The sequence below is a fragment of the Xenia sp. Carnegie-2017 genome, unplaced genomic scaffold (genome assembly GCF_021976095.1).
Source record: "Xenia sp. Carnegie-2017 unplaced genomic scaffold, XeniaSp_v1 HiC_scaffold_6, whole genome shotgun sequence".
NCBI lineage: Eukaryota > Metazoa > Cnidaria > Anthozoa > Malacalcyonacea > Xeniidae > Xenia > Xenia sp. Carnegie-2017.
The window spans coordinates 18,063,098-18,135,186 of NW_025813526.1; the positions used below are offsets into that span (position 1 = coordinate 18,063,098).

The 72,089-nt window shown below is 32.0% G+C and overlaps 5 protein-coding genes, 2 long non-coding RNA genes and 1 other non-coding gene across 8 annotated transcripts; 4 read left to right on the forward strand and 4 right to left on the reverse strand.

Annotated features, from left to right (window-relative positions):
* Positions 1 to 6,581: 6,581 nt before the first annotated feature.
* Positions 6,582 to 7,658, reverse strand: LOC124458167 (neuronal pentraxin-2-like). Its single transcript, XM_047008240.1, has 2 exons — positions 7,410 to 7,658; positions 6,582 to 7,134 (listed from the first exon to the last, which is right to left on the reverse strand). Exons 1-2 carry the CDS (start codon positions 7,553 to 7,555, stop codon positions 6,756 to 6,758), a joined length of 525 nt encoding a protein of 174 aa, XP_046864196.1. The 5' UTR covers positions 7,556 to 7,658; the 3' UTR covers positions 6,582 to 6,755.
* Positions 7,659 to 19,950: 12,292 nt separating this feature from the next.
* Positions 19,951 to 25,393, reverse strand: LOC124457220 (sushi, von Willebrand factor type A, EGF and pentraxin domain-containing protein 1-like). Its single transcript, XM_047007501.1, has 5 exons — positions 25,195 to 25,393; positions 22,286 to 22,509; positions 21,545 to 21,674; positions 20,604 to 20,856; positions 19,951 to 20,329 (listed from the first exon to the last, which is right to left on the reverse strand). The coding sequence occupies exons 1-5, from the start codon at positions 25,307 to 25,309 to the stop codon at positions 19,951 to 19,953; spliced, it is 1,101 nt and encodes a 366-aa protein (XP_046863457.1). The 5' UTR covers positions 25,310 to 25,393.
* Positions 25,394 to 29,560: 4,167 nt separating this feature from the next.
* On the forward strand, positions 29,561 to 29,635 carry Trnaa-cgc. Its single transcript has one exon. It is a non-coding gene; the product is annotated as a tRNA-Ala (tRNA).
* Positions 29,636 to 39,576: 9,941 nt separating this feature from the next.
* Positions 39,577 to 41,262, forward strand: LOC124457407. Its single transcript, XR_006952563.1, has 3 exons — positions 39,577 to 39,646; positions 40,123 to 40,226; positions 40,927 to 41,262. It is a non-coding gene; the product is annotated as an uncharacterized LOC124457407 (long non-coding RNA).
* A 4,605-nt stretch (positions 41,263 to 45,867) lies between these two features.
* LOC124457221 lies at positions 45,868 to 46,577 on the forward strand. Its single transcript, XM_047007502.1, is given in 2 exon segments — positions 45,868 to 46,321; positions 46,324 to 46,577. Coding segments are annotated over 2 exon segments (708 nt in total).
* Positions 46,578 to 46,787: 210 nt separating this feature from the next.
* On the reverse strand, positions 46,788 to 47,834 carry LOC124457404. Its single transcript, XM_047007667.1, has 2 exons — positions 47,304 to 47,834; positions 46,788 to 47,200 (listed from the first exon to the last, which is right to left on the reverse strand). Exons 1-2 carry the CDS (start codon positions 47,692 to 47,694, stop codon positions 46,788 to 46,790), a joined length of 804 nt encoding a protein of 267 aa, XP_046863623.1. The 5' UTR covers positions 47,695 to 47,834.
* A 7,582-nt stretch (positions 47,835 to 55,416) lies between these two features.
* On the forward strand, positions 55,417 to 56,954 carry LOC124457406. The gene is made up of 3 exons (XR_006952562.1): positions 55,417 to 55,510; positions 55,953 to 56,056; positions 56,764 to 56,954. It is a non-coding gene; the product is annotated as an uncharacterized LOC124457406 (long non-coding RNA).
* A 9,832-nt stretch (positions 56,955 to 66,786) lies between these two features.
* Positions 66,787 to 72,019, reverse strand: LOC124457223 (neurotrypsin-like). The gene is made up of 4 exons (XM_047007503.1): positions 71,778 to 72,019; positions 69,882 to 70,205; positions 67,845 to 68,168; positions 66,787 to 67,109 (listed from the first exon to the last, which is right to left on the reverse strand). Exons 1-4 carry the CDS (start codon positions 71,890 to 71,892, stop codon positions 66,787 to 66,789), a joined length of 1,086 nt encoding a protein of 361 aa, XP_046863459.1. The 5' UTR covers positions 71,893 to 72,019.
* Positions 72,020 to 72,089: the final 70 nt, after the last annotated feature.

The window sequence follows — 72,089 nt, forward strand, 5'->3', positions numbered from 1 at the left end:
AGTTTTGCATGAGTTAGGTATAATTTTGAAGTCCTTGTTTACTCGTGCTTGACAAAATTTACCTATACTAAATTCTAAATTAAATGTCACTAAAATTAAAAACCAAAATTTTGCTACAGTCGTAGCTAAACACAAAATTTAAGCTAATTGGCAAAGAAAATATTGTTAAAAAAGCATTTAATGTGTGTCAAAGTGAAATCACAAAATTATAATTTGTTTTATGACAGCACAAATGTTCATCATGCTCTTTTGAATAAAACTGAAACATTTCAAACATAAGAACTGAATGTTAAAATACGTGCAAACTTGTTTCATCCAATGAATATTTATGTGGATAAATATGTATATGCAACAACATATTTTTATGCTTTCGAATGTCATCATAATTACCGTTTTATTGGCTAAATCCCTTGCAGTTGCATTTTACGCTACAGCACAAAATGCTCGCACTATTATCTGCTGACGCATATGTATCTGTGTAAAGTTTAAAATGTCAGTAGCGCGTTTGTGCTCTCGTACAGCTCTTGATCAACGCAACAAAGTTGAATTCATTTAACTTTTAAGTTTGATGATTCGATATCAAACCCCAGTCCTTAGATCCCTTTAATAAAGCAACGATTTTCTTATTTGAAATTACTGTTTTGTAAGTATCCCATTCTTTCTCCTTAAACCAAGTAAGTAAATAGAATTTACGGTGTTTTTAAGCATTGGAGAAGTAACTATTTTTTGTCGACAGCAGCCATGTTTTTTTTCCAAAAAACAGCTCAGCAGTGAAATCTCCACAAAGTGAAAAAAACCTTTACAAATGAGAGCAAAATGCAACCCGAGCATTTTCTTTTATGCGTAAAGTAAAGCTGCATGAAAATTAACCTTTATTAAATATGATAGGGGTGTTGACATCATTTCATTTTTTTAAAAAATTATTTAAAGTTCTTCTCTCACAGTGGAAACATTTGTGTCATCAAAATTTATTGATTAACTTAAAGTAAATGACATTTTCTCACGTCATCATAATTAACGTAAGTTAAAACTGGTTCAGCTGTTGATATCTTTTAAGTTATTTTGGAAAAATATTATAAAGCTCTTTTATCATAAATAAAACCATGCCTAATTTACATAAAAATGGAACGAAATCAAACCGGTTTAAAATCGTGTCGGTGATAGTTTTATATATATTAGTTGTTGTAATAAAAACGAAAAAGAAAATGACTTATAGCATTTTAAGTTTTTATCGTCTCTTTAACTACTCAAAATAAGTTTAAAGTGGAATAAGGTAAAACGATCATAAATTTGTTAACGGAACAAGCTTAAAAATCGCTTGAGTCAAGTCTAGCAATTATATCTAATGCAAGCAAACGAGCAGACAAGCGCATTAATTTTGACTATCTCTACTGATCAAGTGGCGTAGCTAGCCTGCAAATTTCTCCCAATATGTAAATTTTGAAGAATTTACTTCATTCATTTCTTCAGGACTTATACTGTTCTCACGGTCAGTAAACAAAAAAATTTCCATAGTAAAACGTCAGGCTAGCTACGCTACTGCTAGTCTGGACGATCTACGTGTACAAACATGTAACGATACTTACTGCTTTAGGCCATTAACTTCCGTACGTATGTTTTACGAAATAAATATTAAAGTAAAAAATTGATTAGTTCTTAGATTAAATAAATATACCCTTTCCACTTTGAGAGCAACGTCTGTAAACTGCTTTTGATGTTTTCCCTTCAAATTGATTTTGAGCTGCAATCATCAAGCAAAGCACAATCAATGGAAATATATCTTCAAAACTATTTGTTTTTATTTAACCTATATGCTATTTTTAAACTGATTAACTTGAAAAAAAAAGAAAGCTTTCATGTATTTGTTGCACTTTAGGAATTGGTATGAACACCTAAGTCAACGAAACGAAAATGGTTGGCAAGATAAATGGCATTTATTTTACAGCGTTCAGTCTATGATAAATTTAATGTATTTATATCAAATATGAACGACTGCATTGAAATTACCCATAAAGAAATTTGACATAATTGTAAATTTAACACAAACTATTGTTTCCATTAAAGGAAACTGATGGAAATAAAAATAAATTAGAAAAGTAAAATGCAAAAAAATACACTATGTATTCAAAAAATAAGCTCGAAAGAAGTAAAATCAAGTTTGATTTGTTTAACTTCTTACCGTGCAAGGACAGTAACATTATGAACAATAGAAATTTGAAAATACCTAGTTCTGGATTAAGTAGGAAAGAAATGGAAAAAATTACAGAAATAGCATTTACATAGCTATTTAGCTGAATTCGTAATTATTTAATTTTAGGATGGCATAAAGATGTTTATTATGACAGAAAAACGTTAAAAAATTACAAGATATTGACATATGCATTAATTTTAATATGTAGCAAGAATGATGCATGTACTATTATTTTATCGGGAGGCACGGACCGAAAACGGGATTTTTTTGTTTTCAAAATTTGTCTTTTTCTTTACAAGAATTCTTCTCATAAAAAAAAGTAGAACGTCCAACGATACTTCAAAGGTTCAAACAACTTCTGCTTTTTGAATTATAATTTAAACAAACTCTAAGCATGTTTATACGTTTTTTTACATTTTACCTTTTATAATGTAACTTTCTCATAACTCTCTCGTGATAAACGCGAGGCTCCTTACACAATATGACCCTTTCATCATGAACGAAAGCATCCATGGGCTTCATGGAAAAAATGGATTATGTGCTTTGTTAAAATAATTTCTACAAAGATGAGATTTAATAAGCTAATTTATTTGAAAATAAATGTATTTGAGTTATTATGGAAATAGCAATCGAGTAGTTCTTCATAGTCATGACAACCAACAACTGTACGTATTTGCAATATATTAGTGTCAATTAACTCACTTAGTCGCAAATTATCAAAGAAATCATCTGCGCATGCGCAGTAACGATAAAAATCATCCCACAACTTTCGTATGCCTTTAAATTTTGGTATATATATATAAAGCTAAAACTTCATATAGTAGATGTCAACTAGCAGTGGAAGCTGGGTGCGATATAGCATGCAGTGGCTTAGGAGCCCACACTTCGGGGGCGACCCCACTCTCCCTGCGTACCCTGAGCAAAGCCTATCGAAGGTGATCTCAGGGTCTGATGGGCAGAAGCTTGCTATTGGCATCTCCCAAGTAGGATAGCGTGGAGGGGCCGAAATCTCCTACCGAAACGTTAACATGCGGCGTTCTAGTGCCTTGAGCTTAAGTAGGTATCGGGAAGCATGGACCGAAAACGGGGTTTTTTTGCTTTTGAATTTTGTCTTTTTGTTTTCCTCTCATAAAAAAACCAAGCAATGTTTCAATTAACTTCTTATGACCCTGTCTTTATCTGACACTTACAATTAAAGACAACCTTAAACATGTTTTATACCAATTTTATCGCTTTATATCTTTCTGATTTAACTCTCCCATTTACTGTTTCTTATGTATCACGAGCAAACCATCCATATGCTTCGTGGCAAACAAACAAGGATCTCCCGAGCATTTAGCGTATTGAAAGTATTCTAAACTAAAGATGAAAATTAATATGAGAAATTTTGAAGAATTGAAACTAGAGAGTTTTTCAACAATAAAAATGTTAAAAATACCTGTACTAGCACTAGATTCTTCAATGTCGATGCTCTAAAATAATAGTCATTAAAACGACAATTTCAAAAAATATAAAAAAATAAGCATTTGTAACATTGGTGAAAGATACAGGATGAACATGAAACCTTCTAGGAAGACGATGGAACGAGACCATAAATATTTGATGTGAACTTCTTGCTAACAACGTTCGCGTAATCCGTTAGCATACCATGAAAACTAACTTCTGGTTTGTTCGACGCTTTACTAGCAACCTCCTCAACGTCTTCAGGACAATTAACATCAACTGAACTGGTGTCACAAGGCTCAAATGACGATGACCAACCACAAGCCATACCTAACATGTTACCACCAGAGATCTTTCTTGGGTAGATCAAGGTTTTAGGAACTTCAAACAAGGGTTGTGTTGAGCTGAGACCTAAAATAGAACAAATATGGATACATGATGAATTGGAGAAAAAGAATAGAGGTTATAGAATACGTATGGTCATTGGTGTTTCACAGGCGTATACATTACAAGATAACAATGGATCCAATCAATCTAAGCAACTAGGTACATTTAAGCAATCCATCTTTCTGATTGTAAACACACGTGTCAAAAAACGTGATCCAACTACAAAATTCGTGCTATCAAATGGTCGGACATAATAATGTTTTAGTAGAAGAGGGCCAATAAAATAAAAACATTCCCTTCGCGCATTTGTAAATATTATCTTAGAAATACAGATCGAATAATTATAAAGGCAGAAGGTGTAAGAGTGAATAAAAACCATTTTCCTTCAAATCAAAGGAAAGCTTGAATATGACCTGCAATATACAGGCATTAATATATAGAGAAAAATAAAAAAAAACAGTTTTAACGTTGTCACTGATATTACGAGCGCCGTAACAAAGTGTTGATGAGTTTCATATGCATTTGTAAAAACTAGCTTAAGAAGATAAAGAGCATTCCAAAAATATATGATTGAAAACTTGCTCAGCGCATTTACAAGCACCAACTTAAGAGCTCGCTCTGTCACAAATTAATTGAGAATCTGAGCATGTGTTGTCAACACCACAAACCCTCCAAGCTCATGGTAACGACCAATTGGATGTACTAGTACCGATTTTGGAGTAATTAGCTCGCTCAGTCACAAGTTTTAACACAAATTATCTGCGCATGCCCAGTCTGCTTGAGCATGCGCAATCAACTTGACCAGATACCCAAGTTCATGGTCGTGGCAATGACCAACTGCATCTACTAGCACCAATTTTTGAAGTAAATAGCATGCTTTGCAACAATTTAATAGAGAAATCATCTGCGCATGCGCAATCTCCTTGAGCATGCACGGTCTGCTTGAGCATGGGCAGTCAACTTGACCACATACCCAAGTTCATATACAAGGAAACAACCTGCATCTACCAGCACCAATTTTGAAGTAAATAGCATGCTTAATAGCAATTTAATAGAGAAATCATCTGCGCATGCGCTGGAGCATGCGCAGTCCACTCGAGTAGTTCTTCACAGACATGAAGGCTGTTGCTGATATTTTTGTAGAATAAACTAAAAAAATGTAGCATTTAGCTGATAAAAAGTACTTCCCATTATCAGCATACTTGATATTGACTGGAAAATGTAACAACTTTGTGACTTATTTTGTTGTTCAACGATGACGCATAGAATGTCGGTTTGGCAGATTTTAATTCAAAAAGAAATTTAATATTGGTTTTGCTGAGATTAAAGAAACAAAACATTTTATTCTATTTTTTATGTGTCTAAAAGCGATTAACCTTTGGTGCACGCAATTGTATAATACTCAGTACGCGCATATTGATACTACTCCTTAAGATTTTTTAACAATTAAGTTTTAGCTTCGGTTTGTAAGAAAATTTGCAATCCAATGAATCATGTTTGGGTGGATTTCCATGCTTTTGCCGCTTTGCATCACAATATTTTGATCATACAATTCTGTTGAATGCTTTAGAATCGTCCAAGGTACATGTAAGCGTGCAGGTATTGAGTGTGTCATATATTTATACCATTCGTGGAACATATAAATGACTACCAATTTAGAATTAAGGTGTTTGGTGTGTCCATATATTCATACGATTGATGGAGCATATAAATGTGTACAAATTAAGAATTCAGTCATTTAATACCAAAAAAATTGCGTATTGTCAATTAGATTGCTGATTGACTGCAAGAGTCACTAACTGGGAAAGGACTCTAAAATTTTGTTAGAAAGGGTGTTAGGAAACTGGTCTGAAGTCCGAACTCTTAAGAGTGCAATTTTAAAGATTTATGTGCACTTTTAATTTCATTAAATCTTGATTTCAGGTTTTCACCAATTTAACTGATGTTTTATCTTAAACGTGCATTTTTATAAAAATTGCTACCTTTATTTTCGCTAAAACGAACGGTAACTTATTTTTCTCAACTCCAAGTGGCTTGGTGTTTGGATATTTTTTTATGTTTAGGTGTTATTAAAAGTTTCTCGCTACTGTTATATTACTTGTCTTAATGAATTATGATGGTGAAAAATTCTATTAATAAACTCTTAGCTGGGGTACTATACACAACTCTTATAAACTAAGCATGCATGAGTGGCGAGCGTGCGTCAAAGTTCTTCACTTAATTCTCTTTAACGAGATCAAAGTTTCCCTAATCTTTGTCTGTTATTCCATGCATTTGGTGATGTGAATGAGGTCTGTTGTAGCTACAACAGTATAAGCGTCAATTAACGTCACTATCTTGACAGATCATCAATCTCATGCAAGTTCAGACCAATAGTAATGTATATTATACCATTCATCTTAATTAAACAAAAATTTAACGCCCATTTAAATTCCAGTGTCGATTTTCTTACCGGTTGCTTACATATTAATAATGGTGACGTTGTGTATAAATATCACGTTTCATACATCATCATGACTTATTGTAGTTTTTGTAGCACACTTCACAAGAAGCATCATTATATCAAGTATTCTATATAATGCAATTAAAACGGCAAATTTAACCTACTTACATCATGTAGCTATCGTTATATATTAACTTAACATATAAATTTATTAAAACAAAGTTAAATCTATAGTAATGTCCATAAGTTATAATTGTATATCAGAAAAGAAACGGAATAAAGCTGTGATGTTTATGTGGAGCAAACCGGCTCAACACGATTAGTAGTATTAGTAAATTCAAAGTCATGGTAACCAATACTGTATCCACTTAAATATGCATTGCAGTTTTTTGCCAGTAGCTGTATCTCATCAATCGACAAAATTTTGTCCCATATGTATACAGCATCTATAATTCCTTTAAAACAGTTACGAATCTGAAATCCTCCACCAAAAGTGTCTTGATCTTGTCCAACCACCCATACTCCTCCTGCTAGAAGAGTTCGATCTTTTGCAACAATTTTTGAATATTTTTGTTCGCCGTCTTTGTAAATGATCAATTGTCCATCAACCTTTTGCCACGTGATCATAATATGATGTTGTTTTCCATCAAATATATCACTAATGTCAGTTCTAAAACATGTACAAAAATTTATAAGACTTCAAGTCGAAAATTAACCATAAAAAGTTGGAAAGCATTTCATGTCTTTTAGCTTCCGTTTCTTAAAGTCTTTTTTGTTATACCAATAACAATAATCGTTAATTAGATAATAAAGCGTTTGGAAAAAATCAAAAGATGTCAACGAATCATGAAAATGGAAAAGGTGCATTTCTATTTCCTTCTGCATCTCGAAATAGTATTTAAAAAAATCAATTATTTTTTTTGGTAAATTGTTATATCTGTATACCTAAAAAATGTACGAAAAAAATATGAAGACAACTTCTTGTTTAAGATAAGAAATAAAGGAGCGTTTGCATGAACTTGTCCTTTTTCTTTAAATGCATGGGATATTATCGATGCATGTCGTGCCTCGAAATAATAATCATCAGACATTGTGATCCAAAATGATATTGAAAATGCATCAAATTGCTTGGAAGAGTTGAGATATATTCCATATTGATGTGTATTGCCACCATCAAACTTGCTTGCCAGTCGTGGACCTGCAAGAAACTACTAATTCAACCAAAAGTACATTTTTAAAACACTTTTTTATGGAAAAAAATGACATTAGGAGAATGCAGTTGCCTTGAGCCTAGCCGGGTAGCAACGTACAAAAATTATACTGCCAATTTTCCAATGCCTCTCAGAGTTAATAAAGTACTATAAAAGTGCAGTTGTTTAGCACTATTTTTAAACTTTAACTTTCTTCTTTTTTTATGAAAACACAGAACGCACATTCTGGTACTAACCGCTAAGTTTTTTTTAATAATTATGTTATATATATGCTCTAAATTATTTGACTAATAATTAATAGTTAGTTACTATTGTCATAAGCCAATATTCATTATTTTATTTATAATATTAAACTAAACAACTATCTCATTTATGTTTTAACGTGAATGTGTGAACAAGTTTGTAGGGAGATGTACAAGTGAAAAATCACGCAACTGTTTCTTTAGGTGAAAAAAGTTTCCAGCTTAAAGGTACATTTATTGTGTACCTTTGCATTACTTATTAACGATGTAGTAAACTAAGCTTACCAATTTCACAAAAATCTCCTACATATGTCATTGGACATTGGCATTTATAAGGATCTGATTTTGGTGGAATGTTGTCATCGAGTTGTCCAACCTCCATTTTGCAGTTTTCCGCTTATTGCTTCGCACCTAAAGAAAAGAACATACCTTACAAGATTGGCAATTATATAAAAGCTTTAATTGTTTTTGATGGCTAAACATTTTTTTAAGTTTCAAAGACTATTTAGTTTATAATTTCTTATATTCATTTTTTTCTAATCAAACGGTATTTTCCAACTCATTTTTTTACAGATTTCTTCATATGAAATACAAACTTGAAAAAAGGCATTTCTTATAAAACTGACAATTAGGTAACAGAAAGAATTAATTTTAAAAGTTGCATACCAAACATCTATGGAATATATTTTTCAAAATAATTACATTGCATTCTGCTCTCTGACTTATAAGAAGTCATTTTTAGTTTGATTTGTTCTTAGGTTGCACAGGTGCGAAAGTTGTGCTAACACAAACGTATGAGACAAGTAAATTAATATTGAATTATGTTTAGTTTACTAAACATTTAGTAATTTATGTTTTCAAGTATTATGATTTTACTATATACTTTTGTAAATTTTACACAATTCATAAATATCTAATACTTTTTTCTTAATATTTTTTGCACCCAATTGTAGCTAACAATATTTGAATTAAAATACATAAGCCATATTCATACCTGTGGGCCAGTTTTTAATTTTTGATAGAAATTCCATTTTCTCTCGTTACAATTTTCGTGTTCGTGCTGAAGTGACGATGTCAACTGACAGTTTATATTTTGCTTGGAATAATTGATGAAGTTGAATCCAATGCAATGTTCTTCTTGATGACATTTAAAGGTGCAATCCTCCAATGTCTCAACTATTCCATCTTTGAGGATGTGCTTTACCAAAGGACATGTATCTGTTAGAAAATTGATATCATTTATAATGTTGCCCACAAATGCGTCATCTTTTTATTGGTCAATGACCAGATCAGTCGACAGTCTGGAATTGTCTCGAACGATAAAAAGGGTGACCGGACGTACAAGGGAGTCCAATTGCCATCTTACAATTGGCTCCTTTGAATTTTTGTTTTATTGTGATTGGTTTGACCGATTTCGACTAAAAGCCAACTGAACTAACATAGTCAAGCTCAGTGTCTGAATTGAATGTTTGATCGTTTCATAGTAATTTTCTAAAGCTTGGTAGAAACTAAACTACAATCAGATGTAATTTATGGACATCGTTTACAAATTCATATATTGACATGAATGCTGCTGTCCAAAGTGTGAATTTTTGTAAGAGGGTGAAAAATTTATGAATAAATTGTAAATGCTTGGCAAAGACGATATCGCCAACATTGTTTTGAGTTTTATCAGCAGAAATTTACATGCAAAATTGTAAGTAAAGGACAAGTGAAGTGTATGCCTGAATGTGATATATCAAAGTCAATTTATGCGAGTGTGTGATGCGATTTATGTCAATATGGCAAATGGTAAGTATATTGATGCTTCTAAAATTGTTGATGCCGAAGGACTTTTAGCTATGATTTTTTTAGTGCTTGGACAAACATGTAACTATAAATTCATCTCACAAATTTCCCTGTGAATGTTGATGCTTAAAAACATTTTCATGTAAATTTATATTTTTCTTTAATATACTTCTAAGTAAGAGGTTTCCAAATTTGTCTTCCTAAATTTTATTGTTAATAAAGATTTACGTTGTATGAACTCCACCTTTAGAAGACTCATACGAGCACGCAGAAGCGTAACTAAAACGTTAATTGGACATGTGTATATTCATATATTCATTTGCGCCCTACTGATCTCTTTTGAAATTCAATTCACATTCAAAAGTTATGTAAATTTTGAAGGATTATCATTATTGTTTTATTTAGAAATCTAATGTTCTCATGGTCAGTAAACAAAACAAAAATTTGCATAGCAAAAGTAAAATGTCGGGTTGGCTATGCTACTATTAATCTGGACGATCTACATGTACAAGCATGCTAGAATATACTCGGGTGCGTGAAACTATTCTTTTTCTTATGTATGTCATGTAAAACAACTAATAAGTTAAAAATTGATTATATTTTCGATCAAATAAATATACATTCCCACCTTCAGAGCGACGTCTGTATAGTGATGTTGATGTTTTCCCTTCACATTGATTTTGAGCTGCAATCATTAAGTAAAGCATCAACAATGGAATTAAATCCTTAAAGGTATTTGTCATTTCGTTGAGCCTATATGCTATCCTTAAAATTGAATTTCTCTCAATAAGAAAAGTTAAAACTTCCAGTTATTTATTAAAATTACCAATTTGTATGAACACCTAAACTGACAAAAAGAGAATGGTTAGCAAGATAAGTCATATTCATTTAAATGTGCTCAGACTTTAATAATTCATTGCGTTGCTATTAATTACTTAACACGTGATTATCTTGATAGAAATCTGACAAGATCTTAATTTAAACACAAAACATTGTTCAGTTGGGCTTTTCCATTGGAAGAACTGATGGAGAATTAAAGCAAATAAAAAAAATGCAAAGGCAAAAAAAAATTTTAAGTATTAAAAAAAGTAAAACCTAAAGAAGTAAAATCAAGTTTTATTTATCAAACTTCAAAAAGTGCAAGGACAATCATAGTAAAAAAATTGAAAAAGCCTTATTCTCGTTTAAGTAGAAAAGAAATGGAAAAAATTACACAAATCTGCTTTATATAGCTGTTTGGTTAAATTTTTAGCTGTATAATTTTTTGATGGCATAAAGGCGTCCAATATGACAGAAAACGTGTCAAAAAAGTTGTCAAAGTCATTGACACCTGCATTAATTTTACAAAGTAGCAATTATGATGCAAGACGAAAGAGGGCAAAAGAAAACATTTAGCGAATTAAATAATTTTTTGATTGAAGAATCTAGAACCCATTTTACTTATTATAAGCTACAGAAATTGCCAACGTAACATTCAAATCTTTTTTGTTTTGAAAGGTTTCAGTTTTTTGAGATTGCATTAAATAAAATCTTTTTGTTGAAGGGAAATGTGTTTGGTAATTGTTTTCGCAACTAACGCTTTCTCAATTACTTTAGACAGAGATAAAAGTGCTTCTGGTTGAGGATATTGTTTGAACGTGTTTATTCAATAGTACTTTTAAAGAAATGTTTTTCTTTTCAAAACTCCTCCTATAAACAATTATTAAAATCAATTTGAGAAGCGTCTATATTTCTTTATTCTTAAACACCTACAATGCAGTTCCATACTTTCTTGAACTGAATGAGTGGCATTATTACTTTTCTGTACACGCAATACTGTAAGTTGAAAGTAATTACATCTGTTCTTATACAATTATCAACTTAAATAACTGGAAATTAATGGGTTTATATTTTTTCGTGAGTTAGCTATGAATTTGAAATGCCTGTTTACTTGTGCTAAACAAAATTATACTAATATCTAAATTAAATTTCACGAAAGTTAAAAACCAAAATTTTGCAACAGTTGTAGCTGAAAGCAAAAGGTACGTCTTGCACTAGAAAGAAATATTCAAAAACTAGAAACATATTTCGTATCTTTAGAACACTTAACTTATTGCTGCCAGCATCCGATCGAGTTATATAAAATTAGAAAGCCTAATAATGACATATGATATAATAAGAAACAATGAGTACGCTCTGAATTACCAAGTCTGTAATGAACACAAAAAAACTTTGTTCATTCTTGACTCTGTACGAACACCAAACATTTGTAAGTTTATAACTTCTTAAATGTAGACTAATGAACGTTGAATTTTAAAATAACACCAATTTGGTGTGAATATTATAGCCTCTATATATACACAAACATAATGTAAATATATACAACATCTACGTAAATGTACACAAGTGGAGTAAATTTACATTTTAAATTCATATAAAGGAAAGAGTTTACAAATTTATGCAAATTTACGAGCAGAAAGTTAATATACACTTATTAAAGCATAAACTTACACTATTTGAGTCATACAGAAAGTAGTAAATGTATTTTTGACATGAGTTTAAAGTCTAACTAAACAAAACAGGAAAAGTAAAGTAGCATAAAAACATATTTCAGCAAGAATTTACCGAATTTAATTTTTATCACAAATTATGTCATACTTGTGTATCCATAACTTAGCTGACAACTGTTAAAGTGGTACTATGACGAAAATTTTGCCTCTCGTTTTTTTTCCATAGATTAATAGTGCATGTAAAAAAATGTCTTCTGGCGAAATTTTAGCGCAATGTATTTCAGGCTGTTTGAGTTACGTAGCGATAAAACTTGAACTTTAAGAGCCGCCATTAAAATGCGCCATATTTGAATTTTCAAGAAGAAAGGTGCTTGTGACGTCATAGTCTTAACTCACGGCTGTTTTCAATATAACACTATATACAAACAGAGATTTTAAAGGTTGTATAAATCAATTTTTTTAACATGCCTTCAACGCGCTGTGTCGTGCAAGATTGCAGTAATAAGTCTGATAGAAGTACAGGCATTTCATTACATAAAAGCCCAAACGACGAGTCTTTGAGAAGAATTTGGGTTCGCGCAAAATTCGATTTATGATTTGTTCGAATCACTTCTCGGATGATTGTTTTGAGCGTTTATTCCATTTGGGTGGTATGACTAGACGGCTCAAACCTTGTGCCGTACCTACTATTTGGAAGAAATCACAAACATCAACAACGTCAAGAGAGCGGCATCAGGTTAGCACAAGTTGCAATTATTATACACTTTCACATATTGCAGATGATAAATTTTCACAATTTGAGAGAACCAATAATACATCCAGGCAAACTTTCAATATATAATATACATTTATACTAAGGTTTTAAAGGAAATACAAAATGAAGTGTCTGTATCATGCGATGACCTTTGTTCTTCAAACCTAACGAGGCTGCTTGAAGAACAAATTCGTTCAGGCAAACTTCGTTAAAGCCAGGGTGATCCAAAATGCATTTCCTTTCATAGATTTCGAACTGATACATTTTACCACGGCATTGCTCTATTTCCATGCAGCATCGGCATTCTTGAGGCACTCTTGAGACAACAAGATCCAACGAACGATGGCCACATTCACACCTTTGAATATTGGCCAAATTGTATGTTTCCATAAAGTTATCATTGCTAACGGCAGACGATTCAGATCAAAGAAACACACTTAGAATGACATCTTACCATGAAGTAACATCAACACGGGCATCAAAACTATCTTGCAGCATGTCTTCAACCCAATTATATATAATAGCACAAAATAAATCAGAAAATATTTTTTGTTTTTTCCTCATATTTTTATAAGTGCGCTATTGACAAAACAAAGAAACACATCATGTCGCTAAAATAAAACATCAACCATAATTGTATTATTGTTCAAAAATAAACGTTGTATATAAAAAGCATGACTTTTTTCTAACACACCAAAATCTGGACATTGTTAAAAGTTTATCCAGAAAGACTGTTGTATCAAAAGGACAGATCGGAAGTCATAGTCAAACTTTGTTTTCCTTAGTTTGGTAGGGTAATGTGTGTAGTAAACGTTCACAAGAAAAAAGGACAAAATAGTTGTAAAAGAATGTTGAGTAAAGTCTAGAGATCTATGGTTAATACAAAAGCACTGTGTGAATGTCCTGTAGTCTTTTTAAAGAGGTTCTTTTTTTACAATACAACTAATGCTTGCATTGTGCACACTAACTTCACCTTTGGCTTTCATTCCTCGCTTTTAATATACACAATAAATGCATTTTACAAATTTCCCTGTAAAAGATGTTACATATAACGTTTTCATGTAAAGTAATATTTTTGATTAAACTACATATAAGAAATAGGTTTCCAAATTGTTCGCCTGAATTTTCATTGTCTGTCAAGTTTTACGTTATATGAACTTTACCTTAAGAAGACTCGTATGAGCACAAAGTACGATTGTGACAAACTAGTCAACAGTTACAACAAGAAACAGAAACAAAGAGAGAAAAACTGAGAGAACTTAATACAAAAAGGTAAGTTACACCTTACATTCTCCGATTATATCTATTGCAGACAAAGGAGCAAACAAGCACCTTACTTCCGACTAAACCACGATGACAATACACAATTTTTAATACCACACACACAAAAATTTTCCGTGCACTAAATACGATGACGTGTGAACAGTGGCAGATTACTAATTACGGGGCCCGATAGCTAAGACAAAGTTGGGGGCCTTTAAGCGATATCCATTACTTCTATTAATTCTAGTTTTTCTTTGCTTTTGCAAATGTTGTTTGTAACCCCACAGGGTAAAAACGGGAAAAAGTTACTTTTAAATTTCAAACGAAATTTTATAAATCATTAACATGGTCAAGGAAATAAGAAAAGCCATGCAATACTTCATGAGTTCTGAACACCGCGCATTTGAGCAGTAAATAGTATGAAAGCCATTTTCCCTCTGCATTCAATTGCACATATAAGTTTTCATCATCATAAATGATCTAAGTTAAGTACATTTAGCTAGCCTGCATTAGCAAAACCATCCAAATCCTAATCATATCTAGATACAATGGGCCTCTTGAAAGCCTGGGCCTGTAGGCTTAAGCCTACTTAGCCTACTGGCTAACCCGCACTGCCTGTTAGCCAGACAACAAATGTCAAATGCAAATAAAAAAGTTTTCAAGTATTCAAAACGTAAAAACATGTAAAATTATGTTTTATTTATTAAACTTCGAACGGTGCAAGGACTGTTACCTTACAACAATATAAGCTTAGAAAAGCCTCATTCTGGTTTAAGTAGGAAAGAAATGGAAAAATTTACAGATGTATCAGTTGTATAGCTATTTAGTTGAGTTCTTTAATGCATAATTTTTATTGAATTGTACATTAAAAGAGTATGTTTTTATTTTTAAATCTCCTCTTGTGCTTTGCAAACACAAAGTAGATACAGAAATTACCATTCATTTAAAAACGTGCAGTTTGTCCATAAGACTGAGATAATGTAAACAATGTAAACAATTATTAAAATCAATTTGAGAGATGTTTTTATTTCTTTATTCTTAAACACCTGCATTGCAATTCCATATTTTGTTAAATGGCATAATTTGCTTATTTATTTTTGTGCGCACGCAATGCTGTAAATTGAGAGTAATTGTATTTTTTCTTATACAAATAGCCTAAATAAATATTGGTTAATGGGTTGACGTTTTGCACGAGTTAGCTATGAATTTGAAGTCCTAGTTTACTTGTGCTCAACATAATTTTGCTACACTAATTTCTATACTAAATGTCACGGAAGTTAAAAATTAAAATATTGCTACAGTCGTAGCAAAACACAAATGTAAGTTTATAGGCAAACAAAATTTTGTTAAAGAAACATTTAACCTGTATCAAAGTGAAATTAAGAAATAATAATGTGCTTTATGCCTGCACAAATGCTCATCGTGATCTTTTGTGTAAAACTGAAACATTTCAAGGATAAGAACTGAATGTTAAAATGCGTGCTAACTCGTTTCATCCAATGAATATTTATGTGGATAAATATATACATGCAACAACATATTTTCTTTGCCTTCCTATGTCATCATAATTACCGATTTATTGGCTAATTTCCATGCAGTTGCATTTTACGCTACAGCAAAAAATGCTTGCACTATTATCCACTGACGCATGTGCTACTGTGTAAAGTTCAAAATATCAGTAATACATTCGTGCTCTCATTTATTAAACATCGAACGGTGCAAGGACAATTTCAACAATATAACCTTGAAAAAGGTTAATTCTGCTTTAAATAGAAAGAAATAGAAAAAATTGTAGAAATCTTATTTATATAGCTATTTATTTAAATTCTTAATTGCATAATTTTAGATGGCATATAGGTTTCCATTAAGACAGAAAAACTTTACTAATATTGCAAAAGTTATTGACACCTGCATTAATTTTACTTAGAAGCAATTATGACGCAGAAGCTCAGAAAAAGAAAGCATTTAGAGACCTCAATAATTTTTTGTTCAAGCAAGCTAGCCAACATTTTACTTATTATAAGCTACAAAAATTACCATTGTAACAATAAAATCCTTTTTGTTTGAAAGATTAAAGTTTTTTAGGAATGCATTCGATGACATCTTCTTTTTTAAGGAAAACCTGCTCCGTAGATGTAATTGCCAACATTGCTTTCAATGGCAGCGAATCTTTGAGCGATATTTTGATAAAGAGAGACTTTCACTAGATAACAATAAGTTCTAAATTTGTTAATGATAAAAAATATTTTCTTTCACCTATTTTTGAGTTTCTCTACACGGAGATAAAATTGCTTTTAAAAAACAACATTTGTTGGTTCTGTTTATTCAATGGTACGTACAAAAAATATTTTTTCTTTTCGAAACTCTTCCTTTAGTTTGGAAACACAAAAGAAACCTTAAAATTACGATTCCTCTAAAAACATGAAGTTTGTCCATAAGACAGAGGTAATATAAACAAGTATTAGAATTAATTCATAACTTTCTGGAATGCATGAGTTCCTTTTTACTTCCTTATACACAGAACGCTGTAAATTAAGAATAATAGCATCTGTCCTTATGCAAACAACAAAAATATTTATAAGTTAATGAGTTTATATTTTTCTTAATAAGCTTAAAATTTGAAATGTTTGTTTAATTGTGCTAAACAAAATCATACTTCATACACTATACTAATTTCTAAATTAAATATCACGAACGTCAAATACGAAAATTTTGTAACGTTAGCTGAATGGAAAAAGTGAGTGTTTTCATTTTAGTAAACCTTCATTGATAAATTGTTAAAGAAACATTTGACGCGTGTCAAAGTAAATTTATGATCATTTGTGGTTTCTCAATGTGTTTTATAACAACACAATTATTCATTATGCTCTCTTGAGTAAAACTGAAGCATTTCAAAGAAAAGAGCTGAATGTTAAAATTCATGCAAACTCGCCTTTTCCAATGAGTATTTATGCATATAAATATATATATATTTATATGCAAAAACATATTTTTATGCGCTCCTACGTCATCATAATTAAAATTAATGGAGAGTAATTATGATGACTCTTACTATCTTTAATGGTTTAATTTTTCAAAAAAGTATTTTAAAGTTTATCTGCCACGTTGGAAGCCATTGTGTCATCAAATTTATCAGTTAAGAATTTCACTTAAGTTAAAGAGCATTTTCCTACGCCATCCTAATTACCGCAATGAAAACTGACTCAGCTGTTGACACTTTTTTTAAATTTTTTTGAAAATAATTTTAAAGTTCTTTTATCATAAAAACAAACCATAACGCGTTATATAAAGCCATCAAAGCAGATTTCTAGTAACGGATTGTTATTTTAGTATATAGTATAATGCAAATCTTTCGTGTTAACAAAACTAGGTTTCCAAATTGTATACTAAAATAACAATCTAACAATACCACTGCTTCTTGTAAAACTGCTGCAATTTCATTCACATTTTCTAAAGAGGTTAGAGCTGCATCGGATATACACATGGCAAAGGCATTTTTAAATGTAGTGAACGCACTATTTTTATGCTGGGACTCGATGAGAGGATGGGTAGAATAGTATTTTGCATTCTCAAACATTTCAACACTAGTTAGGAATCTCAAGTAAATAGAGAGAGTCTCATTTCCAACTAATGCAATAGAACATGCATTGAACAGAAAATTCCCATTGGCTAAAGTACTAAAAGAAAAATTAGTATTAAAGTATCAATGGCTGCTTTGTGATACCAAGTTATACCTGGAAACAAATCTGTTAGACGGACTATGACATTAGAATAAATAAAGGTAACCAATACTGTTAAAGATAGACTAATAATATTGAAATTGAGAAAGTTATTTTCTCTTTGTTTTAATTTGGTAACATCATGATAAAGTCAAAGTCACAGGCAGGTAGTCTAAGATTTGGAACTAGTCTAGGCATGTCGTACAGGATTCAGACGACTTATTGATTCCATCTACTATAGCATCAATATTCTATATAAATCGCAAAAGAAAGTAACAGTTATTCAAAATGATATGTTAGTTTCTTTAATCAGGGGATAACATATAATGCCAGGAATACAAGGATAATACATTATTGATTAGGTTAAATTTTAAAAAGGACCAGCTTTGACTAATATTGAAGTAAAACATTTTTTTCAACAGACAGTAACAATTAAAATTATTTAGGCCGTACATTAGACAGACTGAGTATGCAAAATAATGACAGCTTTAGACATATATTTTACATGATACACTAAATATGAATAGCTGAAAATTAATGGATTTATCATATATTTCAGGCCAAGATGTCAAACGTAAATAAAAATATAAATTTAATACTCCAGTACATGTAAATTCTTACCTAACAGGGACATTGGGTCCTGATCTTTCAATTTGGCTTTCAGGGAACTACAGTTTTGAAATTGAACAAATTCGTAGCATAATACTGCCAGTAGAATTTATACGACGAAGCCTTTCCTCGTTGATTATTTTAACACAGTGTTGTCTCAAGTTAGACAATTCACCAGAAATAATTTCGCAAGCGTTCTCTTGCTGAAAGGTTTGGACAAGCTTTTCAAGAACATCGATCTTTTTAGAAGTTTCCATTGATCCTAATCGCTGAGTAGAACTAGAAGTAGCGTTTTTTCAAGTCGACAAGAATCGATCTATTGCATATGACTTGTATTTATTGCGCATTCAAAATACATTCACCGTGGCTCACCGTGGCGCACATGACCAAAACGTTCCCTGTGATTGGCTTGCAACGCTGCACCGTGGCTAAAGGTTACTATATTTAGCAACTATTGCGAAATTTTTTGAACGCTGACCGTGGCTCTTCATTCTGAGATTGCAGGCGCAAATTTACGAACATACTCCGAACATATTCATGGCGTATTCGGCAAGATTCGAGACGCTTTCGGTGATTTAACAGTTCAGAGTTTAACTGGATGATAATACTATTTTAACAAGACGTTTAATTTGAAGTTTTTGTTCTGTTAACACAAATTTTTTGACAAAAAATTACAAAATTCATTCAATTTTTGCTTTTGATCGAATTTTGCTGTATTTGAGCAAAATTTTTAATCATGAAAAAGTCAACCCTGGAAAAACTTAAGCGGCAGAATTCTGACCTTGGCTCAAGCCACTTTCGCCATGGCCTAGATCCGCCCCTGTAGCTTGGGTAGTATACACTACTCTAATAAACTAAGCATGCATGAATGGCGAGCGTGCGTCAAAGTTCTTCACTTAATTCTCTTGAACGAGATCAAAGTTTCCCTACTCTTTGTCAGTTATTGATGCATTTGGTGATGTGAATGAGGTCTGTTGTAGCTACAACAGTATAAGTGTCAATTAACGTCACTATCTTGACAGATCATCAATCTCATGCAAGTTCAGACCAATAGTAATGTATATTATACCATTCATCTTAATTAAACAAAAATTTAACGCCCATTTAAATTCCAGTGTCGATTTTCTTACCGGTTGCTTACATATTAATAATGGTGACGTTTTGTATAAATATCACGTTTCATACATCATCATGAATTATTGCAGTTTTTGTATCACATTTCACAAGAAACATCATTATATCAAGTATTCTATATAATGCAATTAAAACGGCAAATTTAACCTACTTACATCATGAAGCTTCGTTATATGTTAACTTAACACAAAAATGTATTAAAACAAAGTTAAACTTATAGAAATCTCTACAATTTATAATAGTATATCAGAAAAGAAAAGGAATAAAGCTGTGATGCTCATACGGAGCAAGTTGGCTCAACACGATTAGTAGTATTAGTAAATTCAAAGTCATGGTAACCAATACTGTATCCACTTAAATATGCATTGCAGTTATTTGCCAGTAGCTTTATCTCATCAATCGACAAAACTTTGTCCCATATGTATACAGCGTCTATTATTCCTTTGAAACAGTCACTATTCTGAAATCCTCCACCAAATGTGTCTTGATCCTGTCCAACCACCCATATTCCTCCTGCTAGAAGATTTTGACCTTTTGCAACTAATTTTGAATCTTTTTGTTCGCCGTCTTGGTAAATGATCATTTGTCCATCAACCTTTTGCCACGTGATCATAATATGATGTCCTTTTCCATCAAATATATCACTAATGTTAGTTCTAAAAGATGTAGAAAAATGTATAAGATTTCAAGTCGAAAATTAACCATAAAGAGATGGAAAGCAGTTCATGTCTTTTAGCTTTCGCTTTCCAAAGTCTTTTTGTTACACCAATAACATTTTTCGTTGAGGAGATACTAAAGGGTTTAGAAAAAATCAAAAGATGTCAATGACTCATAAAAAAATGGAAAACGTGCATTTCTATTTCCTTCTGCATCTCAAAATAATATTTAAAAAATCAATTATTTTTTTGGTAAAATGTAATATCTGTATACCTAAAAAATGTACGAAGAAAATATGAAGATAACTTCTTGTTTAAGATAAGAAATAAAGGAGCGTTTGCATGGACTTGGCCTTCTTGTTTAAATGCATAGGATATTATCGATGCCTCTTGGGTCTCGTAATAAATATCATCAGACATTGTGATCCAAAATGATATTGAAAATGCATTGAATTGCTTAGAAGAGTTGACATATAATCCATATTGATGTGTATTGCCACCATCAAACTTTCTTGCCAGTCGTGGACCTGCAAGAAACCACTAATTCAACCAAAAGTACATTTTCAGAACACTTTTTATAGAAAAAAGATGACATTACGAGAAGAGACTGCCTAGAGCTTAGCCGGGTAGCAACGTACAAAAGTGATACTGCTAATTTTCTAATGTCTCCCAAAGTTAAAGAAGTACTATACATACACAAATTCGAAGCTGACCTGAACAAACAAGTGCAGTTGATTAGTACTATTTTCAAACTTAACTTCCTTATTTTTTTTATCAAAACGCAGAACGCACATTCTGTCACTAACCGCTAAGTTATTTTAATAATTATGTTAAATCTATGCCCTAATTTACGTGATAGTTTTGTACTATATTTATCTCGCGTTGTAATTAACTTCCTTATTTACCCTGACCTATTTTTGTATTAATGATATCAATATAGTTAAATCTATGTAATACATATTGAGTAATTATTAATAAGATATAGTTACTTACAATTTTCATAAGGCAATATTTATTATTTTATTCATAATTTTAAACAAAACAATTATCTCATTTATATTTAAGCGTGAATGTTTGACTATAATTTTAGTGGAGAATTGCACAAGTAAATAATAACGCAATCGATTCTTTAGGTCAAAAAAAGCTTTTGAGCTTAAAGGTCCATTTATTGCGTATCTTACATTACTTATTAATGAAAAAGTAAACTAAGCTTACCAATTTCACAAAAATCTCCTGTATATGTAATTGGACATTGGCATTTATAAGGATCCGACTTTGGTACATTTTTGGCATTAAGAACTGCCCAACCTCCATTTTTGCATTGTTTTTGCTTAACACTTGGCACCTAAAGAAAGGTATATACCTTACAAAATTGAAAATGATTGAAAAGCATTAATTGTTTTTAATGGATAACAAAATTTTTTCAACTTCAATGACTATCAAGTTTATAATTTCTTGTATTCATTTTTTCGTAAACAAAAGGTATTTTTGAACTCCTTTTTCACATATTTCTTCATATGAAATGCAAATTTAAAGAAAATCATGCCTCATAAAAATGACAATTAGGTAAGAGAAAGTAATAATTTTAAAAATTGCATAGGAAACAATTATGCCACACCTACAAATCAACCATTGTAGTGTGCACGAGCTTTTCATAATAGTTGCATTGCATACTCCTCTTTAACTTATGTGAAGTCATTTTTAGTTTGATTTGTTCTTAGCTTGCAAAAATGTAAAAGCAATGTTAACACAAACGTATGAGCCAAGTAAATCCATAATGAATTATGTTTACTTTAATAAATATTTAGTAATTAAGGATTTCAAATATTATGATTTTACTGTATATTTTTTTAAATTGTACACGATTCATAAAGATCTAATACTTTTTCTTAATACTTTTTGCTCTCAATTGTAGCTAACAATTTTAGAATAAAAATACATAAGCCATGCTCATACCTGTGGGTCAGTTGATAATTTCTGATAAAAATTCCATTTTCTCTCGTGACAATTTTGGTGTTCATGCTGAAGTGATGATGTCAACTGACAGTTTATATTTTGCCTGGAGTAATTGATGAAGTTGAATCCAATACAAAGTACTTCTTGATGACATTTAAAGGTGCAATCCTCCAATGTCTCAAATCTTTCTTCTTTGAGGATGTGTTTCACCAATGGACATGTATCTGTTGGAAAATTGATATCATTTATAATGTTGCCCACAATTGCTTGAATGTATCAAAAAGACGAGAGGACCGAAATTTGAGTGTGAAGTTTAAGGAACGATAGCATAAGTTAACAGTCGATGGTTATGAAAATGTTTAGAACAATAATCGTGAGTTGAAAATATAAATCCAAGAAGGAAAACTTAAATGTGCAAAGTGGAACTAAAAAGTAGAATAACCACATTTGTAAAGCAAATTTCTTTTTCGTGTTATCTTACACTAGAATAAACATAAAAACACCAGAAACAAGATTCAAATTTTACAACGCCTAAATTACTGCGGCTAACATCCGATCGTGTTATGTACAGTTAAAATTATCTATAATGTACTATAATAAAATATCAAACGGTGAATACATTACATATTACCAAGTGTACTGTGAACACCAAACTTTCCTTAATTCTTGACTCTGTGTTAACACCAAAGAGTTATAAGTTTATAAATTCTTAAGTTTAGTTCAATGAATGTTTTATTTGAACTTTACACTAATTTGGTGTATTTAAGTCTTTATATTTACACCAAGATAATGTAAGCATAGGCGTAGGAGGATCGATAATTGGTGGTCTAACATCTATACATTCATTTTACGCAAGGTTAAGCTCTTTTGAGACCATTGTTTTCTAATGATATCAACATAAATAAATGAATATGAGCCCCCAATTTACGATCTTTCTACGCCATGATTGTAAATATATATACGTTTTACGTAAATATACAGCAGTGAGGCAAATTTAGACTTTAGTTACATCATAAAGGTTAGAATGATTACACAAAATTGATGCAAATTTACAATAATTGTAATATACCGTTATTAAAGCCTAAACATACACAAACTTAATCCTGCAGAAAGCAGTAAAGTATTATTACTTTAAGTTTAAAATCTAACTAAGCAAAACTGGAAAAGTGAAGGAGTAAGAATATATATTTGATAAAAAATAACCGAATTTAAATTTTATCACAAATGACGCCATAGTAGTGTATCTATAACTGAACAGACAACTGTTAAAGGTAAGCCATTTGTTTAACTTATTACAGTTCGCTGCACTAAGTTTCTCGTACGCAGAACAGGCTACTAATCAAGACATGCGACGGGATTAACAAGTTAAGCATGCTTCACTACGTGTATCTCGATTTTCTCATTTTAAAGGTTAATGATCAGGATCAGAAACTATTTATTTCTTATATCTTTTAAAAGATTACGATAGCTCATGGTCACATTTTCGAGATAAATGGCTATTTGATTTGTGTTGTCAGTCCTATTTAGCATGCTTTAAATTGCCGATGTCAGAAAATGCGACTTCATCTTATTGGAATTATCGTAAAACTCAGATTAAGGTAACAAAATTCAAAATTTTTAAATTTAAAAATTTACAGCAAATATATGTTAAACTAACACTTCATAAGGACCAAAAATACACCTTAAGTGGGGTAAATGTTTTGTTGACAAGACAGACAGATTATGTATAATTACACCTACAACGGGTTTGCTGTCCACATTGAAATTAATGTGCATAAATGTCTGTTGTAGAGGTTTATATTTTATAATTGCAAATATGAGTGTAAATTGTACTTGACTACAACTCCTTGCCTGCTGTCACATAACGTAATAATCGGACAAAACTATGTATAACAACTTAACATGAACCAGAAAAAGATGTTTTGTGTTTTTAATATTTTTAAAAGTGCGCTACTGACAAAACCAAGAAACAAGACATGTCGCTGAATAAAAACATTGACCATTATTGTATTAATGTTCAAAATAAGCGTTGGAGATAAAAAGCATGACTTGCTTCTGCACGATCAAAATCTGGACCTTGTTAAAAATTTATCCAGTAAGAATATTGTGTCAAAAGCACAGATCGGAAATCCTTATCAAACTTCGTTTTGTTTAGTTTGGTAAGTCTTAAAACAGTCCTAAAATAACGTAGGGTAGAGTTTTACCCTGTGCACAAGCTTAATAATTGCTTGAGTAAAGTCTAGAGATCTATAAATAATACAAACTCATTGTGAGGGCGTTCTGTATTCGTTTTTAAGAGCTTCTATTTTGCAATATAGCTAATGCTTACAATGTGCACACTAAATTTAACTTTGTCATTTGATCCTCGTCTTTACTATACGCTATAAATTCATTTCACAAACTTTTATGTGAAAGTTGCTGCTTAAAACATTTTCATATAAAATTTATTTTTCTTTAGTATATTTATAAGTAATAGGTTTCCAATTCGTTCACCTAAATTTTATTGTTTATAAAGATTTACGTTGTATGAACTCCACTTTAAGAATACTCATACGAGCACAAAGAAGCGTAAATAAAACGTCAGATGGGCATGTGTATATTCATATATTCATTTGCGCGCTACTGAATTCATTTGAAATTCAATTCACTTTTAAAAGCTATGTAAATTTTTAAGGATTATCATTATTATTTTATTTAGAAATCTAATGTTATCGTGGTAAGTCTATTTGCAAAGTGGGAGTAAAAAGTCTGGCTGAATACGCTACTGCTAATCTAGACGATCAACATCTACAAACATGCTACAATCTACTCGGTCGTTTAAACTATTCCATTCTTACACATGTCATGTAAAACAACTAATAAATTAAAATATGGTTATATCTTAGATCAAATAAATATACCCTTCTCACCTTGAGAACGACGTCTGTATAGTGATGTTGATGCTTTCCCTTCACATTGATTTTGAGCTGCAATCATCAAGCAAAGCACTAACATTGGAATTATATCTTCAAAACTATTTGTCATTTTGTTGAGACTATATGCTATTTTTAAAACTGATTTTCTTTCAAAAGGAAAGCATAAAACTTTTAAATATTTGTTAAACTTTACGAACTTGTATGAAAACCTAAACTGAAGAAACGAGAATGGATAGCAAGATAAATGGCATTTATTTTAATGCGTTCAGTCTATACAAAATTCGTTGTATTTATATTAAATATTAATCAAGTGCATTTTAATTGCCTAAATAAAAACCTGACGTAATTGTTATTTTGACACAAAACATTGCTCACTTGTGTTTTTCCATCTGAGGAAACTGGTGGATAATTAAATAATTAAAAACGTCAAATGCAAAAAAAAACTTTTTAAGTATTTAAAACGTAAAAACAAGTAAAGTAATGTTTATTTATTAAACTTCCAAAGGTGGAAGGACAGTTACTTTATCATTAATATTAGCTTGAAAAAGCTTCGTTCTGGTTTAAGTAGGAAAAAAATGGAAATAAATAATGAAGTCTCAGTTATATAGCTATTCAGTTGAGATCTTCATTGCATAATTTTTGCATGGCATAAAGTGTCTAAATAACAATTTTATAAATTAATTCTGAAATATTTTAATGACATAAATATATAAGAACTTTCTTCTTCACTAATTTTTCAATTTCGATGGAGTTGAAATTGTTTTTAAGGAAGACATTCTCCGAATCTTTTTATTCAACAGTACATTTAAAGAATATGTTTTTCTTTTCAAAACTCCTCTTATGTTTTAGAAACACAAAGTTAACACAGAAGTTACCATTCATTTAAAAATGTCTAGCTTGTCCATAAGACTGTGATAATGTATACAAATTTTAAAATCAATTTGAGAAACGTTTTTATTTTTTCCTTCTTAAACACCTGCAATGCAATTCCATAATTCGTTAAAGAACATTATTTGCTTATTCACTTCTGTGAGCACGCAATGTTGTCAATTAAGAGCAATTGCACTTTTTCTTATACAAAAACTTAAATAAATATCAGTTAATGGGTTAATTTTTTGCACGAGTTAGGTATAAATTTGAAGACCTTGTTTACTCCTGCTTGACAAAATTTTCCTATACTAAATTCTAATTTAAATGTCACTATAATTAAAAACCAAAATTTTGCTACAGTCGTAGCTAAACACAAAATATAAGCTAATTGGCAAAGAAAATATTGTTAAAGAAACATTTAATGTATATCAAAGTGAAACCACAAAATTATATTTTTTTTTATGACAGCACAAATGTTCATCATGCTCTTTTGAATAAAACTGAAACCTTTCAAAGATAAGAACTGAATGTTGAAATGCGTGCAAACTCGTTTTATCAAATAAATATTTAGGTGGATAAATATGTATATGCAACAACATATTATTTATGCTTTCATATGTCATCCTAATTACCGATTTATAGGCTAAATTCCTTGCAGTTGCATTTTACGCTACAGCACTAAATGCTCGCACTATTATCCGCTGACGCATGTGTAACTGTGTAAAGTTTGAAATATCAGTAGCACGTTTGTGCTCTCGTACAGCTCTAGAGCAACGCGACAAAGTTGATTCCATTCGACTTTTAAGTTTGTTTATTTGCTATCAAACTCCAGCCTTCAGATCGCTGCAATAAAGCAATGATGTTCGTATTTGAAATCACTGTTTTGTAGGAATCCTATTCTTTCTCCTTCAACCAAGTGAATAGATAGAATTTACCGTGATTTTTAAGCATTGGAGACGTAACTATCTTCTGTTTACAGCAGCCATGTTTCTTTTCTCAACAAACAGCGCAGCAGTGCAATTTTCACAAAGTGAAAAAGACTTTTCAAATGTGAGAAAAATGCCCCCGAGCATTTTCTTTTATGCTTAAAATAAAGTTGCATGAAGTTAACATGATAGAGGTGTTGATATCTTTTCATATTTTTAAAAAAGTATTTTAAAGTTCTTCTCTCACAGCGGAAACCTTAGTGTCATCAAAATTTATTGATTAACGTAAAGTAAAAGACATTTTCTCACGTCATTATAATTACCGCGAGGTAAAACTGGTTCAGCTGTTGATATCTTTTAATTTCTTTTAGAAAAATATTTTAAAGCTCGTTTATCATAAATAAAACCATGCATAATTTACTTAAGAATGGAGCAAAATCAAACCGGTTTAAAATTCTGTCGGTGATAGTTTTATATATAGTAATTGTTGTAATAAAAACGATAAAGAAAATGACTTAGAGAAAGTCTAAGATTTTATCGTCTCTTTAAATACTTAAACTAAGTTCAAAGTGGAATGAAATAAAATGATCATAAATTTGTTAACTGAACAAACCTAATAATCGCTAAACTCAAGTCTAGCCATTGTATCTGTTGCAAGCAAACGAGCAGACAAGCGCATTACATTTGAGTATCTCTACTGATCTGACGTGGCGTAGCTAGTCTGCACATTTCTCCCACTAAGTAAATTTTGAAGGATTAACATTATTCATTTCTTCAGAATTAATACATTTCTTGCGGTCAGTAAACAAAAAATATTTCCATATTAAAACGTCGGTCTAGCTACGCTACTGCTAATAACATGTAACGATACTTACTGCTTTAATCCATTAACTTTCTTACGTATGTTTTACGAAACAAACTAATGAAGTAAAAATTTGATTAGTTCTTAGATTAAATAAATATACCCCTTCCACCTTGAGAGCAACGTCTGTATAGTGCTGTTGATGTTTTCCATTCACATTGATTTTTCAGCTGCAATCATCAAGCAAAGCACGAACAATGGAATTATATTTTCAAAACTATTTGTTTTTTTAACATATATGCTATTTTTAAAACTGATTTACTTGAAAAAAGGAAAAAAGAAAACACACAGGTATTTGTTGCACTTTAGGAATTTTTATGAACACCTAAGCTAACCAAACAAAAATGGTTGGCAAGATAAATGGCATTTATTTTACTGCTTTCAGTCTATGATAAATTCACTGTATTTATATTACCTATTGAACTACTGCATTGAAATTTTATTAATAGAAATTTGACATAATCGTAATTTTAACAAAAGACATTGTTTCCATTAAAGGAAACTGATGGAAATCAAAATAGATTATAAAAGAAAATGCAAAGAAAAACACTTTGATTATTCAAAAAGTAAACTCGAAAGAAGTAAAATCAACTTTGATTTCTTTAACTTCTTACAGCGCAAGGACAGTAACAGTATGAACAATGAAAGCTTGAAAAAGCCTAGTTCTGGTTTGAGTAGGAAAGAAATAGAAAAAAATACAGAAATCGTATTTACATAGCCATTAAGCTGAATTCGTAATTATTTAATTTTAGGGTGGCCTGAAGACGTTAAAAAATTACAAGATATTGACACCTGCATTAATTTTAATATGTAGCAAGAATGATTAATGACAAATGAAGGCAAAAAAAGCATTCAGCAACTTCAAAAAGTTTTGGAATAAACAAGTTAGAGCGCATTTTACTTATTAAAATCTTCAGAAATTGTCAATCGAACATTCAAATCTTTTTTGTTTGAAAGGTTTCCTTTTTTAGATTGTATTAAACAAAATATTTTTGTTGAAGGAAAACTTTTTGATATTTTGATCAAAAGAGACTTTCATTAAATAACAATTGAAAAAAAATTTATGAGATTCTTAATGATAAAAAGTTTTTTTGACGGCAGCCATGTTTCTTTTCTCAACAAACAGCGCACCAGTGCAATTTCTGCAAACTGGAAAAACCTTTACAAATGATTTCAACATGCGCCCGAGCATTTTCCTCTATGCGTAAATGTAGTTGCATGAAAAATAGCCTTTAGCAAATATGATAGAGGTATGAATGTTTTATGCAGTGCGGTGTTTGAAATTAATTGAAGATATGATTTTCGCACTTTGTTGGACAATTTAAGCAATCGTTTCAGGACCTGAAAAAATCCGGTGACTCAACGGGATTCGAATCCATAAAGACACTGCACGGCATAAACCATTCATACGACATTCCTTTCACGAGAAAACATGAGCCAAACAATATTGACCTGCTCACCACTGTGTGACTTCATAGCTCAGTTTGTCAGAGCACTGCACCGGCACCGCAGAGGTCATGGGTTCGAATCCTTTAAGTCACCTGATTTTTTCAGGTCCTGAGACGATTGCTTAAATTGTCCAACAAAGTGCGAAGATCATATCTTCATTTAATTTCAAACACCGCACTGCATAAAACATTCATACGACATTCCTTTCACGAGAAAACATCAGCCTAACAATATTGACCTGCTCACCACTGTGTGACTTCATAGCTCAGTTGGTCAGAGCACTGCACCCGCACCGCAGAGGTCATGGGTTCGAATCCCGTTGAGTCACCTGATTTTTTCAGGTCCTGAGACGATTGCTTAAATTGTCCAACAAAGTGCGAAGATCATATCTTCATTTAAATATGATAGAGGTGTTGATATCTTTTCATATTTTTAAAAAAGTATTTTAAAGTTCTTCTCTCACAGCGGAAACCTTTGCGTCATCAAAATTTATTGATTAACTAAAGTAAATGACATTTTTCACGTCATCATAACTACCGCGAGGTAAAACTGGTTCAGCTGTTGATGTCTTTAAAAATTTTTGAAAATTTTTTTAAAGTTCTTTTATCATAAATAAAACCATTACGTGTTTTACAACGTTCCCTATTATAAAGCCATTAAAACAGATTTCGAGCAACTGATTGTTATTTTATTATAAATTAGATTGTAAAGCTTTCGTATTAATAAAACTATACTTGATCCATATGCTTGCTGATTTTTTTGAAGCGTAGCTTTTATGCTTTCAAGAAAATGTTTTTAACATGTCTTTTTATGTAGTTTTCTTCAGGTGAAAGATTTTACGGTAAAGGAATTTGATTTACAAATCTGAAATCTTTTTATATTGACTCTGGCCATTTACATTTTGACTCTCGATCAAACCGGTTGTTTGGAGCGAAATCAAGTCAGTTCTAACTCGAGTCGGTGATAGTTTTATAAATAGTAGGTGTTTTAATAAAAACGAAAAATATAATGACTCAGAGTAGTCTAAAGTTTCACCGTCTCCTGAACTTCTCAATCTAAGTTCAAAGTGGAATAAAATAAAACGATGATAAATGTGTTAACTGAAATAAATGAAGCTTCCTTGAAATTTTAGAAGAGTTTGAAACGGAAACAGTAAACACCCGCGCAAAAAGCATAGTACAAAATTGAAATAGCGTGAAGTGCAAAAAAAGCCTGCTAAAGAAATATTGCTTTAATGAAGATTTGTATGATCTTGTGCAAGTCCCATGTAATCCATCAAGAAATTCCAAATTTTCTCCTGGGTTTTGAATTCGTTCTTTTTTCAAGAAAACAGAGACTTACTTACTCTTGACACTCGACATGTAAAGATAACTTTTGACCCTTATCCTTATATTTCATTCATCCCGTCACCTTTTAGACAAGTTCACGCATTTGTGCAAGCAGCATAATCTTATGCCATTTTTTCAACAGGCACATGTTCATTAGAAACTATCTTTTTGAAAGAATAATACGTGTGAAAAGAAGTGATAATCAAAACGTTTTTAATGAAAACTCCACAAAACGCTTATGTGCAGACTTTGCACAAGCATCATTTAATACATAAATGTGCATTTTAAGACATTCCAAAAGACATTCGTAAGCAGCCTAATAAAAGATACCTTACTTGTATTAAAATTCGCGCAGTACTAGAATTCGCGCAGCGCTGAGTGCGCGAATTTTAGTATTGCGCGAAATATAATCCGCGCGAACAGCTTTGGAGTGTAATATGAGACATTCATTGTTGGTTATGCAAATCAGTTGTTTTATTAACGCATATAGATATTGACATATGTTTTTAGTTGTCCTGGTAACATTAAAAATCAAAAATGTCTTTATTTTCATCCTGTACAATTTCAGTCGGGATATTCTCAGGTTCTACGTAGTATTCCGTCACGAATGCCTGCATTTTGCTGTATATCTTAAAACTTGCATTGTTCTACATGACTGTTAGGGTAATAGGAATCTCCAAGCCTCCTTGTGGTAATGGGGATAGACGAAATTTGATGTCACACACACATGCTTCTATATTGCCCCCATATTCAAAAAAGAACTTGCAAAATCAGGAAATCTGTGGAGGCCGACCACTGACAATGGTTCAATCTTGCCTCTGATTTTGGTAAACAGACCAATAGCATATGTGTCGAATAAGTTTCCTGATTCTGGTTTTATTATTAACTGCTGGTTGATTCTTGGAGCCCAGATTTTTCTGTATTCATGACAACCTCGTGATGCGCAAGCCAGAGAAAACGATGTCCCCTCGCGGCTCAGTTCACTGAATTAGAATCATCCGTTCCTGAATCGTGGGTTTCCTGAAGCAAGCAATCAGATGCGTAATTTTCTTTCACGTCGCACGCTTCACATAAAGCAACACCCGAACCACTTTTCCATCCAGGATAGTTTTCAGATGAAGGGATTGAACACTTGATTCCTCGGTTACAAACAAATGATTTGCACTTTAGACAAGTGTATTTTGTCAAATCATTGCACACGATGCAAATGCTTTCCATTTCTCCAACACAATAGTCAATGATGAGTCACGTTTCTTTAGGTGTTAGATACAATGTTCTATTATTATTTTACTGACTGATTTTACTTCCTTATTAACTAATTGCCGAATACGTCAAACGTTTCCGCAACACTTATTCTGCCGTTCAAGTATTGCCAACAGAAAACATTGTGCGGGAAATCAACGCACATGGCTCTGTTAAAATATTTCAAAAAGGTTTCCCAAGACGATATTTCGGTCGCGTCGTCTGACAGCAAATTAAATGCTGCCGAAGAAAATGCAGCAAAACAGCAATTATTTCTTGACGCTCCAGCCCAAAGAAAAGGAGGGGCAAATATGGAGTATATGATGCTTTTCAAAGAGCAGAAATTGCAAAATGGGGAATTGTGCATGGAATAAGACCACAACGAAAAGAGGATCCATTTGAACTGTAGCTAAACTTTTGTTTGACTTATAGAGTATATTGTTAGGCAATATCATTTATTACATTTTTCACTTCTTGTTGGGATAGTGAACTCACGCTTTATTTAGAAGCCATTTTTGACGCCACCCAATCGCTTTTTTGATGAATATTGAGGTATTTCTTAATAAAGAAAGCTCAATATAAATGCGTTAATTATTAATAGTTCTTTTGAACAAACCAAAAAGAACGAGCACATAAAACTACTTGCGCGAATTTAAAGCTGCGCGAATAATTTTCAACAAAGTGCGCGAAATTAAATCGCGCGAATTTAAAGCTGAGCGAAAATGAGTACGACTCGAATTTTAATACAAGTAAGGTATCAATTTTTTACAGGTAAGGTTCTTTTCGTCAAACATATATCCTCATAGACGCAAAATTTTAGATATTGATGGATTATGCACTCTTAAATATGGGCCAGAAGAATTTGCAATTAAATTATCTACAACAAAACAAAATATAAACTGTCACTGGACATACTTTCTTTATATTCTCCTCCTCTGTTCTGTAAAATCTGGCAAAATTGTAAAAGTAAATAATTGCAACCTCCACTTATCGTTTTTTTTATTTTTCTTTGCCGTTTAGTGTCAAGCGCGTAAGCTACAAACTTTTCTTCAGTAATATATCCGTTAGGTCAGGGGCGGATCTAGAGTATGTCAAATCCTTCGCGCAACTGATGTTTGAAATTCAAAAATTACCTATTCATATTAATTGAAAATTCATTAATAATTCTTACTTTATTATCGCATTTACTTCGTTATAAAAATCCAGCTTTATTTATTATTGAAAACTAATTACTAAACCAATGAACATCTCGCTGGTAACGAGATCAGTTGAATTTTAATTGACCTGGAATAACCGACTGATAAGCGGGGTGACTGGTTCAACTGATAAAGGAGTCTATGAACGCCAAAAACGCTTATTTTATTGGTCAATGGCCATATCAGCGGACAGTCTGGAATGGTCTCGAGCGATAAGAGGGGCGGCCGGATATATAAGGGAGTCCAATTGCTATCTTACAATTGGTTCATTTCAATTTTTGTTTTATTGTGATTGGTTTGACGGATTTCGACTGATAGCCAACTGAACTAACATAGTCAAGCTCACTGTCCGAATTGAGTGTTTGATCATTTCATAGTAATTTTTATAAGCATGATAGAAACTAAACTACAATCAGATAGAATTTATAGAAATCTTTTACAAATTCATATATTGACATTAATGCTTCTGTCGAAACTGTGAATTTTTTCAAGAGGGGAAAAAATTTATGGATAAATTGTAAATGCTTGGCAAAGACGATCTCGCGGGCGACATTTCAGTCATTGATGTTCAAAGGAAAGCCAACATTGTTTTGAGTTTTATCAGCAGAAATTTACATCCAAAATCGTAAGTAAAGGACAAGTGAAGTGTATGCATGAATGTAATATATCAAAGTAAATTTATGCGAGTGTGTGATGCGATTTATGTCAATATGGCGTATTGTAAGCAGATTGATGCTTGTAAAGTTGTTGTTGCCGAAGGACATTTAGCTATAATTTCTTTAGTGCTTGGGGAATCGTGGCCATTATATGGCAGCGAAATCCTACATTCCTGCAAATATATTTCAATGGACAAAAAATCTGTAGCCATAAGGCGCCATACCCTTACGAAAATTATCAATAGCATCTTATTAGAATTCCAATAGGAATATAAGATTCCTGTAGGAAATCCTATAGGAAGACGGAGTGAATTCATTTTTATTCCGATTCCGATAGGAAATATATTAAGAATATGGCGGCAATTTTAAAGCCTATAGGAATATTTAAATTCCTGTAGGAAATCCTATAGGAAGGGAGAGTGAATTCATTTTTATTCCGATTCCGATAGGAAATATATTAAGAAAATGGCGACAATTTACAAGGTAATCCAAAGAACTACACGTATGTGTTAATGGACATGATTTGGTCCAGAGATGAGTTGGCAACACATTCCCTAACAGGAAAAACAATGCTCACAAAGATAAACACTAAAGCGATCATTGGTTGCTGCACTGTGTGGTAAATAAAGCTTTCAACCTTTATTCTATCATTTTAAGATGTCTAATACAGTTTGTTAATACGGTCAGCCGTGAGGATTTTTTTGTGGGATGGCTTTATGCAAATTGGAAATCAATATAGAAATTAATACAGGTCCTCCAGAAAACTACTACATTTAATAAAATATTTGATGTAGTTAAAAGGAAATTTGAGATGAATTGCAGCATGCTTTAAGACATATACCAAATAACCAATAAAAACTATATGAAACTTTAAATTGTTTCATAGTGTAGTCAAGAAATTAGAGACTATGTACATGATATTACCCGACAGTTTCAAAACAACAAAAAACTAAGTTTGGGGGCGGAAAAGATGAACGCGTCTGCTTACAGAGTTGACAGCTCAATAAAGGTCGCTAAAGTAGTAACTAGATTTAGAAATCCCCAGGTACCAAGTAGCTACCACATGAGCGGTGAAAACAGTGCTATACGGTCCCAGTCAGTAGCTATAATTTTAATTTGACTTTCCACCAGGTATACTCTATGATTTCTAATTTTTTAAAGCAGATTTCTGTCCATTTTAGATGTGGTTGTAAAAAAATTTCGCTTACCCGACAAAAAAATGGTGAAAGATTCATAAGGGTGTAAAAAATTCAAAATAAGTGACAACGTACCAGATAACTGATTCTTTTTATAATTTTATTTTTGATGTTTTTTCTAGTTATACATACATAAACGTTATTTGTATTATTGGTAATTTTTGCAATTTTATTAACGTATACAAGTTTTGAAATTTTTTAAGTTCTATTAAACTATTTGTGTTTTCTGTATTATATTTAACGGGCAGCTACAGTAATGTGTCTGTTTTTTATGACTTGTCAATCCTATGATCCTGTAACAATTTATAGTCTTTTAGAGAGTCTTATCGAAATTTGTGGGGCAAATTTATGTCATATAAGATCATGTAGAATTCTCTATGTATGTTTTAAGAACTCCTGAGAGTCCTAGATTATGTAGCAATTCACGTGAGATTTTATAAAATCCGATTAGATTCCGTTGTAATCTGTAAGCATACTTTAGCCTCTTTACAAATTCTTTTAAGAGTTTTGTGGAATTTTCGTAGGAGATATGGTAGGAGTTCATATAGGTATTCTTGCATGATGTCTTATGGCAGTTGTTGTAGGAATTTGTATAGGAATGCTTTTAGGAGTTCTAATAGGATTCCTTTGTAAGAATTCTTATAGAAATTCTTGTAGGAATTCTTATATAAATTCCTATAGGTTCCTACAGCATTCTATACGTTGTTCCTATAGGCTCATGAGCCAATTTCCAATAGGATCCTATAGGAAGTTTTAATAGGAATTCGGAGATCTGGTAGGAATTCTTATAGCAAAATTTGATAGGAAAACTTGTAGGAGTTCCAATAGGGTTCTTTTGTAAGAATTCTTATAAGAATTCATATAAATTCCTATAGGTTCTTACAGCATCCTATTGATTATTCCTATAGGCTCAAGGGCCAATTTCCAATAGGATCCTGTAGAAAGTTTTAATAGGAACTCCTATTGATAATTTTCGTCAGGGATACTATTATTTACTTTATCATACACAAATGTTTAGGGCTTTTCAGTTTATGATCATTGATCATTCAATCATTGGACAGTAATGAAGCTTTTTATTTTGACAATTTGACTGGAATGGTATTAAACCTGAGTATTTCACATACATGAAATGTTGTCCCATGTCACATATTGTCCCCTTTTCTAACTGAACACCTCATGTAGAGATGTAAAGGTGTTTTAATCTACGGCTCATACCAGATTGTTTGCAATAAGTTTCAAAGGGCTATTGATGTATGAAAAGCATTTTCTATAAAGTAAAAATGTCTTCCTATGTATGCAGATAAACCTTGAAATTTGGCAAAACAGCAAAGTATTTTTCATGATCACTAGGTAAATTTTCTGATGTTCATTATTAATTCTAAACTAAATTATTTCAGATTTACATTTAAACGAGCTTTGATCATATGAAAAGATATTTATCATAACCAGTAAGCATCACTTATGAATCAATTTTAACATTCAAGTAATTATATAATTAAAGATATGTTGGTTACATTTTGTTTGTATTTGCAAATACAATGCTACTAGTGATTGCTACACAGCACACCTTGCAGAAGATAATAGTCAAATGAAATGCCTTATTAACTTTTGTGGCAGTAAGCTGTCCTTAACTGCAAATTTTCACTCGGATAATTTTTGCTTAATCTTTGGCAGAAAAAATTTTTAAGTTTTTCCTCAAAAGGTGAATTTGCTGGCACTGATGTGGAGATGGGTAAAGGGATACAATAAATTTGCATGGTTTGAAGTCTGCGCTTTTCTATATCTATGAACTGTCAATTGTAGTACCAAATTTCTAACTTAACTCATTACATCATTTACTCTTTACTCATTATTGTATCTTGTCAATTGCATGATTTTATCACCTGACTTTTTTTTCCCAGCACAAGACCTTCATGCAAAAGATATATTAATGAATAAAAGATATTTTCTTACACATCTTAATGTAATATATTTATATGCAAATGTATTAGCTAGATACTCGTGTTGTAAATTTTTTATCTTTTTAAAGTTGTTGAAATTTGAGCATAGAGCTGTAAAAGACGATTCGCTGTGTAAAGTAATGTATCGTGTCGATAGCATGATTTTATCATCTGACTTTTTTTCCCAGCACAAGACTTTCATGGAAAATTTGATTCCGGAATGAAAAGCTATATTAATTATAAATCTATTCGGGAGCAATTTATTTTCTTCAAGTCTTCAACTGTGTATATTTACTGAACTAGTCAACTGATTGATGTAAGCAACTGATATTATTATTAATGATTCTATATTGACTTCATAAATTATCTTATTATATTATCTTCTTAAAGTTGTTGTATTGGTGTGTTTACAAACAATTACGGTATGTACCAGGGGAAGTGACGGATGTTTTGAAAGGTTGGTTAAGCAAATTACTAGAATTGTTAGTGGAATCACTCTGACTATTGTCAGCAATACCTCTTACGCTTAAATTTTAACCTTTCAAATTCTTTTGTGAAATTTCTACGTGACCAAACTCAGATTGACTGCTTCTACAACAGGTTGATTCACACAATTCTGTCGATTGCTTGTTTTCTTCTTGAATAAGTGCATTACTTGAGAGAAAGCTTGTTAACTTTTTCTGAACCTTTTTCCTCTTGGCTAGTGGTTGATTCTTATTTTCAGTTTCCATTTTTGTTCATCCCAATTTTTGGAAATTGATTAATTATTATCTCAACTGAGAGAACGTCATATGTTTTTTATGGATTTCTACTTCTATTTAATATAGCTTTACCAACAAGTACAATTATAAAATCGCAAAATAATACTAGTTATAACATTTTTTCGTTTCTATTTAGTTAAATTTCGATACGACATAATGAGGACAAATTATACTTTTATAGTTTATACCAGTAGGTTACACGAAAAATATCGAACGAAAAATTAATAAATTCAATTCATGTAGTTACAATCCCAGAATTTATAGAATATGAAAAAATAGTTATATTAAAAAAGTTTGACTCACCTTTAAGGCTTGATTTCAATTGTACATTTCATTTCATGTATACATTACTAATGCTTCTTTTATTTAGATTTTACAAATCCTTTCTACAATTTCGCATTTCAGTTATAAGGACGATTTTATGCTGACAATTAGAAAGTTATGATTGCAACAAAATTAAAGCATTTTGAGCATTTAAAAAAATCCATTAAATATGAAGTCAATGCCATTATTTCAGAAGCCTTTATACATGTTAGATGTAAAGAATGATAGAAATATTATCTTCCTAAAACCTGAAAAATCGATGGTGTTGTTTTGCTTTATAAGGCTAATTTCAACAGCAAGAACTTTCGTGTTAGTCTAAAAATATTGTGAGATAAAAGATAAAATGTCACTTAATAAATTTTATAAGACAAGATTGCCTATGGCTATTTTGAAAACCATCCATTGGGGTTTTGTCTTTGTAATGACAATTCAGTCATTATAAAACTTAAGCTTGTTTCGACGTTTCCCTTTTTTTACGTAAAGGAAATTTGATATCGATTTTCATGTGCTCCAGTCCCTCTTGAAACTGTTGCATTAATCTATTGATCTCAGTCAGGAATCATTTATGTATATATAAATATTTATTAAATATTTGATTCATCCAAAAATGTCGGAAAGATTATTTTTTTATATTCTGCACCCCTGAAATAGCACTCTAGTTATTATCAATACAACTCTGTCAATTATGAAAGAAATTTGTCATGAGTTTATGCCGTTATGCAATCGCCTCACGAAAATTTGCCTTTTTTCTCTGTTTTAAAATGGCTCCTTATCTTTGAGGTATTTTGAAACAACTGTTAAAACAGCTAAATACTTTGCTGAAAACATTGCTATTTTCAGATTATGAAGCACCATTTTGTTCATTTCAAACTCTCACCAGATTTGGGCTTCATTAATGCAGGTAAAAGTAAATCATCGGTTATATTGAATTGTCATTTGAAAGTATAGCAGGCATGCCTTTATAATGCCTCCATCATGACTACGTTTTGTGTGAAGAAGGCAACTCATACAACTATATCTACTTACAGCTGCGTGTCCTTAGTTCCATGCGCCTGGTTATTTTAAGCTAATACTTAGTACTTACTACAAATTATGTCAATATTTAGATTTTTCACCACAACAAAGTTTCTGTCAGGTTAATATATTAATGAATAAAAGATATTTTCTTACACATCTTAATGTAATATATGCATATAAAAAGATATTAGCTAGATACTCGTGTTGTAAATTTTTTATCTTTTTAAAGTTGTTGCAATTTGAGCATAGAGCTGTAAAAGACGATTCGTTTTGAAAAATAATGCATCTTGTCAATAGGATGATTTCATCAGCTGACTTTTTTTTCCCAGCACAAGACTCTCATGCAAAATAAATATTAATTAATTAAAGATACTTTCTTACACATCTTAATGTAATATATGTATATGCAAATATATTAGCTAGATACTCGTGTTGCAACTTTTTTATCTTTTAAAGTTGTTGAAATTTGAGCATAGAGCTGTAAAGACGATTCGTTGTGAAAAATAATGTATCGTGTCAATAGCATGATTTTATCACCTGACTTTTATTCCCAGCACAAGACTTTCATGGAAATTTGATCCCAGAATGAAAAGCTATATTAATTATAAATCTATTCGGGAGCAATTTATTTTCTTCAAGTCTTCAAATTTGTACATTTACTGAATAGTCAGTGATTGAGGTAAGCAACTGATAATATTATTAATGATTCTATATTACTTTTGCCTTAAAGGAATCCATCACTGTGTGCTACAATATTTTGTCAAAAAATTTGTCACGATTCATACATGTAGTTAAGATAGGTTGCGTCTTGCTGTCGACAAAATATTCTTTTACATAGCATACGCAAATATAATGTTAAACTTAAGTAAGAAGAGTTGACTAAATTGGACTGGATGCTTGCATATATGTAATTAATATATATAACTATTTCTGTGATCAGGTAGCAATAAATCAAATTAAGATTGTTTGTAATGTTTGTTAAGAACGGGCTGACGTTTGACATTTTAATGCTTTACGTAGTATTTGTGCTTTCATTTAATATTTTATATAAGTGGCTCAATGTAATCATTAAGGTCAGTTTAGTAAAAATCATTTTTCAGAATGTTGTGCATTGATATTTCTTTTCTATTAACTTTATTCACCTCTTTTTTTCAGAAAATACAAAATGAATATTTTGACCTACATCATGATATTGTTGGCTTTTGCTAGTTGTTAAAACACCTCGCTTGTAGATATGTTACAAGAAGCCGAAAAACCAGGTATATTTAATTTCAAGAAGGGAATGAGGAATGAAGTTATAATCTAAGTTGTAAATGTTGCGAGTTATTTATGCCTTCATGCATGTTATTAACGGAACGTACGTCTTCAGAGCTTGTTGATGTTTTTTTACCTCGTCGTAACAATGACAACTGTTTTCTGATTGTTGCTTGAGTGTGTTTACCTAGAAATTGCAATGTAACCTTCAAAGTTACTTTGTACTCTTGAAAAATTACGTCTTAAATAAAATTAACCAACGCATTTAGCACGCAAGATTACATGCTCTGCGCATTAGTAAAACCGACTAAATTATATTTTCAAAAGAAATAGCTTTAGCATTTGTTTGGTTAAAAACACTTAAGCACGACTAGTTCCTCAACTTGTAAAGACTTAGTGCATAAAACACAGTTGTTTGAGGATTATTGGTCAAAATTTATATACCACTAAAATTTTCATGCAATGAAAAAATGACCAATGCAGTTTTATTTTTTGACGCACCAAGGGCTTTCTATGAGAACACCTTTATCCAAATTTTACTATTCCATTTGCAATGCGTAGAACAAAGCCTGTTTTTAGAGAAATATGGCCTGGCCTGTCGCATTTATAGAAGATGTAAAAAATTAAGTTCATCTATTATCATTTTATTTTTGCAAGAGGCACGTCTATTAAAATCAGAACGATACAAGTTATATCTTTTTTTAGTTAAAATGTTCAGGACTTGCTATTGCAAAGATGTACCTGTCCCTGGAGTTCAGCGCCATGGAGGCTGTTTACGTGGCGAGAGATATTGCAAAAGAACGTATCATAATACTGTTTTTTGCTGCGTCAAAAGACCATGGTTGCACTAAGAAATAATTACAGCATCAAATGAAACTAAATTTGATATTTAATTTGCTTATTGTTTGTTTGTTAAATCATATAATAATATCTTTCGTATTCTAAGATCATATTTTGACTGCGCTAGTTTGCCTTGAAATGTGACTCTTAGCTGATATGACATGTGTTGACATAAATACAAACACTGCTGGAGACTTCTTTCTTTATGGCGTACAATTCTTGAGGCATATATTTTGGTGAAAAGGTGGCTGGAAGTCATATCACGTGAGTTCAGCTTCAAATAAGCGTGATTAGAAACAAAGCGGACCAAGCTATTATCTTACAGATAGGGAAATTACAGGATTTTTTCCAATTCACAGCCATTTTTGTATTATTACTAAAGGAAATTGAAGCAAATGGCGAAGGTTTATGCTCGAATTCATTCTGCCTAAGTGAAAAGAAACTACAATGTCTTTCGTAAAAAAGCACTTTGAAACAAAGATTTTTTCACGATTACATGCTTTTAGATTGTGTTCTAATGTCAGTGTCGTATATGGTCAAACATCTTCCGAGAAATGACAACACAATCAACAGCAGCTTTGCAACAAGCAAAAAAGATCGCAATTGTGGCAGTTTAATGAGTTATTTTTTTACACAAACGATTGTTTCTATAATGTATTACAGAAAAGTAGAGCTATAAATCCGCAAGACAAATTCACCTCTTTCTGGAACAATTTTTCATTACCAGAAGTATCAGGGATTTTTCAAACATCGATCATAAACGTCGGAGGCGCTCCGCACCTGGGGCGTGGTCCGAGGCATTCTCCCCTGAGAAATTTTGAATTTCAGAGCCTTGAAAATGCCATTTACAGCGTTGTAGAGCAATACAAAATGTATTTTGTGGGCATCGTTTTTACGTGAAAACAACACATTTTGCTTAAATTTTTTCTAAAAAAAAATAATTGAACAATACTTGAATGTTTTCCCAAATATTCAGGCTCGTTATCATGCCAAGTATATGGTTCAATAGTATGTTTAGGAACGTAAAATTTATTTTACAACAATGCTATTCAAAACAGACATAGTCATTAAAATTTCTACCAAGTTGTCAGGCATAGACCCCTTAGGGACCCCCATTCAAACCTATATATAATGAGTTAAGTTAGAAATTTGGTACAACAAGTGACAGTTCATGGATATAGAAAAGCTCAGACTTCAAACCATGCAAGTTTATTGTAACCCTTTACCCGACTCCACATCAGTGCCAAAAAATTAACCTTTTGAGAAAAAACTCAAATTTTTTTTCTGCAAAAGATTAAAAAAATTATCATAATGAAAATTTGCAGGTAAGGACAGCTTAATGCCATAAATGTTTATTAAGCATTTCACTAGACTGTTATCTTCTGAAGGGTGTGCTATATAGCAATCACTAGTAGCAGTGTATTTGGCAATACAAACAGAATGTAACCAAAATGTCTTTAATTATATAATTACATGAATGTTAAAATTGAGTCATAAGTCATGCTTGCTGGTTATGATAAATATATTTTCATATGATCAAAGCTCGTTTGAATGTAAATCTGAAATAATTTAGTGTAGAAAATATAATGATCATCAGAAAAATTACCTAGTGATCATGAAAATACTTTGCTGTTTTGCCAAATTTCAAGTTTTATCTGTATGCATAGAAGACATTTTACTTTATAGAAAATGCTTTTCATATATCAATAGCCCTTTGGAATTTATGGCAAACAATCTGGTATGAGCCGTAGATTAACACAACTTTACATCTCTGCATGAGGTGTTGATTTAGAAAAGGGGACAATATGTGACATAGGACAACATTTCATGTATGTGAAATACTCAGGTTTAATACCATTCCAGTCAAATTGTCAAAATAAAAAGCTTCATGGATAAGAAGACTCAAAATCACAGGTTATAGTAAACAACTTCTCATGTAATCAATGCTAGTTTTCTCAAATCTTAAACAATATGTAGTATAACTGTCCAATGATTGAATGATTAATGATCATAAACTGAAAATCCCCAAGCATTTGTTTATCAAAAAGTAAATAATAGTATGGCGCTTAATGGCTACAGATTTTTCATCAATTGAAATATATTTGCAGGAATGTAGGATTTTGCTGCCATATAACGGCCACGATTCCCCAAGCACTAAAGAAATCATAGCTAAAAGTCCGTCGGCAACAACAATTTTACAAGCATCAATCTGCATACATATGCCACATTGACATAAATGGCATCACTTACTCGCATAAATTGACCTTGATATTTTACATTTATGCATACACTTCACTTATCCTTTACTTGCGATTTAGGATGTAAATTTCTGCTGATAAAATTCCAAACAATGTTGCCAAACATGACTGAAATGTCGCTCGCGAGATCGTCTTTGCCAAGCATTTACAATTTATCCATAAATGTTTCACCCTCTTGAAAAAAATTCACAGATTGGGACAGCAGCACTCAGGTCAATATATGAATTTGTAAAAGATTTCCGTAAATTCCATCTGATTGTAGTTTAGTTTCAATCATGCTTGTAAAAAATACTATGAAACGATCAAACATTCAATTCAGACACTGAGCTTGACTATGATAGTTCAGTTGGCTATCAGTCGAAATCCGTCAAAGCAATCACAATGAAACAAAAATTCAAATGAACCAATTGTAAGATAGCAATTGGACTCCCTTATACGTCCGGCCACCCCTAATATCAGTCGAGACCATTCCAGACTGTCTACTGATCTGGCCATTGACCAATAAAATAGGCGTTTTCTGCGTTCATAGACTGCTTTATCTGTCGAACCAGTCAAGCCACCCCGCATATCAGTCGGTTATTCTAGGTCAATTAAAATTAAACTGATATGGTTACCAACGAGATATTCATTGGATTAGTCATTAGTTTTCAATAATAAATAAAGCTGTATTTTTATCATGAAGTAAATGCGATAATAAAGTAAGAATAATTAATGAGTTTTTAATTAATATGAATAGGTTATTTTTGAATTTCAAACATCAGTTGCGCGACGGAATTGACATATTCTAGATCCTTCCCTGAGAAATATAAGGAATTTGGCACCATACATATAATATATTAATCCTAACACGGTTTTTGTCGCCATACATTTTGTCCCATGCTTTTCGATTGTGTGTTTAATGTTAGTATCATATATGGCTAAATATTTTCAGAGAAATATCAACAAAATCAACAGCCGCTTTGCAAAATGTCAAATACAATTGCATTTGTGGCAGTTTAATAAATTACTTTTTTACAAAAACGTCTGTTTTCATAATGTATTACAGCCAAAGTAGAGCGATAATTGAGCTACACAAATTCACATCTTTCTGGAACAACTTTTTATTATCAGAAGTATGAGGCAATTGACGCCAACATTTTTTCAGTGTTGTGCGCTAAGTAATTGCATTGTAACACATAATGACTTTTTGAATTTTGCAGGATGAAACATTTAAAAAAATGAAATTAAATTATTTACAGCACGATGAAATAAGTCAAATGACTTACCACACAGCATAAACAAAAATAGCTTCTCAAACAAACTTTGCTGTGTGCTTTTCATTGAGAAACGTAAGCTTAAAGAAGATGACATTTTCTCAGTGTTTTATTGCTTCAAAATAATTACAGGCACACACACTCTCATAGCCATTCTACAAAATGTCCAAAGGATAATTAATGATGTTTAATGATAAAAAAACAAATGAAAGTGACATATATGAAACATTGAAATAAGACAATACAATCATTAAACAGAATTAACTTCTGTAAGATTTACTATGGCGTAATTACAAGCAACTGGGAACCTGTTGATTTTGACAGAACTTAACTTGATTTAAATTTTTTAACACTTTTAACATTTATTTTTTTGCAATATAGATTGCAACGAGTTTAAAACTCCAAACTCTTAAATATCCTTAGAGAAGTTACGACGTTTTACGTAAGATAGGACCTAAATGAGTATAAAAGGTATGGTGTGACTTACGTGAAATAACTAGAAAAATGAATTGGGCCTCGAACTTTTCTTGTACATGGCGCTGTTGAAATGGAGATACGCAAACGTGAAACTTTTGATAAATGTACTGTTAGGAATGACGATAAATTATATGTGTATTAAACTAAGTATTAGATATCTAATCATTGTATTAGTCACGTGATCTTGTAAGCCGTGCTTATTGTACGCCAATTGGTATTCATTATTCTTTTTATGTTCTGCTCAATACCGCATGGTTTTGGACAAGACGTATTATGTATTATTACATATATCTTATTTTTCCTGCACAGTTGAATAATAAATTAACAGGTTATGGGCCCAGGACACTAGAACGTCTGGGTAGTATCAAAGATTTGGGTTTAATGGAATAAAAATGTTTATATAAAACAAAATTAGATTGAAGCATGCAACATTAGAAAACTTAAGCAAACGACGTTTTCCACAACACGGACGTAAACCGGAAGTAATTCTACAACCTGACAGTTATTGCGCATGACGAGAGGTTCGCGTTGTCAGGTCGAGGATTCCAGAACTTGCGTTCTGAGGTTTTTGTCGATAAAGTGTTTGCTAACAGACGAAGCAATGGGAGAAACGTCGTCTGCAAGTTTAGAGTGAGTGTTTCATTTGTTTTTCGATAAATACAACATACTAGGCTGCCAAAATTAAATAGATGTGCAGAGTTTATACAAAAATGTTTGCTCAAAGTATTTGTGTTAAATACTTATAATTAACAATCACATGTATTGAAGTGCAAACTTTAAATATATTTTTGCACATTTTCAAAAGGATTCAATCGCCTATGCAATGGTCGAAACAACACGACGTTTTGTTATGTCGCGAAATACTAGCCGTTGACCCTTTTCAAGCAAAACGAAAAACAACTGCCAGAGCAAAGTATTGGGAGAAGGTAGCTGCAAACTTGGAAAAAATAGATAAACCAAAATTTAAGGTTTCAGCCCGTGCTGTACGAGACAGATACAGCCGTTTACGTGAAAAATTCAAAAAGAAAGCTCGTGAGGAAAAGTGTGCAAGTGGAATATCCCCAGAACCGACAGAGTTGGATACTTTGTTAGAAGAGCTATCAGAGCGACAATTGTCCTCAGATGAAGAGCGGTTCCAGAATTATCAAGAAAACGACAAAAAGAATAAGCTGGACAGAATAAAGTCCCTAGATATACGAAAGAAAGCGATGGAGAAGTTGTCAGAAACCAAACTACGAAAGGAAAAGGAGAGTGATAGTGGTGAGCAAGAACCACAAAAAAAAGACGTCGATCAGGAGGTGAAATTGTTGCTTACCTTAAAGAAAAAAATGAGGTAGAATTGGAGATGAGAAAACAGGAGTTGGAGATGAAAAAAATGCAATTTGAGGCAGATAAGAAAAGACAGGATGACATAATTAATTTGCTAATGCAGCAAAATACAATGATAATAAATGTTAATCAAGGAAAAAAACAATACAAAGTAACTTCAGAAAAATATACTTCCATATCAACCGTGTTGTTTTGTTAATTGGCAGCACATTTCTTGCGAACTGGTTCTTACATATTATAGTTTGTTTATAATTTGTTGTTTCAAACTTTTATTGTCATATGCTGTATTCATGAGCAAGTCATTTTCATTATTTGCCTGGCAGTTATGTCAATTTATAGTAAATATTGATTATATGGTGGATAATTTTAGTAGAGAATGATAACTCTAATTTTAGCAACACATACTTTTTTATGTAAAATAGTTTTGAAGTGTTGGAGGAGAAATGTTAAAATATTTGGATGTAAGATTTTCATATAGACAAGTATGAGCATTCTCCATAAGTGCTGCTACAACATACATTTGGCCAACTGAGCTTAATCCTGATTTTAAGTTTTGTTTAAAATCCAAACATTTAAATGTTCTGACCACATCACCAAAAAGCCACTCAACTGAGACTCGTACAGAGCTCATAGAATTGTTGAAGTCTTTTATTTGTTGTGTTAATTGAACATCCCTAAATGGGGACTGTAAATGTACCCGCAAAGGGTAAGCTGGATCCCCATACAAGCAAAGTGGATTTCCATTCCTTGTAAATGCATTAATATCCAAATCATTTAGTAACAGAGAATCTCTTAACATTCCTGCATCATGCCTTTTCCCTTCTAAAACAATGTAAAAGTACAAAATAATAATTAATAAGTTGTCTGTTGTATTATATCCTATACCATGTAGGTGTAAAAAATATCAAATTGAAAATATACATACCAACTGGACCATAAATATGTGCCATAATGCCATTTGGTATAGCTAAGCTCTGGAATTTTAAACTATGCACTCTTTTGTGTCCATTATAAGCCTGACGTTGGTTGACTGTTGGACGACATATTGGCCTGACTGTTCCATCCGAAAAACAAAAACAATTACTCAAAGCTGCACCTTTCATAGTAATTGCCCTTGCATAATTTTCAAGGCACTCTGAATTAAGAATGTGGTTGTTCCATCTGGTAATACGATGCCCATGTGTTTCGAATATGAAATCAAGTACAACATTTGTTGCCATACTTAAGAAAGGGACGGGTCGACCAAATAGGTTAATCATGTCACTATAGCGAGAAGGGTATGCCATTCGATTAAGGAGAATACAAAGTCCTTCCATACCGGGTAATGTTGATCTTTGAAGACATTTGAAAATGTCGGGTATGTTCAAGACTTCTGCCAGAGACGGTAGATCGTACTTATCAAATCTGAAGAAAGCCTTGCACTCAGCTTCTGGGATGTCTTCCAAATTAAATTGATCGTATGCTTCATAGCAAAAATCTGGATTTTTTGAAGTGAAAGCCTCTAAAAGTAAAACTAACTCCTCGTCGGTTAAACAGTTGTTTGCATGACTGAGTAGTGCTGCACTTCTTGCATTCTTGAATGAATTTTCCATATCAAAAAACCCAAAATTAACATATCTATAAGCAAGCTGAAGTTTGAAGTGAAAAATATAATTCAGCTTAACTGTTCAAATTTCCCGCCACCGACCGCGTCCTCGACTCAGACCTACACTCGCCTTGACGTTCGTGTTGTCGAAAACGTCGCTTGCTTAAGCTCTCTAATATCGCGATGTCACCCGAGTTGTATTGAAGGTAACAAAGCTGAATGGTTTAGTATTTAAAGCTAATGGAAGAAAGCAAATAATCATCGGATATTCTGATGCTGATTGGGGAAACGATTTACCCAGAAACACATACCCAGAAGATCAATATCTGGGTATGTGTTTCAAGTTAAGGGAAGCACCGTAAAAGCGTATAAAGGTCAAACATGTGTTGTAATGTCTTCAACCAAAGCTCAATACGTTGCACTAAGTTTAGCTGCACAAGAAATTGTTTGGTTGAAGAAGCTCATACAAGATGCGAATGTGAGATTACACAAATCATTGTTCAATCATGAAGATATCCAAGAAGGTGTCGAACTAACAAAAAATGCCAAGTTTCATAACCGCACTAAACATATTGACATTGCATTTCACTTTATTCGAGAGAAACTTGGGAGTGGGTCCATTGATGTGAAATTCTGCCATACAGACCAAATGTTATCTGAAATTATGTCCAAAAGTCTATCCAAGGAAAAATTTATAAATTTCAGAGACATTCAGAAAAATTGAGAACAATTGGGAGTTTCTGAAGTCAATTAATTTTAGTCTTGTTTAACAATAATATCCAAGTGGAAGTGTTAGGAATAACGATACATTATATATGTGTTAAAATAAGTATTAGATATTTGATCAAAATACTATTCACATGATCTGGTAAGCACTTCTTATTGTATGCTAATTGTTATTTAATATTCTTCTTATGTTCTGCTCAATACCGCATGATTTTAAACAACACTTATTATGTATTACTTACATATATCTTGTTTTTCCTGCACAGTTGAATAATAAATTAACATGTACGTAACATTTTTATTACTTTTTAACGCCTTATATTTCATCTTAAAGTTTGGCAGTCACTTTGTTAAGTTCTGTCACTTTGAATATTTCTGGTAATATTTCATTATTTTCATAATTTTTATTATATTTTTCAAAGCCACTGAATCATTTATTTTTGTTGTGTTTATCTAATGTATGGAAGGCTAGAAACGATATTGCTGACTTTGGCCTCATGTAGTCTGTTCGTGAATTAAATAAAAGGCAGAAAGCATGACTCTATTTTTTTGCAAATTAATAAGTTTTATTTGTAAAGTTAAGTGTATGTTAAGTAATTGGCAGGGGCATAACCAACCCGCAAGTTTTTGGTCATGCTATGTCAATTTTATATCATAAGCATTAATCATTTTTTTAGAAATCTATTGGTTTCACAGTGGGTGAACACAGAAATTTAACATAGCAGGACCAAATTTGCGTGCAGGCTACGCTACTGGTAACTGGTCAAATTAACTAATCGACATCTCTTACATATCATTTAAGTCATTGCATCAAACTTGAGTTAATGTAGCATTCATTTCTAAAATTGTTTTCGGGTCAAGACAACATGAGATTTGTCGTGAAATTTCGTGAGAAATCTGAAGGATTAAACTTTAAGCAAGGTAAACACGTGAGAACAGTCACGCCGAAAGCAATCAAAGCAAGTGCTAAAAATTAATGCAATGATGATTATATGATTGAACAGTGAGCACAAAGAATATTTTTAAATCTGGAACAAATAATTCTCTACATTTATAATATGATTTGAACCACAGTTATTAATATTTACAGGCTATCCACATGTACGTTATGCGTATCTATTTTTTCTTCAATAAGCTAGACCATGTTCAAAAATAAAGACTTGCATTTTTATTAATATTTTGAAACTGATAGTATCTGAGCAAATGAACTATAGTTGTCTCTTCATATTTCATGTGTAATCACTGTCTAAATCTCGCTGTACATTATAATAACATACATACGTTGCAACATCAGTTACAGGAAATGTTTATTAAAATCTGTACAAATTGAGAATGTATCTTTAAGGATGAACATTCATCAGACATTTTTCTTGCATGATGCCTTCGTACTTGCTCATGAGGGGAAATATACTGATAACCATCTTAAACACATTCTACACCAGCATCTTTTGTATGTCTACAGTTATGATTACCCCACCCAATATGAAAAAAAAAATTGAAATAAACATCTCATGACCTTTGCAATAAACATTATCTAACCATGCTTTTCCATTGCCATCAGGAACATTACTACCTTGCAGAGCTTTCAAAGCACTTTTATAACCAAGTTGACGACATACTACTTTAGCACCATTTAAATCCCATCCATCATCGCATACTGTTCACAATTCTCCTGTGTACCATACTTCCACACCACCCACTCTATCATCTCCATCATGAGAGTTTGCTCCTTAGAATCTGATGGAAGGTCTTTGAACTTTTAAAAAAAAGAATTTTGTTATTTTTTAAATCAAGCCGGGACGTTGTCAACGATTGATGTTAAAAAACTGGCTTTACAATGTTATTTGTGTGGATTTAATCTGCCATTCTTTCTCTAAAAGATCAAACAAGCCATATCAAGTTTGCGGTATACTTGTGTGTTTAGTGTACTGTCATCTGTTCTGGTTAGTAGGATGTCGAGGAAGGTAAGTTGTTTCTCGTGCTCTTTGCCTCTTTAGTGAAGGTAATATTCTTTTGCATTGTTTATGGAGTGTGGATGTGTTCAGTTTTGTCTTTCTTGAATATGACAAAGATATCATTGACATGTCTTTTCCATTGTCTGGTTTTTGCGTTGTTTGTAATTGATTGTGTTTCGAGGTGTTGCATGACGGCTTTTGGGAGGAAGGCGGATGGTAGTGACCACATTGATGTGCTTGAAATTTGTCTGTAATATGTGTTTTGGAAGGCAATTTCACTGGAGAGGCAAAGGTTGAGTAAGTCTAGGATGTCATTTTTAGAATGTCTAAGATGTCATTTAGCATGAACTTAATAGTATAACAGAAAAGTCGCTTTAAAAAGCTGTAACGTCTATGCGGAGCAAGTTCTCTCAAAAGGCCAGTAGCATAAGTAAATTCAAAGTCATGATAACCAATAACGTATCCACTTGAATATGTACGATAGTTGCGGAGGAAATGTGCGTTGATTTCAATGGAGCCTTTGGTGTAATTATGATTCCAATCTTAACGGGTACTATGATCATGGCTTTCCTAGTGGGTATAAAGGTGTGGTGTCCTAGGGGTATAAATGTGTGGTTTGAGAAGTTGGTAGCTGAATGACGTGCTCTTTAAAATCCACTGAAATGAAAATAAAACCATAACTTCTTCAGCTCTTTTATTAGTTTACTGTATGAAATTCATAAAAACATACTTTGTTCATTTTTTCGTAAAATTCTCAAATAAACATTTACATTTATTAGTTTAAGACAGTGTTTAAAACGTTTTCTGTAGAAGGTAAAAATGTATTTACAGCTATCAAATAAGGGCATATAATTGAGATACATATTTTTAAGCTAGAGCAGCACAAACGTTGTAATATTTTTTCTTTTTAAAAGCCATTACGCCAAGCACCTATTGAAAACATTTCAAACATACTTTCGTAGCTTTTAGAAATTCTTGACGACGTGAAAGGGGCAGCTTATATTTTTTGAGAATAGAATTTAGAAAAATACTACACATTTTTTTGTAAGGAATAGTTGTGTGTCGTATTCTGAAAAAGAAAACAAGAAACAAGACGACACCATTTGTTGCTTTTTTATTCTCTGTTTAATGTAGATGAAGTGTCTTTCGAACAAGTGTTTCATATAAAACATAAACATACTGTAACGCAAGATAAGATAAAAGTGATGAAAAAATGCAGAGAAAAACAATTGTTTAAGATATTGATTATATATTGGTGGAATTAGCCAGAGACGTCGAATCCAACGTAGAGTTAAAAGCATGGTGAACTGCGTTAAAATTAAAATTTTATAAACTTAGAGTGTTAGAGCCTAACAACTTAATCATAGTGGATAATAAGTTATAGAAATTCAACAAACATGTTAGAATTAAAAAAAAACCAAAATTATAAAGAAAGTAGTAGATTTCCTTACAACCGAATCATTACACCCTATGAATGTCCTGTCTAATGATAATGACAAGAAATTGGCTTGGTCAAAGTTTGTCTAAAGATACAATCCTGTTTCCATTCAATAGGATATTTTCCTTCATCTAACGATAGATAAAAAATGTGGGTCAGGTATGGAGTGATGACAATAGCAGAATTTTTTAACAGTTTGGAAGATATTTCGTCTAATCCAGCACCCTTATTGCTTTTTAAGTTTTGATATTTTTTTGGTAAACTGCTTTATCAGAAATGGTAAGAAATTGTAATTCACAATCTAACGGATTTAAGTAATAAGAGAGATCTTTGGGAATTTATGGAAGTTTATTTGATAATTTAGGGCGATTTCTACAAAATGTTTACTCGATTGACTAGCTATCGATTTTTCATCATAAATTTTATTGCTTATTTCATCTTTGATGGTTGTAATGGTGGTAGTTATGGAACGTCAACCATTTCCACTAAGGACTTGATTTATATTTTTCCACATTTCTTTTGGATTATTTTTGTCCATTTCAATATTTTCCTTTTATTATCGAGATTTTGTATACTTAATCGACTTATTACTGTAGACTTATGTTCTGCTACAATGTTACTATCTGCAATGTGCGCCTGAGATTTGGCGTGTTTTTGTATCTTCTTGCGCAATGCTTTCCGTGCTAATGACTTTTCTCCATCCTCACGCACAGAGCATATACTCCATTCACTACTTAAGTGCATACTTTGTGAACTAGATGCTCCTATTGACCCAGCAATTTCACTTTTTTGCAAATGCTGGATCTAACACTTTAATTTTCACATACAATCGTCTTAACGGTATGTCGTCTTAAAGTTGTTGCATTGGTGTGTTTGCAAACAATTACGGTATGTACCAGGGGAAGTGACGGATGTTTTTCAAGGTTGGTTAAGCAAATTACTAGTATTGTCGGTGGAATCACTCTGACCATTGTCAGCAATATCTCTTACGCTTAAATTTTAGCCTTTCAAATTTTTTTGCGAAATTTCTACGTGACCAAACTCAGATTGACTGCCTCAACAACAGGTTGATTCACACAATTCAGTTGATTGCTTGTTTTCTTCTTGAATAAGTGCACTACTTGAGAAAAAGCTTGTTAACTTATTTTGAACCTTTTCCTCTTGGCTTGTGGTTGATCCTTATTTTCAGTTTCCATTTTTGTTCATAACAATTGTTGGAAATTGATTAATTATTATCTCAACAGAGAGAACGTCATATGTATTTATGGATTTCTACTTTTATTTAATATTGCTTGATCAACAAGTACAATTATAAAATCGCAAGATAATACTAGTTATAACATTTTTTCGTTTGTATTTAGTTAAATTTCGATACAACATAATGAGGACAAATTATACTTTCATAGTTTATACCAGTTGGTTACACGAAAAATATCTAACGAAAAATTAATAAATTCAATTCATGTAGCTACAATTCCAGAATTGATAGAATATGAAAAAAGAGTTTTATGAAAAAGTTTGACTCACTTTTAAAGCTTCATTTCAATTGTCCTCGTGCATATATTCATTACTAATGCTTCTTTTATTTACATTTAGCAAATCCTTTCTACAATTTCGCATTTCATTATGGTTGCAACAAAATTAAAATGTTTATGAGCATTTAAAAAAAATCCTTTTGATATGAAGTCAAGGCCGTCATTTCAGAAGCCCTTTATACATGTTAGATCTAAAGAATGATAGAAATAATAACTTCCTAAAACCTGAACAAATCGATGGTGTTTTTTTGCTTGATAAGGCTAATTTCAACAGCAAGAACTTCCGTGTTAGTCTAAACATAATGTGAGATAAAAGATAAAAGGTCACTTAATAAATTTTATAAAACAAGATTGCCTATGGCTATTTTGAAAACCATCCATTTGGGTTTTGTCTTTATAATGAGAATTCAGTCATTATAAAACTTTAGCCTGTTTCGACGTTTCCTTTTTTTACGTAAAGAGAAATTTGATATCGATTTAGCATGTGCTCCAGTCCCTCTAGAAGCTTTTGCTTTAACCTATTGATCTCAGTCAGGAATCATTTATGTATATATAAATATTTATTAAATATTTGATTTATACAAAAATGTCGGAAAGATTATTTTTCTATATTCTGCACCCCTGAAATAGCACTCTAGTTATTATTAATACAACTCTGTCAATTATGAAATAAATTTGTCATGAGTTTATGCCGTCTTGGCAATTGCCTCACGAAAAATCGCCTTTTTTCTCTTTTTTAAAATAACTCGCTTATTTTTGAGATATTTTAAAACAACTGTTAAAAGAGCTAAATACTTTGCTGAAAACATTGCTATTTTCAGATTATGAAGCATCATTTTGCTCATTTCAAACTATCACCAGATTTGGGGGTCATTAATGCAGGTGACAGTAAATCATCGGTTATGTTGAATTGTCATTTGAAAGTATAGCAAGCATGCCTTTATTTTTCTGTGCGCATGACATTAAAGAGTAGTCTCTTTTTGGGTAAAAAATGTGTGAAAGCACATGCCGATTTAAAGCATATAACATTATTTTTAACACAAAAATCTTTACGAATAAAGTTTTTCTGTATAGCACAGAAAAGGGGGGTGATAAAAACGCCACCTCGGAAACAAGTCTAAATAGTACATGCAAAATCACAGAGAAGGAGGAAGGGAAGGGTGGATTTTTCGATAAATTTCACCTGGCGACGGCCACCTGCTGAATGATATGTGATTTGTTTGTGCATAACCTATAAGGCTAATACCTGTGCACGTGAATCATACTACGTGCATGTGAACAAAATGCAAATAACTGTAGCCAACATCCTGTTTGCTCTTGTAGCGTCCGCAATGAACCTTGGATTCCATCACCTTAGCACGCGGAATTCTTTGAGTAAAAGTAACAAACTTTCCCAGTACTTTTTTATATGTTAAGATTGTGTCCCACCCTCTCTTTGTTTCCCCTTGATTAACATAACTCTTATTTACAATTTAAACTAAAAAATAACCCGCGGAAGCAATAAAATTATTCTTCGCTTATGCAAATAACTCCTTTTTCACCACAACAAAGTCTCTGTCAGATTAAAATATTAATGAAGAAAAGATATTTTCTTACACATCTTAATGTAATATATGCAAATTTATTAGCTAGATACTCGTGTTGTAAATTTTTTATCTTTTTTATGTTGTTGAAATTTGAGCATAGAGCTGTAAAAGACGATTCGTTTTGAAAAATAATGTATCGTGTCAATAGCATGATTTTATCATCTGACTTTTTTTCCCAGCACAAGACTTTCATGGGAAATTTGATCCCGGAATGAAAAGCTATATCAATTATAAATCTATTCGGGAGCAATTTATTTTCTTCAAGTCTTCGACTGTGTATATTTACTGAACTAGTCAATTGATTGAGGTAAGCAACTGATAATATTAATAATGATTCTATATTGTTTTTTGCCTTAAATGAATCCATCACTGTGTGCTGCAATATTTTGTCGAAAAATTTGTCACGGTTCATACATGTAGTTAACTAGGTTGTTTCTTGCTGTCGATAAAATATTTTTTCTATAGCATACGCAAATATTATGTTAAACTTAAGTAAGAAGAGTTGAATAAATTGGACAGGATGTTTGCATGTACGTAAACAATACATATACCTATTTCTGTGATCAGCTAGCAATAAATCAAATTAAGATTGCTTTTAATGTTTGATAAGAACGGGCCGAATCTTGACATTTTAATGCTTTACGTAGTTTAGTAAAAATCATTAAGGTCAGTTTAGTAAAAATCATTGTTCAGAATGTTGTACCTTGATATTTCTTTTCTATTAACTTTTATTCACCTCTTTTTTTCAGAAAATACAAAATGAGTATTTTGACCTACGTCATGATTTTGTTGGCTTTTGCTCGTTGTTCAAACACCTCGCTTGTAGATATGTTACAAGAAGCCGAAAAACCAGGTATATTTTATTTCAAGAAGGGAATGAGGAATGAAGTTATAATCTAAGTTGTAAATGTTGCGAGTTATTTACCCCTTCATGCATGTTATTAACGCAACGTACGTCTTAAGAGCTTGTTGATGTTTGTTTACCTCGTCGTAACAATGACAACTGTTTTCTAATTGTTGCTTGAGTGTGTTTACCTAGAAATTGTAATGTAACCTTTAAAGTTACTTTGTACTCTTGAAAAATTACGTCTTAAATAAAATTAATTAACGCATTTAGCACGCAAAATTACATGCTCTGCGCATTAGTAAAACCAACTAAATTATATTTTAAAAAGTAATAGCTTTAGCATTTGTTTGGTTAAAAACACTTAAGCACGAGTAGTTCGTCAACTTGTAAAGACTTAGTGCATAAAACACAGTTGTTTGAGGATTCTTGGTCAAAATTTATATACCACTAAAATTTTCATGCTATTAAAAAATGACTAAGGCAGTTTTATTTTTTGACGCACCAAGGGCTTCCTATGAGAACACCTTTATCCAAGTTTTACTATTCCATTTGCAATGCGTAGAACAAAGCCTGTTTTTAGAGAAATATGGCCTGGCCTGGCCTGTCGCATTTATAGAAGATTTAAAAAATTAGGTTGATCTATAATCATTTAATTTTTGCAAGAGGCACGTCTATTAAAATCAGAACGATACAAGTTATATCTTTTTTTTTAGTTAAAACGTTCTTGGCTTGCCATTGCAAATATGTACCTTTTCCTGGAGTTCAGCGCCATGGACGCTGTTTACGTGGCGAGAGATATTGCAAAATAATGCATCATAATACTGTTTTTTGCTGCATCAAATGAAACTAAATTTGGATATTTAATTTGTTTATTGTTTGTTTATTAAATCATATAATAATCTTTTTGTGTTCTAAGATCATATTTTGACTGTGCGTGTTTGCCTTGAAATGTGACTCTTAGCTGATACAACATGTGTTGACCATTAAGCTCTATAATAACTGGAGGGAAAAGGGCCTGTACCCCGTGGTCAAAACATGGCGGTAATGGCGGATTTTGAGTGTCAAAACTTCCACTTTAAGAAATATTTTTAACATTCGCTCCCTCCCGAATGCAGATCTCTATTCCTGCTTATATCAATGACAAACAGCGAAAACAACCACGATACCGTAAGCATAAAATATTGAAAATCATGCTTCAGGTTTTTGTGAAATAGACACACACATTTAAATGAGGTAAATCTATGGTAAAATAACGTATATTTTGTCAAGTAATGCTTTAGCTATATTAGAAATAAATATCAAACGGCATTCTTGTGCAATGTGTTGTTAAGCTTTATTGCATAATCCCATGCGCATTGCTTGTGTTTTTGACTGTTTTTTAACAGCTTCGTGCAACTGTCTTTCTTGAATAGATGGGTAAATCTTAGTTAAAACGTCCAAAAAGGAGTTAGAAAAAGTTAGCTTACCCCTACGACTTAAGTCGACTGGAAATATATTATAAGTAGGTATGTAATTTTTTTGAGTTTTTTTTTTTTGTAGGATTGATTCTCGGTGTCTTATAAGGTATTATGATATTCTGATAAATGTACTGAGAACTTATGAAGAAAATATCTTGAACTAGGAGAGCAAAAGAACGAAATTCAGAAATTCTATAATCATGTTGCCGGTTCTGTTTTGAGCCAAGATATTAGAAACTGGATTGTCATTGACAACCATGGATCTACAACTGAACAGAACTACATTAAGTTCCCATTGAAAATACGATTTCTTAAATTAAAGTGCATTGGTTTCTCTGACATAACACTTTTCTTATTAATGTTTTATACATTGCGGTGTTTAAATTTAAATGAAGATATGATCTTCGCACTTTGCTGGACAATTTGCTGGACACGAGAAAACATGAGCCCAACAATATTGACCTGCTCACCACTGTGTGACTTCATAGCTCAGTTGGTCAGAGCACTGCACCGGTCATGGGTTCGAATCCCGTTAATTCACCTGATTTTTTCAGGTCCTGAGACGATTGCTTAAAATTGTCCAGTAAAGTGCGAAGATGATATCTTCATTTAACTTTTCTTATTGCTGCATGAAGGCAAAGTTGTTTAAATAATTATAATGTAGGTGAAGATATTTAGCATGTTGTATAATTGTTATTGTACAGTCATTATTTATAATATTATGGCCTTGTGTAATGTATGTCAAGAAGAACATATTAATTCTCAAAAATGCCAACCTTTTTGCACTACTTTTCTCTTGTGTCCTTACAAATTACAGTTACCTATACTAATTTTTTCTAGGTTGAAACAACTTGACAAACTTTTGAATTTTACATTATGCATTTGAATTTTTCTTTTTGTCTTTTGGTAAAAATATCAGTGAATGGCTTAAAAATGAAGTTTTCTAAAATAGTATTTTGTACAAAGAAACTATACATAATTGGAAATGTCTTATGTTGAAGACAAATGGCGCTTCTTTTACTAGATTGCTATTCTTATTCTTTTAAATAATATCGTATTCCTTCATAAGACATAAAAAGTTCTTTGCCATCAATTTTTGCTGCTTCCACATCCAACTTCATTGCAACCAATGCATCTTATGTGAATTTTTAATCACCTGGAATTGAAAAACGTTTGGATTATGTCAGATGATGCAATACTATATTTAATGTTTCATGCATGTCATTATAAGCTTTTCTTGAGGAAAAATTTCAAGGTAGGAGCATAATTTGGCACATTGAACAAAGCAGCTTTTAACTTGATTTTGATGTACTAACCTGCTTACTACACTGTATAACAAACAATTCATTTACAGAAACACCAGATGGCATTTAAAACTGTTAGCATAAAGCAAACTTTTACACACCATCATCATGATTGTCCATAATCTGTCAAATTGTTCAGGCTAGCTGTGTAAGACAGGTATTTTTTATTTAACGAAACAGAGACTTTGTCGTGGTGACAAACTTAAAGATAGATTTCAAAATAGCAAATACCATGGTGAATGGTGATAATAACAATGTAATAGTTCTTAAAAGAACAGTTTTAACCAAAATACTAAGCAAACAATTCAAAGGAACCGTTATTTACAGTTAGAAAGAGACACTATGCATTTCGGCAAACTACTCATCAGGTGTCAACGTCTGCTAAATGAGATTACGTGTTTATCTGTCTCTGTTTTAAGTGTCATCTCTAAAAATAGGGATGACATTGACCTTTTCTAACGTTATAAATATAGCATGGTTTGGAGGTTCTCATTTAGCAGACGTTTACACCTGATGAGTGAAAGAACGAACTGATTATAAGAAACAGTTTCAAGGAGTTTTTCACAATTGCAAGAAAAGGTACACTTTGCCAGAGACGGTCTACAACGTTATAGAAGAGGGAATAAAGAATAATATGGTGATAAAAATAAGGGATCGGTCAACTGTGCAGAGAAAGATTAACCTGATCTTGATCAAGAAGCTTTAATTACATGTGACTGTGAATACAATGTCCACTGGATCATACACTCTGATGCTACTCAGCACATGACATACCAAAAGAAATGTAGATATGATTATGTGGATTTCAAGAAACGATGCATTGTAACCCTGGGTGATGTTCAAACCATATAAGTGTATGGAAAAGGATCATACAATTTTTGGCAGAACTCAGTGGTCGTAACTAAAATACTATTATTCTGGAAGTAGTGCAACTTCCAGAATAAGAAAAAAAAAACTTGTTATATGTAAGAGCAATGACAAGATTGGGAGCTTTAGTAAAGTTTCACGGAGATGAATGCGCAATCTTTAGAAATGGAAAGTTGTTGGCAAAAGTTGAAAAATGTGGAAAATTTTTTGTTTTGAAAACTTTTGGTGACGAGCAAGTCAATGTTGCAAAGAAAGTGTTTCAGGGAATATTATGGCAATGTCGGTTTGAGCATTTAGGATATGATAGCGTTGCAAAACTTGTTATGGATGATATAGTTAAGAGAATGAATAATTTCCCAGAAGATGAAACCAAGTCTGTTTGTGAATCATGTGTTATGGAAAAGCAACATAAAACTCCCTATCCAAAGAACGTCCCTCTCCGAGCAGAGAGGTCATTCAAAATTGTTCACAGATATGTGTGCGGTCCACTGGAGATACCATCTCTTGGAAAATCTTTATATTTTGTAACATTTATTGATGATTTTTCCAGATATAAACATGTATATTTCATCAAACAGAAAAGCCAAGTCCTGAAAAAGTTTAAGGAATTTGTAAACTATGCTGAGAATTCTGGAAAGCAGGTAAATATCTTGCGAACTGACAATAAAATTGAATAATGTTCTATAGAGTTCAATTCATACTTGAAAGAAAGAAGGCATAACACATCAAACCACTGTCCCCCACAATCCAGCACAAAATGGGGAGGCTGAACGGATGAACAGGACACTATTAGAAACCATTCGCTCGATGATGGCTCATGCAGAAATTCCTACTGAATTCTGTGCTGAGGCTGTGAGTACAGCAACCTATATAAGAAATCGAAGTCCTACTACTGCTAGAAAAGAGATAACACCATTGGAATGTTTCTTTGAATACAAGCCACATGTATCAAACATGAAGGTATTTGGTCGCTTAGTTAAGCCCATATTCCTATTATTAAACGAAAGAAGTTAGAGGCTAAATCATCAAAATGTATATTTGTGGGATGCCCTGAAGGTACAAAAGGATTCAAATTGTACAATCCAAAAACAAAGTCATTCATCAAGAGCTGAAATGTAATATTTAAACAATGGAGGTTTTACAACTTTGACAGTAAAAATACATTAATGGAAATACATTAATATAACTCATGCTAACTGATAATGGCAACGTAGAAAACGATGATCTTGCTTTAAGAGAGGGTAATATTTTTCATCCTGAATATAATAATACAGTGGGAGAAACTTATTAAGTAAGTTTTATGCAACAAGTTAAGAATCTATATTGGAAAAGAGAACGAAGACCCCCCGTTAGATTCCATGAAGAATTATATGTTGCAGATTATCTCACTGCATTAATGAATCCAGAAACATAAAGGATGCATGGTCATGTGATCAGGAAAAAGGAATAGATTAAAGCCACTGATGCTGAGGTATTCTCGCCTGTGAGACTTTAATGAGGACTTTACTTGCTCTAGCTAACTCTCTGGATTGGGAAGTTAATCACATAAACGTAAAGTCAGCGTTTCTATAAGGAGATCTCAATGAAGAGATTTACATACGTCAGCCAGATGGGTATGTTGATAAAGATAATTCTACTCATGTGTGCAAACTGAAAAGAGTTTGTATGGCTTAAAAAAAAGCGGCTCGATGCTGGAATTCCGCTGTACACCATTACTTGAAGACAACTGGATATAAACAAGACGATTCAGACCAATGTTTGTATGTTAAATCGATCGAGGCAAAGGATGGAAGAATGAATTTTGTGGTCCTGTCCATGGAGATGACATTTTACTTTTCTCTAACAATATTGACATGTTAAACAAAGGAAAGTTATTAATTGGCAAACGATTTAAAGTTCAAAGCTTGGGTGAAGTGAACTATGTTCTTGGTATGATAGTTAAACGTGACCGGAAATCATGAAAGCTTACCATTATGATGTGAAGTTCTGCCATATAGACCAAATGTTATCTGAAATTATGTCCAAAAGTCTATCCAAGGGAAAATTTATAAATTTCAGAGACATTAAGATAAATTCAAGACAATTGGGAGTTTATGAAATCAATGAACTTTAGTCTTGTTTAACAATAATATCCAAGTAGGAGTGTTAGGAATGAGAATACATTATATAAGTATTAAACTAAGTATTAGATATCTGATCATAATACTAGTCACATGACCTGGAAAGCACTCCTTATAGTATGCTAATTGCTATTTAATCTTTTTATTATACTTTGCTCAATACCGCATGGCTTTGGAGAACACTTATTTTGTTTTATTACATATATCTTGTCTTTTCTGCACAGTTGAATAAAAATTAACATGTACGTAAAATTTTGTTTTTTTTAACACCTTTATATTTCATCTTAAAGTTTGGCAGTCACTTTGTTAAGCTATCTATGATACGTGTGCTATCTAATGACTAATATTTCTGGTAATGTTGTCAAAAAATTTGTCACGATTCATACATGTATTTAAGATAGGTTGCTTCTTGCTGTCGATAAAATATATTTTACATAGCATGCGCAAATATAATGTTAAACTTAAGTAAGAAGAGTTGACTAAATTGGACAGGATGCTTGCATGTATGTAAACAATATATATACCTATTTCTGTGATCAGCTAGCAATAAATCAAATTAAGATTGCTTTTAATGTTTGATAAGAACGGGCCGAATCTTGACATTTTAATGCTTTACGTAGTTTAAAAAAAATCATTAAGGTCAGTTTAGTAAAAATCATTGCTCAGAATGTTGTACCTTGATATTTCTTTTCTATTAACTTTTATTCACCTCTTTTTTTCAGAAAATACAAAATGAGTATTTTGACCTACGTCATTATTTTGTTGGCTTTTGCTCGTTGTTCAAACACCTCGCTTGTAGATATGTTACAAGAAGCCGAAAAACCAGGTATATTTTATTTCAAGAAGGGAATGAGGAATGAAGTTATAATCTAAGTTGTAAATGTTGCGAGTTATTTACCCCTTCATGCATGTTATTAACGCAACGTACGTCTTCAGAGCTTGTTGATGTTTGTTTACCTCGTCGTAACAATGACAACTGTTTTCTGATTGTTGCTTGAGTGTGTTTACCTAGAAATTGTAATGTAACCTTCAAAGTTACTTTGTACTCTTGAAAAATTACGTCTTAAATAAAATTAACTAACGCATTTAGCACGCAAAATTACATGCTCTGCGCATTAGTAAAACCGACTATATTATATTTTCAAAAGTAATAGCTTTAGCATTTGTTTGGTTAAAAACACTTAAGCACGACTAGTTCGTCAACTTGTAAAGACTTAGTGCATAAAACACAGTTGTTTGAGGATTCTTGGTCAAATTTTATATACCACTAAAATTTTCATGCTATTAAAAAATGACTAAGGCAGTTTTATTTTTTGACGCACCAAGGGCTTCCTATGAGAACACCTTTATCCAAGTTTTACTATTCCATTTGCAATGCGTAGAACAAAGCCTGTTTTTAGAGAAATATGGCCTGGCCTGGCCTGTCGCATTTATAGAAGATTTAAAAAATTAGGTTGATCTATAATCATTTTATTTTTGCAAGAGGCACGTCTATTAAAATCAGAACGATACAAGTTATATCTTTTTTTTTAGTTAAAATGTTCTTGGATTGCTATTGCAAATATGTACCTTTTCCTGGAGTTCAGCGCCATGGACGCCGTTTACGTGGCGAGAGATATTGCAAAGTAATGCATCATAATACTGTTTTGTGCTGAATCAAATGAAACTAAATTTGGATATATAATTTGCTTATTGTTTGTTTGTTAAATCATATAATATTATTTTTGTATTCTAAGATCTTATTTTGACTGTGCGTGTTTGCCTTGAAATGTCACTCTTAGCTGATACAACATGTGTTGACATAAGTACAAACACTGTTGGAGACTTCCTTCTTCATGGCGTACAATTCTTTAGGCATCTCTCATGAGTGGTAGTCTGGGGAGTCAGGTGAGAAGGTGGCTGGAAGTCACATCACGTGAGTTCAGCTTCGATACGCGTGATTGGAAACAAAGTGTACAAAGTTAATATGTTACAGATAAGAAAATTACAGGATTTTTTCCGTTTCACAGCCATTTTTGTGTTATTACTTAAGGAAATTGAAACAAATGGCAAAGGTTTATGCTCGAATTCATTCTGCGTGAGTGAGAAGAAACTTCAATGTTTTTCGTAAAAAAGCTTTTTGGAACAAAGATTTTTTCATGTCAGTGTCATATATGGTCAAACATCTTCCGAGAAATGTCAACACAATCAACAGCAGGTTTGCAAAATCTCAAAAAAAAGATCGCAATTGTGGCAGTTTACTGAGTTAATTTTTTAAAGAGACGATTGTTTCTATAATTTATTACAGCAATGTATGGCTATAAATGTGCAAGACAAATTCACATCTTTCTGGAACAATTTTTCATTACCAGAGGTATGAGGAATTTGGCGCCATACATATAATATATTAATCCTAACACGGTTTTTGTCGCCATACATTTTGCCACATGCTTTTCGATTGTGTGTTTAATGTCAGTATCATATATGGCTAAACATTTTCAGAGAAATATCAACAAAATCAACAGCCGCTTTGCAAAATGTCAAATACAATTGCATTTGTGGCCGTTTAATAATTTATTTTTTTACAAAAACGTCTGTTTCCATAATGTATTACAGTCAAACTAGAGCTATAAATGAGCTTCACAAATTCACATCTTTCTGGAAAATTTTTTTATTATCAGAAGTATGAGGCATTTGGAGCCAAACATTTTGTCAGTGGTGTGTGCTGAGTATTTGCATTCTAATACATAATGAATTTTTGAATTTTGCAGAATGAAACATTTAAAAATATGAAATTAAATTATTTACAGCAAGATAAAATAATTCACATGACTTACTACACAGCATAAAGAAAAATAGCTTATCAAGCAAACTTTGCTGTGTGCTTTTCATTGACAAACGTAAGCTTAAAAAAGATGACAATTTCTCAGTGTTTTATTGCTTCAAATAAGCGTAATTACAAGCAACTGGGAACCTGTTGGTTTTCTCCGAACTTAACTTGATTTAAATTTTTTAACACTTTTAACATTTATTTTCGTTGCAATCTAGATTGCAACGAGTTTGGAACTCCAAACTCTTAAATATCCTTAGAGAAGTTACGACGTTTTACGTAAGATAAGACCTAAATGAGTATAAACTGTATGGTGTGACTTACGTGAAATAACTAGAAAAATGAATTGGGCATCGAACCTTTCTTGTACATGGCGTTGTTGAAATGGAGATATGCAGACGTGAAACTCTTGATGAATGTGCTGTTAAGAATGACGATACTTTATATGTGTATTAAACTAAGTATTAGATATCTAAATGGGGCGAGTGGGCTGAATGGTTAATGGCGTGAGCTGTAAGCCAGAAGGCGCGGGTTCAATCCCAGTTCGTGTCACATCTGGCAATGTGTCTGTAAACCTAGCCCGGGTTGACCAAAGCCATGTGAGGGAAATTTGGTAGAGGAAACTATGTCCTCGGATGGACTGTACCTGTATCTGCAATGTTGCAGCCTTGTCACACTGTGTCACGCTGATATCAGCGTTGTGGTTGCGTGAAGGGTACGAGTGATTGCAGTCTGGTCAGCTGCCTTCACTATAATTTCAGTAACCAGGATGTTCCGCTTCGCGGAACCCTCATCGTTGAAATCGACGGAGTCCCTTATATATATATATATATATATATATATATAGATATCTAATCATTGTACTAGTCACATGATCTGGTAAGCGTTGCTTATTGTATGCTAATTGCTATTTAATCTTTTTATTATGTTTTGCTCAATACCGCATGGCTTTGGAGAACACTTATTATGTTTTATTACATATATCTTGTTTTTCCTGCACAGTTGAATAAAAAATTAACATGTACGTAAAATCTTTGTTTTTTTTTTAACACCTTTATACTTCATCTTAAAATATGGCAGTCACTTTGTTAAGCTATCTATGATACGTGTGCCATCTAATGACTAATATTTCGGGTAATGTTTCATTATTATAGCATTTTTCGCGTTTTTTTTCAAAACCACTGGAATATTTTATTTTTGTCGTGTTTATCTTATGCAAGGAAAGGCTATAAACGATATTGCTGACTTTGGCCTCATGTAGTCTATTCGTGAATTAAATAAATGGCAGAAAGAATGACTGTAGTTTTTTTGTAAATCAATAAATTTAATTTGTAAAGTGAAATTTATGTTGAGTAATTGGCAGTGGTGTAGCCAGCCTGCAAGTTTTAGTCTCGCTATGTAAATTTTAGATCATAAGCACTATTCATTTCTTTAGAGATCTGTTGTTTTTACTGTGGTTGAACACAAAAATTTAACATAGCAGGACCAAAATTGCGTGCTGGCTACGCTACTGGTAACTGGTCAAATTAACTAAACGACATCTCTTACATATCATTTAAGTCTTTGCATCAAACTTGAGTTAATGTAGCATTGATTTCTAAAATTGTTTTTGGTTCAAGATAACATGGGATTTGTCGTTAAATTTTGTGAGAAATCTGAAGGATTAAACTTTAAGTAAAGTAAGCACGTGAGAACAGTCACGCTGCAAGCAATTATAGCAAGTGTTTAAAACAAATGCAAAGATAGTTATATGATTGAACAGTGAGCACAAAGAATATTTTTAAATCTCTAACAAATAATTCTCTACATTTATAATATGATTTGAACCATAGTTATTAATACTTACAGGCTATCCACATATACGTTATGTGTACATATTTTTTCTTAAATAAGTTGGACCATGCTCAAAATTAGGACTTACATTTTTAGCAATATTTTGAAACTGATAGTATCAGGGAAAATTAAGTATTGTTGTCTCTGTATATTTCATGTACAATCACTATCTAAATCTCGCTGTACATTTTAATAACATACAAACGTTGCAACAGCAGTTACAGGAAATATTTTGTAAGATCTGTAAAAATTGAGAATAAATCTTTAAGGAAGAACATTCATCAGACATTTTGCTTACATAATGCATTCGTACTTTCTCATGAAGGTTAATATACTGATAACCATCTTAAGCACATTCTACGCCAGCATCTTCATGATGTCCACAGTTATGATTACCCCATCCAGCATGAAAACAATTTGAAATTGACGACACATGACCTCTACAATCAACATCATCTAACCATATTTTGCCATTACCATCAGGAACATCACTACCTTGCAGAGCTTTGAAAGCCTTTTTGTAGCCAAGTTGACGACATATTACGTCAGCATCTTTTAAATCCCATCCATCATCACATATTGTTCCCCATTGTCCACTGTAAAAAACTTCCACACGACCAAATCCAACAGAACTCTTCGCTCCTTCAATTCTCACTGCATGTTTTGAATCTTTTAAAAGAGAATAACATTTTGCTGAGATAGTTGATAAAATCAACTCCAAATTGAGCAAAACAATTCAGAATGTCAATTTTTTTGATTTATGTTCCTGCAGCAACTTGTTATTAACGGTGGAGTATTCAGTAACTTATGCAAGCCAGAAACTTAACCAGCGAGTTAATTTGGAATAACTTTATTTTGAAACACACTGTTTATAATCATTTTACGCCTACTAGATTATTTCTTGTGGTACCCTGTTTGCAGGTTGCCATTATTAGAATTTTTGTACATTTTATATCAAATTGATATGTGACTTCAATTAAATATTTTAAAAGCTTTTTATAAACGTTTTTCGTGCGTTAAATAAATGTAATTTGACATTTTTTCATCCAATGCATTGTATACCTGTTTTTTGGATTAGTGCCTAAGCGTGATTTCTTTCGATGGTCACTCATAAATGTAAGAGATTGCACTATTTTACAAATAAAACCGGGAATAACTTTCATTTGGCTGGATACATTGGGCTAGAAAGCCAACAAATCTGATCTTGCTATGTATATTTTTTTCTCTTCACCATACGTATTTGCGAAAACCATCAACTGCTATTGACAGGAACGTTAATGGTGAGCTGAAAAATTCTTTGCAGATAAGAAATTTTTTGGTTTGGCTAAAATACTGCATACTAACCTACATGTCTCTTATAGATATTTATTTAATTTCGTTGGGAATTAGCTCTTTAGCATTTACCTTTAGAGCAATTGACACCAGCATCTTCATCATGTACACAGTTATGTTTTCCCCATCCATAGTTAGAGCAATTTGAAATATACAACTCGTGACCTTTGCAATAAACATTATCTAACCATATTTTTCCATTGCCATCAGGAACATCACTACCTTGCAGAGCTTTCAAAGCACTTTTATAACCAAGTTGACGACATACTACTTTGGCATCATTTAAATCCCATTCATCATCGCATACTGTTCCCCATTCCCCTGTGTACAATACTTCCACACGACCCACTCCATCATGAGACTTTGGTCCTTGGAGCCTGACGGAAGGTCTTTGAACTTTTAAAGTAAAAATTTTGTTATTTTTGAAATCAAGCCGGGACGTTGTCAACGATTGATGTTGAAAAAAGTTGGTTTTTACGTTATTTGTGTGGATTTAATCTGCTCATGCTTTTCTCAAAAAGATCAAACAGGCGATATCAAGTTCTTCGTCACTAATAAAACGTGATTTCATGTGTTTTCCATTCCCATCAAAATAAAATTTTGACTAAGATTTTTGCTCATTTTTATCTGTACCTATTATTTTCAAATATTCAATATATGATAATTTGGTACATTTATTGACGACACAAAGCTTAATGCTGTTCAAAATTCTGATGGAAAAGCTGGAAAAAATGTTTTAAAAGGCTTAACTTGAGTAAGTCTGTGACAAAAACGCTTTGTAAGTGTGCACCTCTATTTTGTATTAAGGCCCGTTTCATACGTCGTACTTAAAATGTCAAACTCAAAATTAATTAACATTTTGAGTGTGTGAAAGGGGCCATGGTACGAGTATTTAGTTTTTCTACATGTTTTTAAACTTTTAAACTCAAATAAAGCAAGTCCCAAATAAGGTTTGCAAGCTATATCGAGGATAAGATTTATGTTGGCCTCAATGTTAAGAAAATTAAGAAGATTGGTAATCGCCGTATTTTCCTAGTACTAAGCTGCCACTGTCTATCAGCTAAAAGGTTAGCCTACTTCATAGACCTCAATTTCTGGAATGATCTATGAAATATTTAAGAAAATTTTACCCTGCGTACGTCACATAGTTTGAGCTACTTAATAAATTATGCAGCTGTCATCAAAATGAATTCAACTTGTAATTTAATATTTACAGTGTCTGACGTGAGGAGTGGGACTGTTTGTTTGAATGAAATAAAATATAAAGAGGCATTGAAGCTTGCTTGTTACTTTCTGCAAATTGAACGGTTTTATAAAGATGAAGAGAAAGCATTAAAAACAATATATATACAAAGCAAAAAATTTTTGAATACAGCTGTATAATATGTGCGATAGCTCAAACATGTGTAACGTACGAAAGGTAAATTTTTTTTCAATATTACATAAATCCTACAAGCAGTTAGTGCCTATGATCTATAGGCAAAACTTTAGCTCGTAGACAGCGCTAAATACGTACTACGCAAATACGTTAACAAATACAGTGATTATCAATCTTTTTGAAATTTATAACATTCTTAACCTTGAAAATCTTCGGAATAGTTGACAATAGAGCCAGCGTTAGCACAAAGCGTCCTAGTTTTAACTCAAGTTATTTCAATTTCTGAATTTTTCATTTCCACGAAAAACACTAAGTGTTTATAGTGATTTCATTTTACTTTAAGAGCCCTCACATTTTGCTTAAAAGTACGCGTTTGCACAATTAAAAATTTCTTCAATATATCAGAGTTACTGGTGGTAAAACGTAGGAAGAGACATATTATTACGCGTCAACTTGAACTTTAATTTTTAAAAGAATCGTTCTTGGTTCATTGGAAACAATCAAATAAATATTTTACTTTATGCGAGTTAGACTTAATTTAATTTCCTTACTTGATATATGGTGAGCACTGATGAAAAATCTCTAAAAAATTATGACACATAAAACAATGGTTGTTGCTAGACTCCGCCTAAATGTTTACGCGATGGCTGTCTAATTTACGAACTCGTGTGAATTTTCAACTCGTCTTACAAACAGATGCTTTATTAACAAATGAATGCTGCAATATTTACCTTTAGAACAATTGACACCAGCATCTTCATGATGTCCACAGTTATGTTTTCCCCATCCATTGTTAGAGCAATTTGATATATATAACTCATGACCTTTGCAATAAACATTATCTAGCCATATTTTCCCACTACCATTAGGAACATCACTACCTTGCAGAGCTTTGAAAGCACTTTTATAACCAAGTTGACGACATATTACGTCAGCATTTTTTAAATCCCATCCATCGTCACATATTGTTCCCCATTGTCCACTGTAAAATACTTCCACCCGACCAAATCCCTCAGAAGACTTTGATCCTTGAAGCCTGACAGCATATAGTTTATCTTTGAAAAATAAAATATGTTGTTTATCTTGAATGAAGCAAGTTCACTTCAATGATATCCAGAAAAATTTAAATATTAATAACATTTAAATTTTCGTTTGAATAATTTATCAATTTACAATACAGACGGTACGAATTTTGGTAATTAATTTCAATTAAGAAAAATAAACCAACTATGAAAGTATGCAAGAATGCATTGAGAAACTTAAAAAAATCTTGTCATAATGTCCCTCATGTTACTCTTAAAACGCTAGCAGAAGTGAGATGAAGACTTCCGCAAGAATTAAAATATATTTGTATGTCTTACTCGTAAACATTTATATATATTAGCATGGATGTAGATTTTTACTCTGATCAGCTGACATGCATTTGCAGTATTTAAAGCAATCATTCATCACAATTATACAAACAGCAATTGTGAATACTAAAGTCTAAAAATGTCATAAAAGTACACGTCCCTTAAAGAACCTATGTACAAAAGGTCATGGATAAAATAAATAAACATGTGAAAATACGGTTATTTGATTTTTAATGCAAAACTCCTGCCTCCTGTAACCTCTTAGTGATGTTGATTTAGCGCAATTAACAACAAAGATATGATAATTTTTCCTTTAATAACTGGCCCTTAACTATTATCAGGGTTTTTTCTTATTAGTAAATCATCAGATTTTTTCCAGTATTAAAGGAAGATTAATATCGCGGGGGTGAGAGTACTAATATTATTTACGCATCTTCTACTATAATAGTTTCTATTTTAATCAACTTCTTTTATGAATTATACAATATTGATGTATGAATGTGAGCCATCCTACTTATGAAATTTTCGGCCATCAACATTTTTTTAAGTGATTAAGTGATTTACTGATTTTGAAAAAAAATTAACGCTGGCTCATAAATGATTCTTATCTATTTCAATGCCACTTAAAGTTACGTAACTATTGCATTAAATTTAAAAAAATACTGTCAGGGGAATAAAGTCATAAAAATTTTGTGCTGATTTATTCGTCATTCAAATTGACTAGTTTAGAAAACGGAGTAATGTTTAATGTTTAAGTCGTTACCGTAGCTCAGTATGTTGCTCAATTGATGAAATTTTACAATTTACATAATTTTCTGTATATTTTATGCTTATTTGCCTATTTGAAGGTAATAAAAATATCAAAGGTAATAAAAAATAACAGTTCATATGCAATTAATGTTTGTGATAAAGTCATTTCTTATATGTGCTATACTTTGTTGAAAAATTCAAGCAAATTTTCATTGAAATAAACTTCTTAAAAATAAAATACTTTTGTCAGTTTAATAAAGTAAGTGGAACCTGATAGCTCTAAATCAAAATTTGAGTGAAGAATTTTTAAATAAAATTAATATTAAAGTATGGTTGATAAAATATCTAAAATACATTTTATTGCATTTTCTTAAATATAAATTTTTAATGTTGACTGTGAAAAAACCCCTGAATCTAACGCAATAAATTCATTTATGATTAACTAAGGAGGCTTAAAGTGGCGAATTTATCGATTTTGAAAGAATTATCGCAGGAAACATTTATTTAAATAAGGCAAAATCTTACACATTTTGACGAAGCATTTCTCTCCAGTGAAGCCAGGAGGACATTTACATTTATAAGGATCAGTGCCAGGTCCATTGCTCAAATCAACAATCGTCGTTCCACCATTTCCACACATGTTTTCTTTGATACTTGGTATCTTAATGAGTTCAATACTTTTTAAACTATCTTAGAAAAACTAAGTATATTGGTGGTTTAAAGCCTTACAAATTTATAACTTATACCTTTCTTTGGGGATTCAACAATTTATAAAAGCTCCACACATTATTACTGCAAGGTTCATGGTTCTGTGGAAGTGTATGTGTAAGCTGACAG

What these genes read in the sequence shown, in the direction of transcription:
- LOC124457404 (XM_047007667.1), bottom strand. Translation starts at nt 47,694, where the DNA reads ATGGAAGGACTTTGTATTCTCCTTAATCGAATGGCATACCCTTCTCGC. An exon ending in ACATATTTATGGTCCAGTTG is followed by an intron (nt 47,201 to 47,303) that starts GTATGTATATTT and finishes ACATTGTTTTAG; the next exon opens with AAGGGAAAAGGCATGATGCA.
- LOC124457220 (XM_047007501.1), bottom strand. Translation starts at nt 25,309, where the DNA reads ATGACAAATAGTTTTGAAGATATAATTCCAATGTTAGTGCTTTGCTTG. An exon ending in ATACAGACGTCGTTCTCAAG is followed by an intron (nt 22,510 to 25,194) that starts GTGAGAAGGGTA and finishes ATTTTCCAACAG; the next exon opens with ATACATGTCCATTGGTGAAA. An exon ending in AATTATCAACTGACCCACAG is followed by an intron (nt 21,675 to 22,285) that starts GTATGAGCATGG and finishes ACCTTTCTTTAG; the next exon opens with GTGCCAAGTGTTAAGCAAAA.
- LOC124458167 (XM_047008240.1), bottom strand. Translation starts at nt 7,555, where the DNA reads ATGTCTGATGATTATTATTTCGAGGCACGACATGCATCGATAATATCC. An exon ending in TTTTTTCGTACATTTTTTAG is followed by an intron (nt 7,135 to 7,409) that starts GTATACAGATAT and finishes TACATGTTTTAG; the next exon opens with AACTGACATTAGTGATATAT.
- LOC124457223 (XM_047007503.1), bottom strand. Translation starts at nt 71,892, where the DNA reads ATGTGTGGAAATGGTGGAACGACGATTGTTGATTTGAGCAATGGACCT. An exon ending in GAAATGCTTCGTCAAAATGT is followed by an intron (nt 70,206 to 71,777) that starts GTAAGATTTTGC and finishes TATTTTTCAAAG; the next exon opens with ATAAACTATATGCTGTCAGG. An exon ending in TGGTGTCAATTGTTCTAAAG is followed by an intron (nt 68,169 to 69,881) that starts GTAAATATTGCA and finishes TTACTTTAAAAG; the next exon opens with TTCAAAGACCTTCCGTCAGG.